This window comes from Rhynchophorus ferrugineus, unplaced genomic scaffold, assembly GCF_030347505.1.
Source record: "Rhynchophorus ferrugineus isolate W39M unplaced genomic scaffold, kcgeb_rfMv2 rfM3, whole genome shotgun sequence".
Classification (NCBI taxonomy): domain Eukaryota; kingdom Metazoa; phylum Arthropoda; class Insecta; order Coleoptera; family Curculionidae; genus Rhynchophorus; species Rhynchophorus ferrugineus.
Window position 1 is genome coordinate 8,385,171 of NW_027472582.1, and position 72,089 is coordinate 8,457,259.

At 34.5% G+C, this 72,089-nt stretch overlaps 1 protein-coding gene and 1 long non-coding RNA gene across 3 annotated transcripts; one reads left to right on the forward strand and one right to left on the reverse strand.

Annotated features, from left to right (window-relative positions):
- Positions 1-5,145: 5,145 nt before the first annotated feature.
- Positions 5,146-9,545, reverse strand: LOC143192964 (uncharacterized). 2 transcript variants are annotated; one of them, XM_076398846.1, is made up of 4 exons: positions 8,899-9,545; positions 8,344-8,614; positions 8,119-8,286; positions 5,146-8,016 (listed from the first exon to the last, which is right to left on the reverse strand). In XM_076398846.1, the coding sequence occupies exons 1-4, from the start codon at positions 9,397-9,399 to the stop codon at positions 7,193-7,195; spliced, it is 1,764 nt and encodes a 587-aa protein (XP_076254961.1). In that variant the 5' UTR covers positions 9,400-9,545; the 3' UTR covers positions 5,146-7,192. The 2 variants fall into 2 exon arrangements, with proteins under 2 accessions (XP_076254961.1, XP_076254960.1); XM_076398845.1 differs by having other exon boundaries at positions 8,119-8,614.
- Positions 9,546-20,179: 10,634 nt separating this feature from the next.
- Positions 20,180-50,294, forward strand: LOC143193554 (uncharacterized). The gene is made up of 3 exons (XR_013005053.1): positions 20,180-20,284; positions 45,812-45,943; positions 46,130-50,294. It is a non-coding gene; the product is annotated as an uncharacterized LOC143193554 (long non-coding RNA).
- Positions 50,295-72,089: the final 21,795 nt, after the last annotated feature.

Below are 72,089 nucleotides of genomic sequence, written 5' to 3' on the forward strand. Positions count from 1 at the left end.
CTATTGATGTCTTTATTATAGGAATGTTCATCAAGTCGGTCAATCGGTCGAAATGTGTGGCTGTCGATGCGATTATTTGTCCGAACAATCACTACTATTTTTGGAAGGAATTTGCACGAGAACTAAAAACACTGCTTGAAGAAATACTTGTTTATTTCGACTTATAATTGATACATGTGGTCGACGGGAGAATGGACAGGATTATATATATACCTACATGTAGTATTTTCATTGCATCAAAATGTCATGATAATTTTTGTTTGATTTTATTTTTAACCGAAGAGGGTATATTCCTTTATCTTAGCCTTATTATTCCAAGGGAATTTGTTTGTTAATATAGGAATCCTAGATGTTCTAACTAAAATCTGCTTGTTATCTATATTATTTTCTCTTATAAAGTATTGAGGGTTCTTGCTATAGTGTAAAAAATTTCCAGCAGTTAAAGTAGTTAAAGATTTCTGTTCATAAAATAATAATAATCCAAAGAGAAGGGGACAGAGAGAAACAGATAGAGACAGAGTGAGAGACAGAGAGGGTAAATATATTTGTTTATGTCTTATGTCTAAATTGTTAGAAACTAGCGACCCGCCCCGGCTTCGCACGGGTGCAATGCTGATACTAAATTAAATACACTACAGAAAAAATATGAACGTTGTATATAAAAACATAGCGGCCCGCTCCGACTTTGCACGGGCATAAAATATATATGCCTATGTCACTCAATGAAAACATGATTAAAATCGATCCAGTATTTTTGGTTCATTCATTACTGCCCTTGGCCTGCACGCATTAAATTTGGAGTAAAACAATTCCTCTTCACCTATACTTACTATGAAGATTTCCTGCTATCTTTGGAATATCTAAATTCATAAAATTTTTATTACATTACACATTTTTAAACGCAAATTTTAAATTTGTAATATCTCCGAAAATATTTGTTTAATTTACATGCTGTAACGAACCATATTGATCTATATTAATTGCACACTGTATTTAAGGTACTTAATTCGATAAGGATTAATGCCGTATTGCTTAAAATAGCTTCGTAAATAAGCCATTTTCTCACGTAAAAAGTAAACAATAAAAATGGTTAATGTGGGTTATCCCTAAAAGATAAACATATACCATCCGGGATTTTTTTGTAGACCTTTTCATGGTGTACAATACTGTAGTACATTAATTTGATCTAACTCGTAGGGTTAGGCAGCGTTTTTGTTAATTGCTAAATAAGCCTAAAAAAATAGGTTAATTTACGACATCACGTTAGAAACCTCTAAAATTAGCAATGTTGCCTTAGTATATTATGCATGTATTATACATATAAACCTTCCTCTTGAATCACTCTATCTATTGAAAAAAGCCGCATCAAAATCCGTTGCGTAGTTTTAAAGATTTAAGCGCACATAGGGATATAGGGACAGAAAAGGCGACTTTGTTTTATACTATGTAGTGATAACATGTGTTGATATATCCATGCTGACGGTATAGTAGGCCTTTTACTCGATACTATCCACAGCCTTGTATCCTATAATAAGCCGAAAGCTGTGCGGGGCCGCACCTTTGACCCCCACGTCAAATTTCCTGGCCTTTGCGTATGGCCTTTGTAGTCTTGTCCAACGGATCGGCCTCGGGGGCCCCAACCTTCTGATTTTCGGCTAATTATTAACTGTTGGCCCCCGCTCGCAGCCTCTCCGATGTCTTTAGACAATGCCCCCATCGTGTATGTTTGCCCGGCCCTCTGGCACTCCGGTTCCAGATCGACCGCCGCCGCTAACTTTACCATAACGTTATTTTTGGTTGCGTTGACGGTTTTTGTTTGAGTCAGTTCTGATTTTAATAATAACAAATTATGAAGCATTTTTACGTTAATATCTTGATTAAAACACTGAGGCATGAACATAACAGGTCAATTGAAAAGTTTTACCATAGTAAAATACATTTTTTTGGCAAAATTATTTCATTTTTATTGTTCAACATAATCCCCTTCAATGGTGACCCTCCAACTTTTCGATACCATTTTTGTAGTAAGATATGTCCTTTGTTTCAAAATACACTTTAGTTTCGGCGATTGCCTCTTCATTCGACGAAAATTTCTTCTCAGCGAGCATTCTTTTGAGATCTGAGGACAGAAAATAGTTGCTGGGGACCAGATCTGGAGAATACGGTGGATGAGGAAGCAATTCGAAGCCCAATTCATGGGCTTTTGGCATCGTTTTCACTGACTCGTGACACGGTGAATTGCCTTGGTATAGCAGTATTTTCTTCTTCAAATGCCGTCGTTTTTCGGCGATTTCTTAATTCAAATTGTTCAATAACGCTATGTAATAGTCGCTGTTGATGGTCCTTCCTTTCTCACGGTAGTCAATGAAAATTTTTCCATGCGCATTTCAAAATACACACGCCATAATCTTGCCAGCCGACTGTTGCGTTTTCTCACGTTTTGGAGCGGGTTCATCGTGTGCAGTCCTCTCGGATAACTGTCGACTGGACTTCGAAGTGAAATGATGGAATCATGCTTCATCCATTGTCACATATCAATTCACATTCTCGGGTTTACTACCCTTATTAATCTTCAAACACTGCTCCAAATCATCAACTAGTCGTTGTTTTTGGTTAAAAGTGAGCTCGTACGGCACCCACTTTGCACAAAACTTTCTCATACCCATATATTCGTGAATGATATTATGTACACATTCAGTTGATATCTTTAGAGTGTCTGCTATTTCATTCAATTTCAATTTACGGTCATTCAAAATCATTTTCTGACTTTTTTAAATGTTTTCGTCGGTAATAACCTCTTTAGCATCCACTGCGTTCACCGTGTCGGTGCTCATTTTACCACGTCTAAATTTAGCATACCAATCCTTGATCGTTATATTTCCTGGGACAGTGTGAAACGCGGCACCAAGCCAAGTTTTTGCTTTAACTGTATTTTTCCGTTCAAAAAGCAATATTTTACAACACCCGAAATTCTATTTTATCCATTTTTTTTTACATTACCAAAAGTTGCTTCACTCAAAATGCTATAATTCATAAACTTATGATCCGACAGCTGTCAAATTTTTACACGCATCTTTTGAGAGTTCGCCATCTATGTGTCTACTATATATCTACCTACTTTTTCATTAATCTGTTATATTATATTGATTATATATATATATATATATATATATATATATATATATATATATATATATATATATATAGTGTTGTGGTCATTAGAGAAGTTCGAGAAAAACTATCATCAAAGGGGGGGCCGTGGTTCGCGATCTATTTCTTCGAACGCACGCTGTTACCATTAGACGAACGACTGTCTGATTTTTTGCGACATCGCCTTTAAGAGGCATCCTCCATAAAATTCGCTCATTTTTCTCCGCTCTTAAGACGTCACTATTAACGACGGCCGACGTCATTAGAAGCACGCCCTGACGCGCATCTCGCCTCAATTGGAATTGATGATAGATTCTCGTTCATTTCCTGCCGCAGGCCATCCTGCGAGTACAACAGCTTCCCCTTTTTTGTCCTTTTGTTTCGATTTTTAATATACAAATCAGAAAAATACTGAAATTCTTAACTTATAGCAAATATAATAGAGTAAAATTTTATAAAGAATATCGTGGTGTTGCTTAGAACTGTATTTGTCCAATCATTGTACTGATTTACTAGCACTATCTTCCATATAATCGAAGGAAAACATCTAGTCAATAGAAAGAAGCAGTGAACATACCTTACCAAGATATTTAATGTACTGCCTGCTGCAATTTATAAATTCGTTTCAGAATCAGACAATATTTTGGCTCTCATTTTATTCCAGCTAAAAATAGACACAATGCTATCTGAACGTTCGGACATGTAAACGAATGAGCCTGTAAAAGTCGTCCGGTTGTCAAATATCTACAAAATTCTTCAAAATATTAGTTATAGCAACCACGGGTTATGAAACAGCAAATATACTTTAACGTTTTACTTGTTTGATAAATTTTATTATTCTGATTGAAAATGTCGAAGCCAGGCAGAACAGATTACGTCTCTAATCAGTTATTTCGGACAGGAACGATGTAATGGAGGCTGTTGCCACTAAAATTCGGTAGTTATTTTTATTTTTGAATATTAAGTTGCAATGATTTCTATTGAAGTTATTTTTCAGCATGCTGCAGCTGCACTGAATGTTAGTATGGGCGCGGTCACTAAAATATCTCAAAAAATTAAAAATATAATCTTAGAATCACCGAAAAGAAACGGTTATCGAACGAGGCAGGTAACGAATCAATATCAGCTTGATGCTACCTCTATTATATACCTATAATATATGAAATGTATAAAAATATGTATCTAACGTATAAAAATAGTTTTTGCAATATTAGAATAATTTAATACAATTATTTCAAAGAAAAATGTTAGGAAAGTATCCATACATAGTTTAAAGCTGTGAGATATAGTCTTTTTGATATGAAGTTCATCATTTTGTACCCTGATTTAAATGGTTTAAAGATAACCAACGACGAAGAAGTCTATTGGAACTTACAGACATGGTTTGGAACAGAATACAATTTTTAAAAGCACATAATAAAATCAAGGAAGTTTTTATTTCAGTTTGTGTATTTAGACGAGACATTGATATTTCATAATGGGACATTGGGTCACTCGTGACAAAATAATAATAAAAAATTTTAAGACAACAAAATTGATGAAAAAATGTAAATGTGAATAACAAATGATTAGGTGTTAACATATTAGTCATAACATTTATTAATAACTCATTGTAGATATATTATTTATGTTCTTAGAATTATTGGGGTTGGAATGGTTAATAATACCTTTGAGTTGAATAAACTCTAGCAGACACATTGAAGAAGAAATTGACAAAAGATGAAATCGTGAACAAATTTTAGAGATATTGGAAATTAACAACTTAGTTCTTCACTTGAATTAATCTGTCTGAATGTGGGGTTATGATTCAATGCTGACAATTTCCAATATTATATTCCAATACTAGCTGACCCGACAGACTTCGTCCTGTCAAAAAGATTTGTAATGTGGCAGTTTTTGTGCCTACGTATTTTAAAAAATTCTCCTGAACAGAACCATCACCCTGGTGATAGGGCGTTGTGAATAAAAAATAATTAAATAAAACATATATAAGGATTGAAAAGTAAGTAATCGCTTTATTGTTAATCATGTGAATCATAATTATTATTATTATTATCATTATATTGCTTTGTGGTATACGATGTTTTTTGTTTGATTACCTGGCGCATAGATAAACAAATCTGATGGTTTTCCAACACGGGAACAGGCAACATACAATTGACCATGTGAGAAACATGGGTTTTCTAGATTAATACCACAAACACTTAATGATTGCCCCTGGGACTTGTTTATAGTCATAGCAAAAGCAAGCCGTCAACATGTCTATAGGAAATTTGCCATTACCAATGTCAATGAGTTGTTTAGAGAATATGTTTCCAGATTGGTCATTTTGCAACTCGACACGCATATTCTTGCTTAAATGAAGTACTTTAACATGTTTCCACAAATTGGAGGACTTTAGACATGCATTGAGTTCATCAGCTGGCGTTGATCGTGGAATCACTGGCAATGTTTGACGAAAATCTCCTGCTAATAAAATCATTGCACCACCAAATCGGTTATTATTGCTACGTAGATCTTTTAAGGTTCTGTCTAAAGCCTCCAAAGATTTTTTATGTGCCATCGTGCATTCATCCCAAACAATCAATTTACATTGCTGCAAAACCTTTGCCATTGCAGAGTTCTTCGAAACGTTGCAGGTTGGAGTTTCATTGCTTTGCATATTTAATGGAAATTTTAGTGCTGAATGGGCTGTTCGACCACCTTCAAGCAAAGTTGCTGCGATTCCCGACGAAGCGAGTGCAAGTGCAATTTTATTTTGTGAGCGAATTGTTGCTAATATTAATGAAATAAAAAAAGTTTTTCCTGTACCACCAGGTGCATCTAAGAAATAAATCCCTCCAGTTTCATCATTTGTTACTTTCATAAGAGTTTCAAATACATACTTCTGTTGTTCATTTAACAGTGGAAGATTTGTTTGAATTTATTCTTTCAAAGCGTTGAGATCATACAGTCTTTCTCGATGCAACTCTTGGTTAAAAGCGTCATGCATTGGATGATTGGGCGCGGTCAGGCCTAATTGAATTAATAGTTTGTTTGACATTATCAAGCACATGTCCTCAATTGAAATCAATGCTTCATTGTAAATTTCTTCACTGATTTGTATATTTGGATTTCCCATTCTATTCCGTATTTGATACAAAATATCATCACACATATAATCTTTGTACTTCATCCACAAATCAATTGGGTTTGATGGGAAGCATGTAGATATGATTATAGAAAACAATGTTCGTATTTGATGAGTGTGTGATGATATTACAGCATCATTGAGAGTTTGATCCCAATGAGCGTCATTTTCAAGCAATTGCAAACGTTGACAGGCTTCTCTGTAGGATCCACACAATTCACCATCAACAGTTCGTAACTGTTGGAATGATGTTGGGCCACGTACATTGACTAATAGCAGTCGTAAATAAAAACATTCATCATTGCTTGGATGTACTGAATAAATCCGGCCAATCGCATCGGTGGAATATACATCTGTATATCCTGGAACTGGTTTTCCTTGTTTCCGTCGTATAAATCTCCTTGAGGATTGATTCCAGGTATAATATTTTGGCATTTCAGAATATAGCAATGTTTGTGCGAAATCATCGTTTTGGCATGTCTCAAAAAAACTGGTTAATGTAGTAGATGGTGGCTGAGCAGCTCTTTGTACTGCGTTCTGTGCTGTAAAATACACTCTTTGTCCATTTTCTAAATGCACAGCTAAGTGAACAACAGAAGGGTGTCTCTCATGAATAGGAAAAGAAAATATTCGCCAAACTGCTTCATTACTACTGACATAGCGGCCCATTTGGTATTGGGTAACTTCATCATTAGAATTCTCTGCACCAATTCCAATCACAGCCATATCACTCCCTTTGGTTACATATTTGCAAATGTATTTAATCGATTTCACTGAATGGCAAGATTCAACGTTGATGTGTGCTTTGAATGTCTTTGATAAAATGGGTGAATATGGAACAATCCAACGATTATCTATTTCAATATCTTGTTAATTTAATTTGACAATTGTTGATTTTCCATTGTCTGCTGTCTATCTGCGACGATACAATGGATAACCGTCATTACCAGTAATTGTTTCCGATATTAATGTCCGTGGATATCGTTTTGAACATTTACCATCCATCATACACGGTGAATTTTGATTAAGAGTTCCACAGGGACCATGTATCATGTTTTTGATAACTACCTCATGCAATCCAGGATCTACTTGTACATTAGGGATTTCAGCTGATATCACTGCATCAACTTCATTTGGCCTTATCTTTTCAACCAACCAAATCAAAATGTGTGCATGTGGCAATCCTCGTTTCTGCCACTCCACAGAATACATCCAGCAGCGTGTCTCACCAAACACATTATGTTTTACGATGAAATTCATTAAAGATTTCAACTTTTGTCTAAAGACTCTGGCTGTAATATCATGACGATCAATGGATGATTTCCCAGGTAATAACTCCTGCTTAATTTCTATCCATTGCGGATTGCATGTAAATGTGATGAACAAATCTGCTGTACCATAATGACGAACATACGACATGGCATCTTGAGCATATTCGTGCATATGCCGAGGGCTTCCGATGTATGTTGCTGGAAGAATAGTCATCCGACCGACATTCTGTGCATTTCCATCAGTATTAATCGCATCTCGAAGGTGAATATACTCTTCAGATCGGAGTTTGGTTTGATTCAACCTGATGAATGTTAATCTCTCCGTTTCAATTTTAACATACATGTCATCAACATATTTGTGATATAATCGCCGACATTTCAATATGTGATTATCTGCATTTTCCCGAATCATTAGGCGGTATGAATAATAGTTCATTGAACTGACTTTTTTGTTGGTTTCAGAACCTGTAAACAGATTTTGTTTTAATAACATTCAAATATAAAATTAAAATACATAATATAGTGACTGAGATATTATCGCCATAGCTAAACTAATATTTTAGTTACCTGTAATGGGATTTATCATTTTTATTGATAAATCGTAGCCATCTTCACCTTGCCAAAATATAATGGGATATTGCAGTGCATCATATGAGCGGTGTGTTTCCTTTATAGGTTGTAATTGAAAATTCCGACGATGTAAAACAATATCACGGGATTCCAAGTTTTCTCCAACTACAACGATAGCAACTTCATCAATAGTTGGTGCATTAAAACGTCTTGTATGTTGACCTGCAGGTGTTTTATCAGCTCTGATTACAATTTTGTGATTATCGGATGGCATCAGATCCAGGGCAGTTTTAAACAATATAATCAATTGATTGTGTTGATGAAATAAAGTTTGTAATTGTTCTACAATAGACCTTTTTACTAAATTGTTATGTGCACAACGCAGATCAATTTCTTGTGGTGAATTGCCCATAAAATAAATTTGCAGGAATTTGTTGTCGCTATCTGACACTGGTAACAGTGAACCTGCTCTGTGATATATTTGCCCTTGTATCTGTAAATAAAAAAAATATTATGGTGTGGTATAAATTAATGGATTGTCAATGATCAAACTTAAATAATATTTGATCTTAAAAAGTATATATTTAGTTTTAACTAATATCTATCAAATATAAAATATAATAAAAGTGTCACTGAAACTGAATCACCATATAATATGATGACTAAGTGATATATTTCGTAATGATTAAGAAATTGAAGATTAGTAACACATCTTAACTTTGGTGACAGAAAATTTTGTTCGCTAAAATAATTATGAGTAACTGCTATAATACATACCTTGAAAGTTGGCATAAAATTTTCCCGAACTGCATTTGTTGCCCCAAATGAAGTCATTTGAAAGCAATTGTTATATTGTTGAATATGTGTCAAAAAGTGTATAGAATCTGTTCCTATTCCTGAAACCAATGAGTACAATGGTTCTGGTGGTGGATCCAATTGTATCAATTTCACTTTACCATTTGCGCAACACAATCCATTGGCTTCGTTTTTGTATTTTAATGCCTTACAGTGTGAGCAAACCAAGTTCATAGAACCAATAACAACACATTGGTAGTTACTGTAGTCAATTGACACATCGTAACTGAAAGCAGCTGGATTCAAACTTGCGCGATTATTAGTTGAATGTCGCGCTCGCGCTTCACGCGTTTGTGATATCCGAATTCTTTCACGTTCATTTCCGTCGTCACGTTCTTGTGCAGTACGATTAGATCGGTAATTAGTTTGGTTTATAGCATTTCTGGTTCTTCTACCTAAATTGCTTCGTCTTATAGGAGGCATATCAAATATAAATTATTTTTTCACTAATCACGAACTAAACAAACACTAACTAACTAAACACTCTGCACAAAACACGATATACGAATTTGTTTCGTGTATCACTTGACAATTCATCTGTCATCTGTCAAAAGTCATCTGTAACAGACAACTTTTTTTTTTAAATTTGATATGACTTGAACTCAAATCCTTTTAAGCCGTACGAATTGTTTTATTTATTTAAAATTTGAATTAAATTTTAAACAAATAAAAAATTTTAAATAAATAAAACAATTCGTACGGATTAAAAGGATTTGAGTTCAATTCATATCAAATTTAAAAAAAAAAAGTTGTCTGTTACAGATGACTTTTGACAGATGACAGATGAATTGTCAACTGATACACGAAACAAATTCAAACAAAAAGGGCTATTTTTAGGGTTTTTCCAGCAATAATTCTAATTTTTCTCGCCGTAAAAACCATCCCTGAACTTCAACGAACATTTTAAAAAAAGATTTGGCCAAATTGGTCCAGGCGTTGTTGAGTTATGCGCTTAGGAACATATTTTGCGATTCATTTTTATATATAAGATATATAATTAATATCTAATAACTGTTGGAAATTGTATGGTAGGGTATTAACGATTTATGAGTGTAATTGTTCAAAATTATAGATGAACATTAGATTAGGATGTATAATGACAGGAAGAATGCTAACTGTTTTGTATATATGGTAAGTCCATTCAATGATTCATTTTATCAAGAATGTTGTATACAGGTAGTAACAGAAGAAACAAAAATTAGGATAATATCAAAATGACTTGATAAGGAAAGGCATCATCGAAGGAAACAAGAACTAAACGTAGAAATTTAAACATGCTCTCTAGTGGAAGTAAAATACATTATTTCCATATACATTCGATAATTAGGTGGATTAGGCCTCTAGGGGATACCAGTAGACATGCCTATTGTATTTGTATGATTGACTGGAATTTAAGTTGTTCTGCAGCACCCTACGTACTTTCCAGATATAGAATCTTCTGATTACCACTTATTAATATGAATAAAGCCTAGCATGGATTGCAGACGGCTTCGAAATGCTGAAGAAGTAAGAAAGACCAACATCGTTCTTTCGATACGATATCTCCATTTTGCCAAGAGTACGGAAAGATGAAAGATCAAAAATGCAATGAAAAATGAAAAAATGTAAGCATCTAATATTTGACAACTAATCAACGTAATTGCAAATAGATCTTAAATTTTTTAGTACATTTTGTGTAAACCATACTTGTCCAATTTTGAAAATGAATTAATAGTAAATAAAAAATCGTAACAAACTTATAATGATTCAAGTTATTTCCGATGTGAATTTACAGTTCCCGAAGTTTATCCAAGGATGTATTAGTAAATCTGTGCGAAATTAATTATCATATGCTCACTCCTCTTAATTCTGACTGCTTTCAGTTTCATTCCTTCGTCGTAAACAATAAGACCGTCACACAAATCCTCAATTTTTTAACATCTTCATCGGCAAGAACTTAATGTTTTGCTTTATTACATTTTTCCTTTGCCATAAAGCACGCCCGAAATGTTGCGTTCGAATATTTTGTATTATGTTCTTCGTAAACAACACCAGAGTAAGCAACGATTTTATTTATATCACGTCTCAATAACACAACTAGGTGTTATATATGTTATAATAATATATAATTGCCCTTCAATTAACATAATTATTCATAGCTAATAGTACTTTATTGCTAGTTATAGGCATTATTATTAGTTTTGATATTATCTGCAAATTTTTCTTCGTAGTGGTAATAATAAACTACTAGAGTGTGGGATTATAACGAATACTGATATATATCTTCTCAATTTTCTATCAACTAAAAACTACCAATGCTAATTTAACTGAAAAATAGTTTCCTCGTTCGCAATTATCATGATTAAAATATTTGTATGAGACAAACCAATATTATACCCAAGACAATATGGTAACATTACTGTCTTTACATTCAGTTATTAGTCATCTTTGTCTTTTCTTCTACTGGAGTTTTTAGAGCAGAATCGGGAATGGAAGTAGACTTAACGAGTTTAACTCAACTAGGCCATCATGGGAGATAAAAAGGCTAAAATATGTTATCAAATATTAGTATTACAAGTTGAAAACCATCATTATTTTTCAAATTTTAAAGCTTTATTATAGAGAAATATTATTAGTGTTTGTTGGGGGCGGAATTTAATTAGCGACTAGACTAGACCATGTTCTATAAGTTAGGGTAGAATGTTCCATTTTAGTCGTTGAAGCAGCCTAGGCTTTAATCGATATAATGTTTAAATTTATTTACTACATTGTTACTAGTCGTTGCCGACTAACCTACAATTTGTCTGTACATTAATATAAATCTAGCTATATATCTAGAGGCCATCGGCCATATCTTACATGTCGTTTCTAGTGTAATGGAGTATACCGATTTTCTGTTACATGCACCCCACTACACTACTCTTTTTAATTGAAATGATAGCCAATGCTCTTGTATCTGAAGCATCCTCAAATATTTAAATCGGTAATAATTGGTTGAGTTACCACTAAATGGGTGGTCAAGTTCTTGAAAAATTTGGTATCAGCCTTCGCCCGGCAGGACTTCCACTTCCGCAAATAGCGACTACTGGTCTCAACGTAATGATAAAGAATAGTAGACAAATGTTTTTTGCCTCGACATATAAAATTCTGGTTTCCCTTGGCGTAGTCTCTTGTATAACGGTGGTGAATCAAAATATTAGTCACATCTTGCAAACATTAAGCGAATGCATAACATCAGTATCTAATATTATATCAAGTTATTAAAAATTGAGTATAAAATAACAAGTCAATTTGAAAGTCGCTGGCCTGACACATAGATGGCGTTACTAGAATTAAATCCATAGGTTTTTGAGTTAGTCATAACCCTAAAAAGATGTGCGTATAATTATAATAGCCGTCGGATCATTAGTTTGTGAATCATGAAGCAACTTTTTGAAGGGAAAAATACAGTTGAAGCAAAAACTTGGCTTGATGCCAAGTTTCCAGATATTGCCACAGGAAAATCAACCATCAAGGATTGGTATGCTAAGTTTACGCGTGGCGAAATGAGCACCGAAGGCGGTGAACGCAGTGGACGCCCAAAAGGGGTTGTTACCGACGAAAACATTTAAAAAATCCATAAAATTATTTTGAATGAACAGACACTCTAAAGATATCAACTCAACGTGTACATCATATCATTCGTAAATATTTGGGTATGAGAAAGCTCTGTGAAAAGTGGGTGCCGCGCGAGCTCACTTTTAACCAAAAACAACGACGAATTGATGATTCGGAGCAGTGTTTGAAGATAATCAAGCGTAATTAACCCGAGTTTTTGCGTCGATATGTGACAATGGATGAAACGTGGTTCCATAATTTCACTGTGAAGTCCAATCGACAGTCATCCGAGTGGACTGCATGCAATGAACCCACCCCAAAGTATTGGAAAACGCAACAGTCGGCTGACAAGGTTATGGCATCTGTATTTTGGGATGCGCGTGGAATAATTTTCATTGACTGCCTTGAAAAAGGAAGGACTGTCAATAGCGACTATTACATAGCGTTATTGGACCGTTTGAAGGACGAAATCGCCGAAAAACGGCCGCATTTGAAGAAAAAGAAAGTGCTGCTTCACCAAGACAATGTACCGTGTCACAGGTCAGTGAAAACGATGGCAAAAATCCATTAATTGGGCTTCGAATTGTTTCCTCATCCACCGTATTCTCCAGATCTGGCCCCCAACGACTATTTCCTGTTCTCAGATCTCAAAAGAATGCTCGCTGGGAGGAAATTTTCGTCGAATGAAGAGGTGATCGCTGAACCTGAATCCTATTTTGAATCAAAGGACAAATCGTACTACATATCATGATGTTATCTCAGTATATTCTGGATGTTGGGTATAGTTTCACATGTGTATTTGTTGTGATAAAGATGATAAATGATGCCCCGCCCCATCAAAAATGTTTAAAGATAACGAATTAAACGCACTGTTGGAGTTAAACCCAGTTCAAAGATTGATTGAATTGATTCAACATACTGTTTGCAAAATGGTTCTCAAGGGTATACAAATATTTTCTGTGACACTATCTTATTGGCAGATAGCAATCTAATACATAAAATCAACAAATTATTAGCACAAAAAAAAATGTTAAGTGATCAATGCAATTAGCGTGAAACCTATAAACGGTCGTGCGACCAAACGAAACCAAGAAACGATATGAAATCCCGAACGCAGCCTTCGAACTAATAAACAATTCTATTCAGGTAGCAGAACGACACCAAACCAAAGTTCTTACACTGGTACCGGCGGCCCTAACTCAGGCACATAATTGCCTCCAACCAAGAAGTGCGAGATCCCATCTCCGCCCATAAATATGAAAAATAAATACCTGAGTAAGAGGTTATAATGTTATTCCTTGTGTTTTATGGTATTTCTTTATTTCTTGCGTCCTATAGTTTGTTACGTGCAACCATGCAAGATCTGTGGCTTTGATTCGCAGGTACATCAGGTATATCTGGCCGCCGCGTCTTCGCCGTTATTTATACGCTGCCGGGCAGCTCGCCCAGAACTTGATTCCTATTGATTGCGCACTAACAAGACCGACCAGAGATAAACGTACTCGTTCCATATTAATAATTTCATTTAAGGATACACATGTCTTTCTGACCGCAGCAATAAAATGGATACCTTTTGCGCGTATGCTCTCGCAAACATATATATATATATCAGTTTTGATGATTGATAGACGAAACCAAAGTTTTTTTCTTCATCAGGTCTACAAACTAATTTAAAAAGTTTACAATAGATGATGTATTAACCCCAGTGAGGCCATTTCTAACTATTTTCATGTTGAACCTTCACTTTTCGGCGAGGTTCGAACAACAATTTTTTCAGGGCGTTGAACATTTCTAATTTTACTTTTTTCGAATACCGTCTGAAGCTTACGGTCACCATGATCCATCGGTTTCTACATATGAATACGGGTTTCGAAGTTTTAAGAGTGGCGATTTTGACATAGCTTTCTGGGAAGTAAAAAAATTGAAGACGAATATCTAAAGGCAATACTTCATGATACCATCAATGTAGATCTGAAGCTACCAATACCAGCAAAGAGACAACAATGTTATTAGCGAACGTATCTCAAAAGCGGTGAAAACATAAGTGGAATTATTAAAATGGGAAGTGTTAATCCACCGTATTCTCCAGGCCTTGCTCCTTCTGACTACTTTTTTTTCGACAGGCGAGTGTGACCTGTCTAAACAGCACTTTACTTATTACCAAAAAAATAGCGTTGGAAACAGTCGATAGTCACAAAACAGTTGAAACAGTCAATTGTCAAAAAACTAGCGACTGAAAATAATACACGATTCGACTGTTTTGTTCAATTGGTGATGTCAGACAAAGATATACGAACCCTTTCCTGTATAAATTGTGAGAGAGGAAAGGACAGAGATAATTGCTTGGAAAGGTTAATTTTATATGTGTTCATATTTTGCAACAAAGATGTACATATTCCTTCATGTAGTAACATTAAAAAAGAAAAGAAAAAGAATAATTAAAATAAGAAAATAGTTATTTATACGCTGCCGGGCAGCTCGCTCAGAACTTGATTCCTATTGATTGCGCACTAACAAGACCGACCAGAGATAAACGTACTCGTTCCATATTAATAATTTCATTTAAGGATACACATGTCTTTCTGACCGCGGCGATAAAATTGATACCTTTTGCGCGTATGTTCTCGCAAACATATATATCAATTTTGATGATTGATAGACGAAACCAAAGTTTTTTCTTCATCAGGTCTACAAACTAATTTAATAGGTTTACAATAGATGATGTATTAACCCCATCGAGGCCATTTGTAACTATTTTCATGTTGAACCTTCACTTTTCGTCGGGGTTCGAACAACAATTCTTTCAGGGCGTTGAACATTTCTAATTTTACTTTTTTTCTAATACCGTCTGAAGCTTATGGTCACCATGATCCATCGGTTTCTACACATGAATACGGGTTTCGAAGTTTTAAGAGTGGTGATTTTGACACCGAATACAAATAGCTTTCTGGGGAGTAAAAAAATTGAAGACGAATATCTAAAAGAATACTTCATGATACCATTAATGTAGATCTGAAGCTACCAATACCAGCAAAGTGACAACAATGTTATTAGAAAACGTATTTCAAAAGCGGTGAAAACATAACTGGAATTATTAAAATGGGAAGTGTTAATCCACCTACTGTATTCTCCAGGCCTTGCTCCTTCTGATTATTTTATTTATTTTATTAAAATTAATTTTAAATTATTTTATTATTTACCATTCACAATTTTAAATTTTTTACCCTATTACATTAACAATCTTGAAAAATATCGTTCCAAAACGCTGCTATATTAATATACAATATATTGTGATTTAAGCAAACTACCAAAAAATCATAAAACTATATACATTATATATAAATCTATGTAAGCATAAATTGGGTACATTTTTGTCAATGTCGCGGCTAGGACTACAGAGCCAGAATGTTAAAAAAAATAGTAACAAAATCAGTCGGACCGAAAACAGCGACTGAAACAGTCGATAATAAGAAGTAGTCAATAACTAAACAGTCGAAAGTCGTTTTCAGTCAGTCAATAGTTTCCAATGCTACAAAAAATAAATAAAAAATACTAAAAAAAAAAACAAAAAATCAATCATTCAAAAGATTTCTCCGTTCTCTCGAGATGTAATCTGTAAATTGCTTGAAAGATGAGAAAATAGTAGAAAATAGAAGATAGTAGCGTCTGTCGATGGACAATACTTTCCGATTTTTCACAATAAACCTTTAAATAAAAATGTCTGTTACTATATTGTGTGCAGTAGAATAACCCATTCAATCTGCAGCACTATATTATTTACCACTCTTACAACGTTTGTTCGAGTGTTGTTATGCAAAAGAATAATTTTGCGTCTATCACCGGCTATTCCCTTTGCAACAGTTTCATTCAGTTTTAGCAGTTTGTGATACATTAAATCTTGCTGATACCACCATGTTGAAAGTGAGACTTTGTGCGCATGAACATTCCGCTTCGGTGTCGATCTGAGTGACTCTTCTGGACTAACCCATGTCTTGTTGATCATTTTTCACTTTCAGTTTTTATCGCCAATCACAATATGCTACATGGAAGCAATGATGCCGTGGTACTAAAACTGTGGAAAGAGCATTTTCACTATATTCATGTGGTGGTATTTTCCTTCCTTTTGGTCCTAATCATAGCGTGAAAAAGTTTGGAAACCATCTGCTATCTATCTGTTATATCTGTTAAGCGGTCTGAACATTTTTAAAACGTTTAGTTGAGTTTTCTATCAATAAGCTTTGAAATTCATTGTCTTCAATCTTCTTGGTCCCTTTTTTATCACTGACATAAAAATGATTACTTTTTGTGTTCTTACTTTACTATTTTACTTTTATCTTCCTTTTCATTATTTACCTTCTACTCTAACTTCTTGATAAACCTGATGACATTTCATTTTTTTATCATAAGAAACCATTCATCAGCATTACTACACTTATTCATATTCTAGACATATGGAGACAATATAGTATGTTGCAGTTGAAGCCTATATTTGGTAATACCATTCATTTTATAGTATCTACTATAATTAGTGTTCTACTATAGATTACTGCCCGATAAGATTTATCTATTGTTAGTAATTCAAAATAAATAAAAATTAAAACATATTTTAAAACAAACATTTCACTTTAATTTATTAATTTATCGTTAATTATAGAAATTATTACTTTTATTACCATTTGTTGCTTTCTAATATTCATCATATTTAATAACCTGTTAACGGCGATACTATAAAAATTAATTCCGGTATATCTAACTAATAAAAATAACTATAAACCACTCGTTATTATTATCATTATTTATATTTTATTTACAATTCAGACAAGCCTGGCCACTGTTTCGTCTTGTGTTCGATTTCATCAATTAGCTTTATAGGAAACCAGTTGTTTATACGGATGCTTTTATAATTATAATTAATAAGATTCCTAATAGTCGTAAAACGGGCGATTTGTAACAAATGTAAGAGCCAGCGAGAAGTAATAAAATCGGTGTTAGGTTACAAGATAAACATGTATAGTTTTTTGGCTTTATTAATGTTTAGTAACGTTTTGGGTGGTGATGCAGGCATTTTAAAATTAAAGCAATAAATACATTTCAGTGGCCCAATAATTTTGTTAAGTGGCTTAAAGTTTGAGGTTTAATTAAAATATTACGCTGAGAAGATCCATTATGATTCAACACATGATACCATCCATCATAAAATAAAATATATGATAAGAATTTCGCTATATTACAAAAGAAGAACTAAAGAACAAATGAAACGATGGAGGGAATAACAACAATATTAAAATACATCATGTCATCGTTAAAAGAAGGTAGAAGTTCCATTAAATGAAAAACAAACAACTGCGGATCGGCAATGTACTTCAATATTATAAAAAAGTCTTAGAACTTGTAGTAAAGTAGCAGCTCGAATAACTTATAAAATATTTACAATTTAAGAAGCATCATGATAGACAAAAAGCAGAGCAGATTAGACTCAAAGTCCAGCAAATGTATTACTTCTTAGTCGAAAGATACTCTCAACTTGACCTAATACCAAAGAGATCGGTTTATCAGTCGATAAAGCCAATTTGGACCTTTAGTGTGCAAATATATGGTTGCACTAAAACAACAAACCAACTAGTAAAATCGCACAAAACGAACCGCAACCAACGCACTACAGCTTCCACAGAGACGTGGAAGCACTACAGCTAGCGGACTGGAGAATGAAGTGACCCAAACCAGGCGAACTTGTTTAGTGTATAAGTGTAGTTTTAACTTTAGCTTAAGTAGATTAGTTTCACTTAATTTAGGAAATACATATTGGTGCATTAATCCCGTACTTGCCTTGCTCCTGTATTAATGCAAGTACAACAGAACAGTAGTAATAAATTAATTGGTAAATTAAGATTGTACTAAAGATATCTAATGTGAGACGTAATTAATAAGAAATAATAAGAAGCAGTCATGCCACAAAGCAGTGCAGAAATTGGTAGACCAAGAAGTTCAAATAACCTCAGTAGACATCTGCACAAATAGTTTCATTCGCTTTTAGTAGATAGTAATACACGACATCTGTTTGATCTCATTAATATGAACACCAATATTTATGGTCATGAATGATTCACTGTGATGTCGATGTGGATAGCTCACTTGGACTAATCCATATTGCTTTTTTTGCTTGGGGTTGTTGTAGTTGACCCAGTTTTCATTAACGGTCAGAATATATCACCAAAAGTACTTGTGTTTACTTGAGAAGTGATGAAACAATTGTGTTGGAAACTTTATTACAAAAGTAATAAATGTCGAAAATATGTGTATATATTAACATTTCAATCTAATTAAATCATTTTTGTGACTAAAAGAATTTCAGTACGGATGATTATTGATCTGAGATGAATAATGGACCTTTTTTGTAATCTTACATTATGAAAAAGAGGTAGCTATTAAAACATAGTAAAACAATATATCCATTAGATATTTAAGAGTAATCGAAGCTCTGGGTATTCTAATTAAATAGTGTGAACAATATTTTGGCTGTAATTTTTAAACAATAAAACTAAGACTATTTTATTGCAGACCCATAAAATCAGGAACGAAAATTACATATTATATTATCGAAAGACTTAACCTACTGAATATTCTTATAGAACATAGCTGATATAATTTATTCTTGAATATTGTTGATATATTCGATTATATTGGTGAAAGTTTTAAAATATTGTTAGTAGTTGACAAGCCCAAACATTTATCCAATATATCGTTTTTTCTAATGTTTTTTACACAAGTTCTTGAATATAAAAACGCACACCTTTTACAAATATTTAGCTATTAATAGGCACAAAAATGTTAGCAAGATAATATTTAATGATACTTATTCATTTGTAGCATTTAATACATGTTCGGACGCTTAATATATTATGGATAAATCATCTTCTTGATATCGGATATTGATGAATTAATTGTATATTGATACTGATGACTATCTCTTGTTACATATGAGTTTCTTATTGACTCTTCATATCATATTTGCAATTTAAATCCTTTTGGTTGTGGGAGTCACGCATTTTCATTTCTGGTAACATAAGAAATTAAATTTTGAAATATTAATTGGTATAATTAATTATTTATTATAAATGAGTGTTGTATGTATTCCTTTATACAATAATATGTACAAAGAACAACATATAATAATTTTAATATGGGATTTTTTAACAAACTATTAAAGCTTTGCATTTTAGAGACCTTCACTGTTATTTAACTTAGCAAAAATTAATTATATTAATAATAATACCCTTTTTTGTACATTCTTGCACCCCAGATTATGAGTTCAAGATTATGCTTTATGTATTTTCCAATTCTAATTCATGTTATTGATAGTTTTACGTAAGCTTTTTTGGGTGTATTTTAAATTATTGTGGATGTTGTTGCATTAATATTTGTTTTTTTTTATTGTAAACGTTAACTAGCATCAATGAATTAATTTTTATTATCAAAATTACAGTATTATAGTACAATTCCACTAGTTTACCTTATCAGACAACATAAATTATGAAAATTTTACATAATTTTCTAATTTATGCGCCAACATATATATTAATACGGACGAATTGCCCAACAATAGTCGTACTTATTCATTTTTAAGTGTATGTTTTCGACGAACTGTTATTACGGCATTGATATATATCCTTTTATGGGAACGTCATAAAAGTGTACATGTCAAAAACTAATTCAAATGGGAACAATAAAAATAGTAAGTAATTTAAAATTGTTTTGACCGCGTTCTTTCTTTCGCTTTTGGGTAAAACATACTGTATGCATGTATTTAGGATATTTAATAGAATAGCGAAGAAAAAGAAAGTTTATTGTTGAGGCCAGTGCCATAGACAGACATGTTTTACTTCAACAAAATAGTCAAATGAAATTAATTGGGTTTAATCATTAAAATTTGAAAATGTTTGAAATAATTTTATTGATACATCTAATTTTCTATCTTTTATGACTAATCACAAGTTTGTGTTACTTTGTATTAAATCGCAATGGGTACATTTAACCAAGTTCGTGTGGAATCCTCCCTGAGTAGTTTCACCCTTTAACTGACTTCGAAAATGAAGGAGGTTCTATGTTCGGCTATACATTTTTTTAATGCATGTTCGCCGGTTTCTCCGTCAATAGTGGGCCGATTTTCAAAATTGTTTTTTATTCGAAAGAGGGTCCGAGGTGGTCCCACTGGAACCAAATCAGGATCTGATTTGATGCTCAAATCTCAAAGGCACGTATAAAGTTTTCACATATTTTTTTTAGAAAATCGGAAGTCGTTTAGTGTAAAAGCCATTCAGTTTGCTTTTTAAGCACTAACTATAGTATAAAAGACGTCGTACTCGTACTCGACTTCAAAGTAGTGAGTTGGTAGTTAAGTAGCTATTACAACCATTATTATGTACATATTTTACTTCAAAATGTTTTTTTTGTGATAAAGATTTGAGTTTGATTATTTTTAAATAATCAGTGATTAGTTCCTTATTAATATTTTGAAGTCGGTTCAATTTTTTTGTCAAATTTTTTTATCAGTATATATAATTTCGTCGAAGTGCCATCAAAATATTTTTAGGGACATTTTTTAGTTGAAGATGTCTTAATTTTTACCGAGTAAGTCGTATTTGAGGAAAGTTGTACACTTTTATTTAATTTAAAGAAAGAAGCGGCTGAAAGTCGTCGAATGCAATCTGAACCTTATGGGAACTCAGATTGAAAAGTCATGATTTTAACACCGAAAACAAGCAGCGTTTTGCACAACCAAAGAAGTATGAGGAAGATGACTTAAACCTATTAGTCGATGAAACTATTAATGGGGATCGCAGTTGGTTATATAACTGCCAGAAAAAGGGTCAAAAAGCGAAATTTTTACAAGACATAACAATTTTACTTTTCAACGTGACAACACTTGACTACAAATCACATATCATTATATACTTAGATTAATTTGGAAATTTGTCAATCTGTTTGCTTTACTGGTGTACCGAAAAGTCAACACCGTTTTTTTCAACGCGAATTTTGAAAACTGATTTGAAAATGTTCTCGTAAAAAATTCTATTAGTCCAAAAATTGCTACTGAGACATCATATCGTTGATCACAGTAATGCAAATCTAAGACTGTGTGGTGAAATTGAAGATTTTTTGTTTGAATTGATGATCAGCGATGAAGCTCATTTTCTTCTCAGTGGCCACGTCAATAAACAGAACAGTCGATTTTGGGGAACACAGAATCCTCTATTAATTCACTAAACATCATTGTATCCACTAAAAACAAATGTACGTAATGTTTTTTTTTAATGACCAAGGTGTTGCAGTTACTGTTACTGCTGAACGGTACCAAGACATGATTCAAAATTTTCTTGTATTTGAAATGGTAGAGCAAGGACTAGAGGACATATGATTTCAGCAAGATGGAGCCACAGCACACACAGCTCATTCAATAATTCAATTGTTGAATAAGGTTTTTCCACGCATACAAATTTCGAGAAATTGCGATTTAGCATGGTCAGCCAGATCTCTGAATTTAACAACACCAGACTTTTTCTTATGGGGTTTTCTACAAAGACAATATTCGTCACTAAATTGAAGAAATTCAGCCTCAGATGTTGCAGGGTGTCATGAAAAATGCCTTAAAAGAAGCGAAAATTGCAATAGTGAATCGCAGTCACCATTAAACCGACATATTATTTTAATCATAATGAAAAAAAACAACGTAAAGACCATATAAACTTTTTGTGAAAACCAAACTTACTTATCTTTTCTTTGAGCAAAGTTATAGGCTTTCAAAGTAGTACCGGGACTTTTGCCACACGTTATATTTAGTTATTACAACGATTATTATGTACATATTTTATTTTAAAGCGTTTTTTTTGTGTTAAAAATCTAAGTTTGATCATTTTTTACTTTTTACTGAGTTCTTTAGTTATTTTTTGCAGTTGATTCAATTTTTTTGTTAAAAATATTTTTTTGTAGATTGTCATGATCAAGATATTATCGGAAAACACTAGTTCAGCATCTTTAGTTAATTCTCTAATATCTATCAACGTACGAATAAAGTTACGATGGTGAAAATAGAAAAGTGGTTTCCAGAGCTGGACTTCAAATGCCAGAAGAGAGTTTAGGTTTATGTCTTCGGGCAATGCATAGAATTACACCGACAAAGCGATACGGGGATCCGCCACTGTCTTCGTTCTGTGTTCAACATTAAATCGCATAGAAATGCAAAAATATAAAAATTCGATGCAAAAAGACTTATTTTATTTTTATCATATTCGGTATATGGCGAAATAAATTTCAAAGGATTTGCCTTTATATTTGTTGGGCGATGCGCCCGCGCGCCCGTATACCATATACCTCTTAAAATATAACTCTCAAATGCTAATATTTCGTTTTTATACGTTCCGTTCCGACCAATAAAAATAAAAATGCATTCCAGTTACGTCTACGGAATAAAATAAATAAGCGATATAAAACCGTTTTACGTTTTTTTTTTGTTTGTTTCGACGCTCTCGTTTCCCTTTTTTTTCGTTTTTTTTTTGCTTTCGTTAGATTCGGATTCTGTTTCGACAATGTGAAAATTACTTTGACTAATATAGCGTTTCACTTAATCATTGAGGATTCACTAATTTATCTGAATATGTATAAGAGTTCCTAAATTTTGTGTTTAGTCGAGGTTATCATTTAACAGGTCAATTGGAAACTCCCCGGCCTACTATAGTAAAACATATTTTTTGCCAAAATTAGTTTTTCCCTTCAAGGGTGATTTGCTTCAAAATAGGCCTCAGTTTCGGCGATCACTTTTCATTCGACGAACATTTCTTCCCAGCGGGTATTCTTTTGAGATATGAGAACGGGAAACAGTCGCGAGGGGGCAGATCTGATGAAGCAATTCGAATTCCAATTCATGGATTTTTGCCATCGTTTTCACTGACTTGTGACATAGTGCATTGTCTTGGTGAAGCAGCACTTTCTGTTTTTCGGCGATGTCGTCTTCAAACGGTCCAATAACGCTAATATATGTAATAGTCGCTGTTGATGGTCCTTCCTTTTCAAGGTAGTCAATGAAAATTAATCCATGCGTATTTCAAAATACAGACGCCATAACCTTGCCTGTCGAGTCTTGCGTTTTCCCAGGTTTTGGAGCGGGTTCATCGTGTGCAGTCCACTAGGATATCGATTGGACTTCGGAGTGAAATGATGGAGTCATGTTTCATCCATTGTAATATATCGACGCAAAAACCTGGGTTTATTACGCTTGACCATCTTCAAACACTGCTCCGAATCATCAACTCGTCGTTGTTTTTGGTCAAAAGTGAGCTCGCGCTGCACCAACTTTGTACAGAGTTTTCTCATACCCAAATATTCGTGAATGATATGATATACACGTTCAGTTGATATCTTTAAAATATCTGCTATTTCATTCAATTTCAATTTACGGTCATAATAAATAAAATAATTTTGCAGATTTTTTTAATGTTTTTGTCGGTAACAACCTCTTTTGAGCGTCCACTGCGTTCGCCGTCTTCGGTACTCATTTCACCACGTCTAAACTTAGCATACCAATACTTGATGGTTGATTTTCCTGGAGCAGTGTTCGCAAACTCGATATCAAGCCAAGTTATTGCTTCAAGTGTATTTTTTCCTTTCAGAAAGAAATATTTTTCAACACGCGAAATTCCTTTCAAACGTTGCTTGACTCGAAACGCTTTAATTCACAAACTAATAATCCGACAGCTGTCAAATTTATACACGCATCTTTTAAGTGTTAGGGCTAACCAAAAAAATATGTGGATTTAATTCTAGTAGCGTCATCTATGTGTTAGGCTGAGGACTTTTCAACTGACCTGTTATTGCATGGTTTCTGAATATTTTACACACTGTTTTCAATTAGAAACTAGTTTGTAGAAAACCAGATGACTTTACAGCTCTCTGCCAATACCGATGATAGTATTTTCCTAGCCAATCGTATAACCACCGAGAAAATAGAATTTTAATTATTCGTGATTAAATCATAATAAAGACTAATTCGTTTAATTTTTTTTATCAATAAAATTTGACATTAGGTCAGGAGTTTAGGTTAGGAGTTAGTTACGTGATGGCATGAAGAAAACTATATATTGTCAAATTTTTGGAATTCATTTTAAACACGTCATTTCTTAAAAATGTATTTAGGATGTTGTTATCTTCATACACATTTCCTTAGTTGGGGTTAAATTATTATTATTTTCCCACAAATTCTCTGACAATACCACAAAATATTGTTTTGTCAATTAATCCCTGGAATTGAACCGATCTATCTCAATATTCAGTCGTTTTTTAGTTCTAATCAGATTTTGCCTGTGGCAATAATGAACTAATTTGTATTAACTGAGCAAAAATCGTCAGAATTGGTTTGTTAGAAGAGCTAGACAACATTTAATCTCAGACCGAATAACTTTTAAGTGACATTAATAAAGCAATTTATCTACTTCTCGATAGTATAGGGTGTGAATTAAATTTAATGGAGTAATTTTTTGTAAATTTAAAGCTTTATTGTCAAATGTGCAGAACAAAGAACTGTCCAATTATATGTCCAAGTTTCATTCGTCTCGAAATATTAACGCAATTTTAAAAATTTTGATAATACTGAAAAATACCGATAAATTAGGTAATAATAAGCCATGGCAAAAACTTATACTTCAGTGTTCTCCAATTCATAATTCCATTTCGAATATTTTTTTTTAATTTTTGAAAAAATTTCGAACATAACGATATAATATATAACGATAATATGTCATACACAACTTAACATTTGAATGTACAATAATTGACAATAAACAAATACTAGATCAATGATAACACATCAATATTACAAATTCTTAATGATATTCAATCAGTGAATTAAATGATGAATTGGCCGATGCAGCTTATTTCAGCAGTAGATGCCACTGTCTTCTTCTGTACTACTAATATTTGACCCGTTGAGATTTATAATAACTGACAATACGTCTGTTGTCTATATGAGAATTTTCAACATCTATATCACCAAATATTGCGATAACATTAGGGAACCTCAGGTATGTTAAGAGGTTTTCCATGAAGGACGGTCATATGGATATAGATGTAGGAGAGTGATCGCTTGAGAGTGATCATAATTGAGAAATCCGGAAAACTATGCATGATACCAATGAACCTGAATATGTTAACGAAAAAAAATTTATTAAGAGATTAGGAATAATTGAATACATCATCTTCATCCAACGAATCACTGTTCGGACATTTTCATGATAACTTGTTAAAAGTATATTCACTGTCTTCGACTTAATCTTGGTCGTCACCTACATCGAAGTAGACGTTACATACATTAAAAAAATACAAGAAGATAATATTTCCCTTAGGTCAAAAAACTATCTACAAGTAATCATCAGGCCATCGCAGACCGGGTTCTTTTGATATTTGCCCAAGAACAATACGTCCGCCATGTAGTTTTCTTCAAACAAATCATAGGCGGCAACAAGGGCTGATAATTTATGTCGTAGGCCAGAGCGAGCACGCAAGTACTGACAAAAATAAACATGAAAAATGCGCCTTACAGAACACCAAGTATCTGGAAATAAATATTTATAATTAGGCTTTCATCTCGTTTTATTAATTTATAGCGTTTCAGATAACGGCAACGTGTCGGTTATGGGGGTTTTATAGAATTTAACGTTATCGTGGTTTACGACCGTCCTGCACCGGGCTGGAGCACGACAACATAAACCACATTGTCCTGGTAATCGATGCAGTTTCACCAAGGTTACGATTGAGTACGGCACCGGATCATGAGAGGTATTTTGAAAAAGGTTAATTTTTTCTAAATATACCTAGTTAGATTTTTAAAATAAAGGCAAACTCGAGTTATTTATGGTTTCATATTTATTTTGTGTATATTTGAAATTATTTTGTACCAGCAATTAATTTATATTAAACTTTTTGCAGTCCTTGAAACTGTTGTTGAATTTTCTTTCCGGGTTACTAACAAACAATAAACAATGTCTTCCAAGAAGCCCTTAAAACACTGTTCTATTGGTTTGGCACGAAAATATTAAAGGCAGTGGATTGCACTACTTATTGGAAGATGAAAACCTAGCTTAATCTCCCAAAGAACTTTCAGATAACTTAGCAGTTCATTATTCAACAGTTTCCATACATTGACATGCGATGAAAAAAATCCAAATTAACTGCAATATACTACTTTGAATCATGTTAATATCAGGGATGATTAAATATCACTGATTGCCATCACCACGGTAATCCCAAGTGTAAAGATTCTGGAGTCAGTCCAGGAAAATCACCCATAGGTTCATCAGCAAGGTTGGGTGTGTTATAAAGCGGTAAAACTGCAAACTGAAAGCAAAGCTACTGCTGCAGATATCTGCCGGCATCAATTAAACAAATGGAATGGCGTACCGTGGCAAAAAAGACAGCAAGGACAAGTTATTTTGCAAAAATTACGAAATAGAACACTGTTACACTTCTAGTGGACAGTTCTGCCGCACCTAGCGTTTCGGAAATGCTAAAGAGGGCAACAGTGGATCGAAGATTAGACCGCTGTCAAATCAACATCGTTCTTTTATCACGCTATCACCGTGGTACCAGAAAGTTGTAAAAAAGTTCGACGAAATAGTTTTATTAATTAATATTGTAACAATTTTTCCCAATATATGCCTTAAAAAGTGTTAAAAACGGATTTAACAGTGCATGACAACAAGGACTAAAATGGAAAAAATAAATAGCGACAGAAATAGTGTTAAAAATTCTAAATTAACAATTCAAACAGATATTTGGTACTGCTGGAAGTTCGATGGATTTTATTGTCAATTATTCCGTTTGGTGGGAGTATAGAAAGTCAGTGGAAGAAATAAGGAAAATCAACATGGTAGTATTATTTACCAAGTACTTAATACACCTATCGACCATCAGCTAATAGCTTGCAGATATAAAATTTTACTAATTCCAAATAGATGGGAAGAGTTAATAAATATCTGCGTAAAAATACTACGATATAATAAGTATACTTAATATACCTAAGTATTTGTGCAGCTACCAAGAAAGGGTTTAATTGGATATATCACTTAATAATTTATCCACGAATATTACTGATATTTATAATATCCAAACTAAATAGAGAAATTGCCAATCCAACAAATATATTCATTATTAGGACGCAATCTATATAACCATGTTTTTAAAAATAAGAATATACATTTATTCAGCTGTATTCTAAATCTAGCTGAACCGTTCTCCTACAAAAATCATACAACTTCTCCACTTTCAAGTGTTTGATATGGCGACAATTATTCATAAATAAATGCAACTATTGCAGGTGCCAAGGTGCAGTACCAGTGCACAAGTTAATGTATCTAAACTGATGTGTCTGACTGATGATATTGTACTTTCTAATTATAAACTGTTACAGAAAAAAAAACTCTTGACATACGACTCTTAACAATGTTAACAATTGGACTAACACATGTTTAAACGAAGAAAACGTGTCATAATCTCTATCTTGTATATATTATACATGATATATATATATATATATATATATTATACATATATTTACATATATGTATATATATATTCATATATATGATATATAATTATAATTATATATATAATTATTATATTAGACTATAAGATATTTGGTGATTGGTTGAAATCTTCAATATTCAAATTAGATGCAGCGTATTAAAATTAAAAGAAACGAACTTGATTTTAAATTTTGAAAAATGTATTGATTAATGAGAAATTGAAAGCACATAGTATATAAATGAAGGCACAAGTAATTTCTATATAAATCTAATGGAAACCTATCAAAACAAGCTACTTAATAATCCATGCTAGGCTTGCATGACCCTAACTTCATCAGAATGTATTTTGGATCAACAAATATTGCTTGTAATGTTATACAGTGATATTACAAACATATTTTCGTCTAACGTTATTTATATCAATAAACCCTTTACAACAATTACCAAATTAAATAAGTATGGATTAAGGAAAGGAATTTGTTGTTCATAGCTGTGTAGTAACTATTTTTTCATCCAATGTTTGTGTTGGAAATAGTTAATTCGTGATTGATGATAAAACTTCTGGAGAGAACAAAGAGGAATAGTATCTATTTCCAACTATATTTATTATAAATAGCATATTATTAAAAAATCCCCTCAATACATCCCATAAATCCCCATATAAATAAGTTTTCCTCTACGAAAACCCTAGAAAAGCAATTTTCTCGTCGAATATTTCAACTAAACGACCGGCTACGTAATTAAAAACGCTTAATAATAGGTCTCGATGACCGTACAAATTTATATAAGAGCGATTTTCACCTGACTCCACGCTTAACAACGGCCGCGACTACAGCCACCGCCACCAGGCGTCGCCTCGGAACATGCAATCGTTGTCATTCGGCTTGTTTGCATATTATTTGAATTAAAAATAAAATTAAGTTGTATGAGTTTTCGTCATGAAACCGCACTAACTCACTCACTCGAAATCTTGGCCTAGGGCCGGTGATTTATGACGCTGGCCGGGGCGGCGGCGTTGATGGTAAGGCGAGGGGTTGAAGGGGGCTGGTTTTAAAATAATAAAAGCCGCGCGGGACGGGTGTCGATCGGGATGAGGTGACGGGTGGGTAATAAACATCGGGCCGCGGCCGGCGAGCTGGTTTAATATCGGTGCGCTATCAAGTGGTGATTTATAGGAAAAATTAAGGTGTTGGGTAATGGATAATGTCACGTATTTTAAAACAATTTCTTTCGTGATTGTTTTCGAAATACTTTCATTATAACATTACTGGACCTTGCGTTTGTTCTTGGTTTTCCAAAATGACAAGGTTTTCAAGGCTGCGTGCTTTTCAATTTATAGGGTATTGACAATAAACTGACTAGAGAATATATGTGATAATATTCTGATGTTCCTTTGACCAAACTGAATTTTGGGCTACATGTATGAGAGCATCATCATATTGGAATACGGTGCCATTGAAGGTGTCGAGAGTTTTATTTGCAGCTATCTGAATACGTCGATATTACCACCCAAATCCTAACATAACCTACCTGATATAGGAAAATATATAACAGGTCAATTGAAAAGTCCCCGGCCTGAGACATAGATGGCCCTATTAGAATTAAATCCATATGGTTTTTAGTTAGTCCTAACCCTCAAAAGTTGCGAGTATAAATTTGACAGCTGTCGGATAATTAATTTGTGAATTATAGCATTTTGTGTGAAACAACTTAGGTTATTGTGAAAAAATGGATATAAAGGAATTTCTCGTATCAGTAAAATATTGCTTTTTGAAGGGAAATAATACAGTTGAAGCAAAAACTTGGCGTGATGCTGAGTTTCCGGACACTGCCCCTGGAAAATCAGCCAACAAGGATTGGTATGTTAAGTTTAGACGTGGTGGAATGAGTACCGAAGACGGTGAATGCAGTGGACGCCCAAAAAAGGTTGTTACCGACGACAACATTAAAAAAATTCACCAAATGATTTTGAATGATCGTAAGTTGAAACTGAATGAAATAGCAGACACCCTAAAGATGTCAACTGAACGTGTACATCATATCATTTACGAGTATTTAGGTATGAGAAAGCTTTGTGCAAAGTGGGTGCCGCACGAGCTTACTTTTGACCAGAAACAACGACGAGTTGATGATTCGGAGCAGTGTTTGAAGATGATCAAGCGTAATAAACCCGAGCTTTTACGTCGAGAGGTCACAATCGACATTCATCCGAGTGGACTGAACACGATGAACACGCCCCAAAGCGTGGGAAAACGCAACAGTCAGCTGGAAATGTTATGGCGTCTGTATTTTGGTATGCGCATGGAATATTTTTTATTGACTACCTTGAAAAAGGAAGGACCATTAACAGAGACTATACATAGCGTTAATGGATCGTTTGAACGACGAAATCGCCGAAAAACGGCCGCAGTTGAGTCACAAGTCAGTAAAAACGAAAGCAAAAATCCATGAATTGGGCTTCGAATTGATTCCTTCTCCGCCGTATTCTCCAGATATGGCCCCCAGCGACTATTTCCTGTTCTCAAATACTAAAAGAAAGCTTTCTGGGAAGAAATTTTCGGCGAATGAGGAGGCGATCGACGAAGCTGAGGCATATTTTGAAGCAAATGGCAAATCGTACTATAAAAGTGGTATCGAAAAGTTGGAGGGTTGCTATAATCATTGTGTCACACTTGAAGGGAATTATGTTGAATGAAAAAAACTAATTTTGCCAAAAAATGTGTTTTACTTTACTTTAACCTGTTAAACGGTAGTTCATCGCACCATACTACATTCTTCCAGTCATCAGTTATTTAGGTTTTATAGTGGTTGCACGACTTCTTTCGCAGCTTAAGAGTGAATTTCATTATAAAGGATTTCGCAATAAAATAAATTGGTTAGAAAATCACCCACTCATCCACTGTTTTCAAACTTGGTTGGTTACCACAAACCATTTTTGATTTTCGAAACAGTTGTTTTTGAACTTCTAGCATCCATTGTGCTTTAATATTAATATGTAGATTATTAATTGAATTGATAAATACCTTTCTCTAAGTTATAAAGCTTCATACTTCATAAATTTGTTACAAATTCCTTTAGCTAACTTATGTCCAAGATGCAACCGAATCGATTTCTTGAGTTCATTTGTGGGTGTGAGTTTGTCTGAGACGAATATCTTGATGCAAACCATCTATATCATTCAAATTATATTACCTTTGGCCCCTTTGGACCGTTTTTTTCTGATAGTAAGTATTTAGAATGAACAACAGTACAACCGTCCACATTGGCACCGACGCGGAATATTTACATCAATAAATTCTTACCGTGTATATGGTGGTGTCAAGTGTATTCAGAAGTTTACCGTTCTGAGTTGGACAAGCAGAACATTATTTGTCGCAAGAAAGACTAAAAATAAGTTGTTCTCTTGCATAGCAACATTTGTAGCACTCGGTGTACTCACCTATCATAACGTCTTCTGATTATTACTTGTTCAGATCGGTGTAGTACGACCGCTGGAATACAGTTTCGAAACACTGAAGACGTGTGAAAATAGACTGTATCAAATAGGTTACCAGAAAGATGAAAAAAGGTGGAGAAGGACCCTGTGTTTCTTAATAAAAAGTGTTTGAGCCCAGTGCTTTTATCTTTTCAGTATGAAATATTAATATACTGCTCAGTAATGGTCCGAAAATGATTGTCTGTCTCTTATTTTTGATATCTTCACGAACATCAAGCATAATTATCAACATAAGATTTAATTTTATTGAAATATAATATCATTTATGAAATGCCATTAATGAAATGTTATACTAAAAGGCCTTCTTTTTAAGTAAAAAGGAACATCACAGTGTAACTTTAAAATGCCATATCAAAGGCTTTAATAGTTAAACTAATAAATGCCCAACGTTTAATCAAAGCAATACGGTATATGTATTTCTTTTGAAAAGCGTTTGGCTTACAATAATACCATGCGGTGTTACGAAATCTGAGAGCAAGACTATATATTGGATTAAATACTATCTACGTATACGTATCTACCCTATTATTTTTAAAACTTTTTTTTCAGAATAAAATATAAAAGTTAATGTCAGAAAGTCTTGTTAAATATACCATTTTTCTAAAATATAATAAATCCATAAAGCAAATAGCCTAGCTGTAAATTTGGCAACATCCGACGAATAGTTCCGAAAGTAGCCGAATCTCTCGACCACGATGATTTTTAATGTATGCTGTCGACAACGGTTAGTAACCATGCAATAAATAATAATAAAAAACTAATGTAATAGATACAATTTATGCAATTTATACCTTTATGAATAATTATAGCCATGCAGATTAGACGGATCAAGACACTATTATACGTTGCATACAGGATAATCTCCCTGGGTTTTATTAAAGCTTGTTAAAACGATATTGCGCTTTATTGGATACGCGATTATCGAATAAAAAAATCGCCAACACTCCAATAACGTCTAATCGCATAAAGGAAATGTTTATCATCAAGACGGTATCCAGATAGACATCTCCCTTCGATACGCGCGGGAATATTTTCCTTGTTGATGACGGTTCGACGTTCGAAATGATCATCGGACACGAAGCGTATAAACATCGGATATTAACGACATTCCGCGTCTCCGGTAATGGCGCGCATTGAAGGAAATTTTATACAAATCACCTTGTCAATTGCTTCAATGAAACGGTCGCGAAACAAAATCGCTAAACTTTTTAAAATATCGCCTTCTCGACGGAGTCGTGTTACCTGTAGGGGCGGCGAAGGGGCAGGAGTACGGCTTATTGCGTTTCAATATCTCTGATGACGATATTCTGTGTCCTTTTGTGTGAGCGAAAGAGAACGGAACAGTATCGATATCGGACTTATTGTGGCGATTTTAAGTATGGTGTCTGATTTACGTATCATAAAACATCATGTTTTACACATACATAATTTAAAAAACACCTTTTGTACCACTAATAGTGTTTGTACCAACAGGAGTGTCTTAATACACTGTCACTTAATATTCCTGTTTCCGTCAGGAGTAGTCGTCTCTTTTGCTGTATATCCTGATACATTCCTCCCAAGGTCTCATAGAGCACCCTCTGATTTTTCTCATCTCCGTCCTTCCTCCCCAGATTCATTTCACCTGTCCTGTATCCTCCATACGTTGTTGTACCAACTGAGGGTTGTGTCCTTTCAATGTTCTCTTCCACAAGATCAATAACCTAGATATTTTCTTATATCTTTAGGTTTTGCCCTGTCCATTTTTGTCACACCCTTTTCTTCACTCAAGTATTTTAGTTCTACTTATGTATCTTGCTTTTTTCCCTCCTTGGCAATGATCCACGTTTCGCAACTGTTTTTTCTTTATCTGGAATGACCATGATTATTTTAAAATTTAATTTCGTTTTTAATTTGTTAACACTGAGTAGACATAGTCTAAAAAGATATAAACTTCAGCAGTCGCTTCAACTTCTTCGTGACTAGGAGAATGATCCTTCTTAACCATTTTCATTTTTTCTGATCTCTGATTCTTCTTTAAGGGTAAAAAAAACCTGCGACTGCTATTGTGTTACTGTGCTACTGAAAAACTGCTGTGTTTCACTTCATAGTTTTTCCCAGTTTTTTAGTTCTTTTTTTTTAAATGTTACTTACTTTTGATATATGAATTGAATTAGTGTTGGAACTAGAACTTATAACTATTATATACCTCTCTGTTTCCTCTTTTGTAGTGAAATAATTAGTAGTTTATTGTAAAGCTGCCCGAAGGCTTCTATGTAAAATTTCGTCTATTATTGCTACGTGTTTCGGAGTTTTCTAAGTAAAAGTTCAATTTGTCTCGGCATCCTTTTTGATATCACTTTTATTGAAACATTTTTGGGGTTAGGGCTCCCGTTTACTATCTATATACTCTAAACTTCTTTACACGGTACTAATAATAAATGTCTTTTGAACTTATACTTCAAATAAATGTCTATTAATATTTTCTTCCCTTCCTCATATCTTTTTACTTATCTACCATTAAATATTATAAATTTTATTTGTTGCTTATCTTGCAATAGAACTGATTTTATTTCTTTTTAACTATTTCCAGTATTTATTTTACCAGGTCGATTCAGGAAACTCATTAATTATCTTAGTATATTATTAGGAAACTTGTTCTGAAACGAAATTGATAAAATCAAATATGTGACGAAACGGTGGCCAGGCTTCTTTGAATTTGAAGAAATGTAGTTAATTATTTTATGGTTAATTTTATTATACTGATATATCATAATTAATTATTATATTATATAGTTGAATGTTGTGATCGAAAAATAGTAAGATATATTGAATAATAAACATTGCTCATTACAATAATTATTCGATTTTCCATTCTCAATTTTGTTCCATTATCGTTCAGTTTGATATAGAATTGAATTTAATTTGCAAAATTAAAATAAACATTGAGTTTATACGCTCTTAGATAGAATTTCCTCACATGCTTAAGCATATTAGATGTATTATAATAGGTTTCTTGACAATATTCATAAATCAGTGATCTGTCCATTACTGCCTACAATTTATAATCTGAACAAACAAGAATAGTACAAGAACCAATAAACTAACTGGTCAATTGAAAAGTCCCCGGCCTGACACATAGATGGCGCTTCTAAAATTATATCCATATGTTTTTAGTTAGCCCTAACCCTCAAAAAATGCATGTATAAATTTGATCGCTGTCGGATCATTAGTTTGTGAATTTTAGCAGTTTGAGTGAAGCAACTTTGGTTATTGTGAAAAAATGGATAAAAAGGAATTTCGCGTGTTGATAAAATATTGCTTTTTAAAGGGAAAAAATACAGTTGAAGCAAAAACTTGGTTTGATGCCGAGTTTCCGGATACTGACCCATGAAATCCCTGATGAAAATCAACCGTCGGGGATTGGTGTGCTAAGTTTAGACGTGGTGAAATGAGCGCCGAAGACGGTGAACGCAGTGGATACCCAAAAGAGTTTGTTACCGATGAAAACATTTAAAAAATCCACAATATGATTTTGAATGACCGTAAATTTAAACTGAATGAAATTGCAGACCCTCTAAAAATATCAACTGAACGTGTAAAACGATTATTTGGGTATGAGAAAGCTCTGTGCAAAGTGGGTGCCGCGCGAGCTCACTTTTGACCAAAAATAACGGCGAGTTGATGATTCGGGAGATGATCAAGCGTGACAAACCCGAGTTTTTGCGTCGATACGTGATAATGGATGAAACATGGCTCCGTCATTTCACTCCGAAGTCCGAACTGTCGGCTCTCAAGGTTATGGCGTCTGTATTTTGGGATGCGCATTTCATTGACTACCTTGAAAAAGGAAGGACCATCAACAGCGACTATTACATAGTGTTATTATATATTATAGTGAAAACGATGGCAAAAAATTCATGAATTGGGCTTCGAATTGCTTCTTCATCCACCGCATTCTTCATATTTGGCCCTCAGTGACTATTTCCTGTTCTCAGATCTCAAAGGAATGCTCGCTGGGAAGAAATTTTCGTCGAATGGAGAGGTGATCGCCGAAACTGAGGTCTATATTGAAGTAAAGGACAAATTGTACTACAAAAATGGCATTGAAAAGTTGAAGGGTTGCTATAATCAGTTTACGACACTTGATGGGAATTATGTTGGCTAAAAAGAAAACTAATTTTGCCAAAAAAATGTTTTCCTATGGTAGACGGGGACTTTTGTGGACAGAGTGTCTACCAGATATATCACCTTCTGATTCCTACTTTTCAGATGTATGCAGCATAGCCAGCGGCTTCAAAATGCTGAAGAAATTCGAAAATGAAAAATGGATTGATTATAGAATCGTTGCGATCGTTCCTTCGACATGGTATTGAGATTTTTCTCAATAAATGACTATTTAAAGTGAATAAAATATTAGAGTTCATTCAAGAACCTGTTACATAATTATTAATGATTTCTATTTTATAGCTAACCGCTAGGGGTCCCTCTCGATAGGCCTCGTTCGATATATTAAAAAATATATAGAGGTACCGTTATATGGTGACACAAAAACAGAATTAATTTATATCTATTGTAGACGCCCCCAAGAAAAAGGATACCTCGAAACCAAACAAAATACCAATTTAACAACACGACAAGAACGAAATTTATTTGACGTTTTTTCGAAAATTTCTACTTATTGATTTACACCCGAACACTTTCACATCTGTCTTGACCGCCGTCCGTCTCTTTCTCTGCCCATGTCATACAGTCCTGATGCGTATCTTTCTCAGATATCTGCGCGATACCGTCTCCTTACGGGGGACTTTTCCTCCCTCCTAACGGGACTTTACCTTCATCTAGAGCTCGACGCGAGCGAGAACGACGAAAGTACGCGTTACGCCACGGCTTCACCGGGTGATATTTACGAGCGTGCTCGGCTCTGGATAAAATATTATTCCGTAGAACTTAACAATCATTTTCGGATGCGTTTCTACAGGCTGGTCTACCTGCAAATTAAGATTTATAACTATATTAACCCGACGCGGTGTTTAAGAATTTATTGATACCGACCCGCAAGGACATAGATACGGGTGGGAGATGATGCTGATAAAAAAGGAAGAAATTTAGTTGGATTTATTTTGACGGCTATTCGCTGTTGTAACGGTGAACGGTGGTTTTATTGCTTCTAAAGACAAGACACTGTACATTTATTGCTTGGGATCATCTTGATCATGATTGCGGTCTGATTTGGAGTAAATATATTATTTTCTTTCGTATTTGGATAAGAAAAATAGGATTTTGCGGTTTAAAACTCTTTGCGAACAGATTTTATTGTTAAATATAATGTCACTAAACTTTACCAGATACTCTAGGGCCGATTAATTACACCATAGCTCACCATAGCTTTTAGATATTGACTGTCACTTAGGAAATCAGGAAAATCGGAAGAAGACATGACTATATTCTCATATCAACATCCAAGTATTGCAATTATTATATAACACATACTCAAAATAGTCAAACCATTTGATTTTCGGTAGGTCTCCCTAGTAATCAAAATTTATAATTCAACGTTGTCGCATTAAACTTGAAATAGTTTTGATTTATTATGATTCTGACACAATAAAATACTAATGTGTGTAAAGAAGTAAAACAAAACTAACGTTGCCGGCTTGGTTGGCGCAGTGGTAAAGGCGACAGGACAGTTCTTCCACTGTTGCGCTAGTCCCGGGTTCGAATCCTGCTGGGGCATGGTCTTAAATGTATGCTTGTGATTGTTTAACATTTCTGCTTCTCCTTAGGCAAGAGTATAAATCCGACAAGGAAAATGATCCCAGTCACACCAGTAACCAGGCTGGGTCAGACCGGATGTCTTCTGGGATGATTTCTGAGTTGGTCACTCGCCAGTCAGTAGGCTCAATTTCGAGGATCGTAATTCGGAGCCCACGTTAAACTGTAGGTCCAGTCCAGATAAACCCTCGTTGGTAAAGGAGACTTTAAAATATACAAAAAAAACTTTATCAAATATAATTTATTTTGACATTATATTAATTCAATGCATATATTTTCGAAGGACTTAAATTACTGTTAATGAAACAGCCATAATAGTTTGTAGGTTATAGTTCCTGTGTTTATGTGTTAAGTCAGTGTCTTCTGTTCTGTCATATCTGTGTACATTTCCATTATAAAATTAGATTTAATCTCTACATTTCTGCAAAACATTACTATTAATTGTCTCCTTATAAATTGTCATGTATATTCTAACTAATTATAAATATATTTATATATATATATATATATATATATATATATATATATATAAATATTTCATACTTTACAGTTATCCTATATTATACACTCACTATTATATACTCAGCTTTAGTTGTTTCTGCTCTTATCGCTCTGGACAAAAAAAATGTTTCAGCCTCGTACAATTATCTAAAGAAAAGATAAGTAAGTTTGGTTTTCATGAAAAGTTTATTAGTCTTTACATTTTCTATTCGTTATGATTGAAAAATGATATCGGCTAAATGGTGAATATTGTCTTTAAGATGTTGAATTACTTGGCGCTTATTCACATAAAGTTTTAATTTTAAAAAACCCAATAAGAAAAAGTCTGATGCCGTTAAATCCGGAGATCTCGCATGACCAATAATTTAATTTTTGAACGAGCTGTATGTGTTGTGGCCCCATCTTGCTGAAACCACATGATATTTAGTCCTTGCTCTTCCATATCAGGCACAAGAAAATTTCTTGTGTTGTTGAAATTTGTTGAAAATACCTTGGTTATTTTCAAAAATAAATAGGGACCAACGATGTTTCCAGCATGAATGCCACACCATACAGTTATTTTTAGTGGATACATTAATGTTTAATGAATTAATAGAGGGTTCTCCGTTCCCCAAAACCGACTGTTCTGTTTATTGACGTGGTTACTGAGAAGAAAATAGGCTTCATCGCTCATTGTCAATTTAGAAGAAAAATCTTCCAGACAGCCTTAGGATTGCATTACTGTATTCAACCCGTTGATCAAGATCTCTCGGTAGCAATTTTTGGACTAATGCAATTTTGTACGGTAACATTTTCAAAATTGCCCTTAAGCTGCGCGCAGAAATATGTAACTGGGAAGCGCGCCTTCGAATGGATGTTTCTGCAATATTATCGCGTACCAGAGCCACATTTTCGGCGTTACGAGACTTCCAGAACGAGATCTGTCGGCTGTCATGCCATACTGTCGAAAATTCTCATGTAAACGTTAAATTGTCGTTTTGTGAGGCATTGAACGATTATTTTCAATACGTATTGTCACTATTTGTCCTGGCTCTTGTGGCGTATATTTATCCATAATAAAATTTAGGCATCTATACAATACAATGGTTAAAACGTAACTGAGCAAAACGTCACAAAACAAAATGGCGCCTAATCAAAATGGTAGCGGGACTTTCGCCACATATTTTTGTATCAAAAATACCGAAAGTAATACGTTTGGTTAGTTAGCAATTGTTTACATGTAAACTTCGCCTTTTCACTAATGGTCATCGCTGATCAAAACACAAGCACGCACCTATTAGATGATGTTACCATCACCCCGTTAAAAAAATATGGTTTACTTCAATTGACATCTCACCGTACCATAGTAAAACACAATTTTTTGACAAAATTAGTTTTTTTTATTCAACATAATTCCTTTCAAGAGTGATACACTGATTATAGCGACCCTCCAACTTTTCGATACCATTTTTGTAGTACGATTTGTTCTTTGCTTCAAAATAGGCTTCAGTTTCGGATGAGGAAGTAATTTGAAGCCCAATTCACGGATCACGGGTCTTGGTGAAGTAGCACTCTCTTTTTCTTCAAATGCGGCCGTTTTCGGCGATTTCGTTCTTCAAACGATCCAATAACGCTATATATCAGTCGCTGTCAATGGTCCATCCTTTGTCAAGGTAGCTAATGAAAATTATTCCATGCGCATACCAAAATACAGATGCCATAACATTGCCAGCCGACTGTTGCATTTTCCCACGATTTCGAGCGGGTTCATCGTGTTCAGTCCACTTGGATGACTATCGATTGGACTGCAGAGTGAAACGATGAAGCCATGTTTCATCCCTTGTCACATATCGTCATAAAAACTCGGGTTTATTACGCTTGATCATCTTCAAACACTGCTCCGAATCATCAACTCGTTGCTGTTTTCGGTCAAAATTGAGATCCCGCGGAACAGAACTTTCTCATAGCCAAATAGTTGTGAATTATATGCAGTACACGTAACTTTGATATCATTAGAGTGTCTGTTCTTTCATTCAATTTTAAATTACGTTCATTCAAAATTATTTTGTGAATTTTTTAAATGTTTTCATTGGTAAGAAACTCTTTTGGGTGTCCACTGCGTTCACCGTCTTCGATGCTCATTTCACAACGTCTAGACTTAGTATACCAATCTTTGATGATTGGTTTTCCTGGAGCAGTGTCCGGAAACTCGGCATCAATCCAAGTTGTTGCTTCAACTGTATTTTTCCCTTCAAAAAACAATATTTTACACGCGAAATTACATTTTATCCATTTTTTTCACAATAACAAAAGTTGCTTCACTCAAAATGTTATAATTCACAAACTAATGATCCGACGCTTGTCAAATTTATACATGCATCTTTTGAGGGTCAGGGCTAACTAAAAAATATATGGATTTAATTCTAGTAGCGCCATGTATGTGTCAGGCCGTGGACATTTGACCTGTTACGTGTTTCCATCGACTTATTGAGTATTGGAGACATCAATATATTTTCTTCATATACTCTAAGTGGATATATAAGAAATAATATTTAGATCAATAAAATCAATTAAAAGTCTCTCTATATATGACTGTTTCTGCGTAATATATATGAGCGCTTATGCGAACTGAATTATTTAATGCATAAATATTTTGACAGCACCCCGTATGGGAATGTATAGCGTGTAGCAGTTACCACCCCAAGCGCACAACAGGTGGATTGCTAAATTGTCAGATATTCTCCGTGCACGCGGACTTCTCGACGCCAGCAGCTCAATCTTCTTCGCGAGGCTGTAAGACCAGTTCGGGGCCGTTCGAGCAGTGGATCTCCATCATTTTCTGAAACTGAGTCGAACTAATTGAGAGCATACCGTCGCCCATGGAGAAACTTATTGAAAATTTTGATTTGTGGCGAAAGGCGCCGTCAGTCTTCTTTTTTCCACGATATTTTTGCTTGGAATCATAGCCGTACATGGAGAAGTTTAAGAATTTTGCGATTTGCCGTCTTTGTCGAATTAACAATGTCAAATTATTCCACGTCATAAACGTATACATTTGACAGCTGTCGGATCATTAGTTTGCGAATTATAGCATTTCGAGTGAAGCCACTTTTGTATATTGTGAAAAAAATGGATAAAAAGAAATTTCGTGTTGATAAAATATTGCTTTTTGAAGGGAACAAGTATAGTTGTAGCAAAAACTTGGCTTGATGCCGAGTTTCCGGACAATGCCTCAGGAAAATCAACCATTAAGGATTGATATGCCCAATCAAGCTATTGGTATCAAGATTAGACGTGGTGAAATGAGCACCGAAGACGGTGAACGCAGTGGACGCCCAAAAGAGGTTGTTACCGACAAAAAAATTTTAAAAATCCACAAAAGGATTTTGAATGACCGTAAATTGAAATTCAATGAAATAGAAGACACTCTAAAGATATCAACTAAACGTGTAAATTGTATCATCCACGAATATTTGGGTATGAGAAAGCTCTGTGCAAAATGGGTGCCGCGCAAGGTCACTTTTGACCAAAAATAACAACGAGTTGATGATTCGGAGCATTGTTTAAGGATGATCAAGCGTGATAAACCCGAATTTTTCCATCGATATGTGACAATGGATTAAACCTGGCTCCATTATTTCACTCCGAAGTTCAATCGACAGTTTTCCGAATAGACTGTAAACGATGAACCCGCTCCAAAGCGTGGGAAAACGCAACAGTCAGCTGGCAAGGCTCTGGCACCTGTATTTTGGGATGCGCATGGGATAATTTTCATTTACTACCTTGAAAAAGGGAGGACCATCAAAAGCGACTTTTGCATAGTGTTATTGGACCGTTTGAAGGACGAAATTCCAATTCTGGCCGCCGGCGACTATTTCCTGTTGTCAGATCTCAAAAGATTGCTCGCTGGAAGGAGATTTTCGTTGAATGAAGAGGCCATCACCGAAACTGTGGCCTATTTTGAAGCAAATTATAAATCGTATTACAAAAATGGTATCGAATAGTTGGAGCGTCACTATAATCATTGCGTCACCCAGGATGGGAATTATATTGTATAAAAAAACTAATTTTGCCAAAAAGAAAAGAAAAAAGAAGAAAACTTTTACTATGGTAGGCCGGGAACTTTTCAAATTGACTTGTTTTATCAATATAATTTTATGACATGTACAAAAAATTAAATTACCAACAAAACTAATCTAAATGAATATAACTGTTTGGGCTCGGCACCGAGTTCAAAGTAGTTAATCAGTTGGTAGTAGTAAAAAAAATATTCTAAATAGATAAATAGGTTTAGGTAGGTATTAAGCTAAATTGTGTGTATATAGTAGAATATAATATACGTGTAGTAGATAGGTTAAATAAGGTTTTGTTTATTTTTATTTAGTTATTACAACGATTATTATGTATATATTTTTTAATAATGTTTTCTTTTGTGTTAAAAATCTTAGTTTCATTTTTTTAAAATTTTTAGTGAGTTTCTTATTTATTTTATGAAATCGGCTCTATTTGTTTGTTAAAAATATTTTATATATACAAACGAATGTTTTTCCTTATATAGGTTAGTATCATAATTATGTAATATATAATTTTTTTTAACTAGAACTGTTGACTAGGGCAATATAACATATAAAAAATAATGGAAAAAAGGGTTATAAATATGGACGCCACTGATCACTCTAGAAAGGGTAATTTATTGATGTTAAATGCAGGAACGATTGCTCGTTTCGATTTTCAATATGATGCTCCATATCCCTTAATTAGATCTGGTTCGTTTAATATACGTTAGTGCAGATGGACTACGTATATTATAATAACTCCCAGTGAAACTCAATCTTTCAAACGATAGCTCAACATCTGATTCCTTAGCCTTGGGTTACTCTGAAATATCGATCAATGTATATCAGAAATTGTGCGTTTAAGCCTCATTAGCGTTAGCCCTGAAGAAAGAGTGAAATTATAAGAACCGTTCAGGATGGAATCTGATTACTAATCTTGGGAATCATTATCTGAAATACACGAAAGTTTGGTGATAAAAGCAGTTTTTTTAAATTAAAAAGGAAAGCTCAAGTTTATAACATACACAATATTAACTATGATTGTGAGTATCATCTGGATCATCTATAGTATCTAGGATATATAGAGACTTTTATACTAGTTTGTTGTTAAAGTATTCAACAAACATAAGTAATGAAAAATGTAGGGTTAGCAATGAAATATTGTGTTTTAATTAAAAACTATATTATTTTAATATAAATAAGTGGGAACTTATTGGAACGACTGTACAGGCAACACTGTTGGTAGAATCCTATTTGAATATAACCAATACTATTATACTATCAAATCACTAGTCACGTCGCATCATCAGGCACCACACCAATTCCTTAGAACATCTAGTGTCGCTTCATATAACAACTCGCCCCTGCTTATTTCGCTTGCACTATCGTCAAAACGAGACGACAATCGTCATGTTGTCTGTAAGTACATTTTGTACTGTATTGATTGTAACCACAATGAAATTCATGTCACTCCAGAGACTAGGTAAACTATGTTGGATACGACCTAATGCCTTCTGGAATACTAAAAATTTAATCCAATTTAGGAATGCGTTCCTATATCCTTGTTCCAAAATCATGTAATTATAGACACATAAAAGATAAAAGAGGTGTCATAATAGGTAAAGATAAAAATATAAAGAATTGATATTGAATATAATATATTGGTTGATATATAAAGAATTGATAAAATGGTTATTTTCAGGAATTGCTTGATCCACATGAATCAACCTGCAAAACTATATCGACCAACTAGTGTAAAAAGCAAGAGCCTAGAGGAGATAAAAATTGAAAAACTACTAAGTATAGTGACAAAATTGAAAACCGGTATAGCACATGGCCAAGAATCAGAAGGCTGCTGAATTATTTCTGGAAACTTATAATAGACCATGAAAAGAGGAAATAATCGCACAGGATTGGCGAATAACACTTATTTTTGCGACACATAAAAAGGCAAAATAACACAGATTAATAATTATAGAGAGATAAAATTATCGTATATAACCATAAAGATGTATGAACAAATAATAGAAAATCATCTAAAATCAGTGGTCAATAAGACGCTAGCAGATTCACACAGTGGATTCCCAAAGGGCAGATTTAGACAAGACTATATATATGGCGAAGAGAATATATATGGCATATATATTAAATATGAATATATATGGCTTCCCGCAACTGAGATTACTCGGCAATAATTCAAACATTTTCAACGCACTGAAAATACTTTTTGTTAGGATACATTAAAAATCATCGTGGTCCGGTAGATTAACGCGCGTCCCCAGTGTTAAAAATATTTGAATATTCTCAATATTGCTTGGGACGTAATGAGTAGGGCTGTGTCGTACCTATAACCAAATTTCTGGTCTCGGCAATGCCCAACGTTTAATCAAATGCAATACGGTACATCGCCATTTCTTTTGAGAAATGCCTGGCGTGTATTACTATGCAGTGTTGCCAAATCTAAGGGCAAGACTATATATTGCACTAAATACTAAGAAAATGTATCTACTCTATTATTATTATTTTGTCTCAAAACAAATATAAAAATAAATAAATGTTAATGTCAGAAAGTCTTGTTAAATATATTATTTTTCTAAAATAAAATACATCGCAAAAGCAAATAACCTTGCTGTAAAGTTGGCAACATCGACTTTTAGAATTTCGGCTAGCGGCGAGTAGATTGCGCCGACGAATATACGAATAGTTCCGAAGGTAGCCGAATCTCCAGACCACGATGATTTTTAATGAATACTCTTTTTGTTAACAATAATATCATCTGTTGTAAATTTTTAGATATTAATTTATAGGCGTATATATATTTAAATATATATAGTGTGATAGATACATATTTAGTGTGAGAAAATTATTATATTGTTCATATGTGTAAAAAGTTCTGTAAGATAACATAATCCGTAATAATACGGACCATTATACACCTGATTGTCATTATTGTCGTTTCCGTTGTGTAGCTGAAGTAAATTTACAACCCCCGACCGATGGTGCCGCTATCTACCTACCCCATGTTTGCGGTGAACAGGTGCCCCGAACAAAAAGGCTGTATTGAACGGCGTGTTTACTCTATTTATTATTATTTATTAGTACGGAAACAGGTTCATAAGACCCAGAACTGTTAACTTAGGATGTTTGAGGATACGCTGCGGTGGTGTGAACGTTTAAGATATCAATATGCTCTTTTTTCTAGGCGTCCGTGCCGACTGTATGTCAACAGGTGCAAGATTGAGTCGATTACATGTTTTCGTTTGTTATCTACAAATATAGGTTCATGATTCCTTGGCTAATTGGTGACCTATAAGATATGGTATTTTTATTATTAAACTATTGGTATTGCTTATGCATTTTCCTGATTTTTTTTTTAAATTATACATTACTTGTCACTAAACTATCTTAATTTTTTTATTTAAAATACTCATTTTACTTAATATACGTTGGTAATTCCTAAACTAATTATAAGATGTCTATAAACATGTATTCATGACTGAGTAACTGTTAATAATTTGAGATATTGATGGAAATAAAAAAGTATTCTTTGTTTATATTTAATTCGTTATTTATTTAACGAGATTTATTTTTAGAATTTTAAAATCTGGCTGATCGAATGAAGAAGTTGAAAGTGACTTAGATTGACTTATACAATTTGGCTTCGTCAATTAAACTCTGTAACAGAAAATAGCTTATTAGTTGTCGTATAGTTTATTTTAGAGACGTAAGTGAAACAACAACTTCTTAATAACGAAGTAAATGTCTTCAGAAATTAATATCAAAATCCTTTGGGCATCATGAGCTTGAAAGGCTGAATAAATCAACGCTACTTCAATTAAACAAATAAAAACAGCATTTTAACCTCTTTATATCAAACCCACCACTCACTCATTCATTTATTACAGGCTATAAAAGAGGCTTCATTGTGATAATGGTACAGTACCTGTACGAAGGGCAAGGCATAGTAAACGTACCGGGAAAATATCTCAGAAAATTTTCAATCTATAAACATGTGACCAAGGCAATTGTTCACAAAGGTAAATATCAGAAAAATAGTATTTTATTCTGATCAGCGAATTGAAAACATTGGATATAATGTAGTTCAGATGTTTATCTATTCAGTGTTTATTAATTTTTGTCTTTATCATATACATTGCTGCTACACATTGCTGATCCGCTCATACGAAGAGGATGACCTTATAGCCATGGATAATCCATTTCAGTGTCAATGTGGTAGTAGATTAATCATCGTCATATATTTGGATATTTCTCATCACATATTAAGGTCTGAAAACAACACACCCATCACGTGCTAAGCTGCCTGAAACTTTGAACTTTCAACGAGTGAAGTTTTCGTCCAGTAAGTTTTGGAATTCATTGTCTTGGAATTTTTTTGATTTTTCAGCCCGTACTTTATTATTAACATGATAATCAGTGTTTCTAAATTTTTGAAACCAAAATCGACATTTGGGATATAACGAAACCGCTTCACCATAAGTTTGGTGATCTTTAGCAGCAGATTATGCAAATCAAATAATGAAAGCTATGAAAGTCAATAAAGTAATTTGGAAGTTCCATGGTTAGTGTTCGTATAAACTGAAGATGTCTATAATACTACATGGAATACTGTTACTTTATATAGAGAAATGCCAGAGCTTTCGAATTTTAATAGTTGTTTATATTGATATATCGGATTTTCACCTTTTTAGTGCAATAGAAAACAACTCAGAATTTTTTCGCAGGTCAATAATCTCGCTCTTATTACCTAAATCTATAGAATATCATAGATTCAGATATTAGATTTTCCACAAATGTTTATTAATTTTTTTTTCAAAAATATAGATATATAGCAGGTCAATTGAAAAGTCCACAGCCTACCATAGTAAAACATATTTTTTGGCTAAATTAGGTAATTTTTTTTATTCGACATAACTCCCTTCAAGGGTGAAACACTGATTATAGCGGCCCTCCAATTTTTGGATATAATTTTTGTAGTACCATTTGTCTTTTGCTTCAAAATAGGCCTCAGTTTCGGCGATCACCTCTTCATTCGACAATAATGTCTTCACAGCGAGCATTACTTTTAGATCTGAGAACAGGAAATAGTCGTTGGGGGCCAGATCTGGAGAATACGGTGGATGAAACAATTTGAAGCACAATTCATGGATTTTTGCCATCGTTTTCAGCGACTTGTGAGACGGTGCATTGTCTTGGTGAAGCAACTTCAGTTTTTCTTCAAATGTGGCCGTTTTTCGGCGATATCATCCTTCAAACGGTCCAATAACGCTATGTAACAATTGCTGTTGATGGTTCGTCCTTTTTCAAGGTAGTCAATGAAAATTGTTTCATGCGTATCCCAAAATACAGACGCCATAACCTTGCCAGTCGACTGTTGAGTTTTCCGACTCTTTGGAGTGGATTCATCGTGTGCAGACCACTCGGATGACCGCCCATTGGACTTCGGAGTGAAATGATAGTGCCATGTTTCATCCATTGACACATATCGATGCAAAAACTCGGGTTTATTACACTTGATCATCTTCAAGCACTGCTCCGAATCATCAACTCGTCGTTGTATTTGGTCAAAAGTGAGGTCGCGCCACCCACTTTGCACAGAGCTTTCTCATATCCAAATATTCGTAAATGAAATAATGTACACGTTCAGTTAATATCTTTGGAGTGTATACTATTCCATTTAATTTCAATTTACGGTCATTCAAAATCATTTTGTGGATTTTTTAAATGTTTTCGTCTGTAACCACCTCTTTTGGGCATTCACTGCGTTTACCGTCTTCGGCGCTCATTTCACCACGTCTAAACTTAGCTTACCAATACTTGACGGTTGATTTTCCTTTGGGCAGTGTCCGGCATCAAGTTAAGTTTTTGCTTCAACTGTATCTTTCCTTTCAAAAAACAATATTAACATGCGAAATTTCTTTTTATCCATTGTTTTTACAATTACAAAAGTGACTTCACACAAAACGCTATAGTTTACAAATTTATCTAATTTATCAAATTTCAAATCTATACACGCATATCTCTTGAGGATTAGGGGTAACTAAAAAACATATGGATTTAATTTTTGTAGCGCCATCTATGTGTCATTCCGGGGACCTTTCAACTGACCTGTTATATTGGATTATTTATATTATATTATAGATATTTTCTGGCCGATATTTTTTATTTTTTTTTGTAAGTCTCGATAGCTGTAATTGACTAGGGTTTTTGAAAGAAATCATCATACGTTTTCTGATAAGACTTCCCCGCGGTTATTCAAAATATTTTTTGATAATAAATAGGATCGGAACGGAAGAAGTTCGATATGAAAACATAAGGTTTTTGAATTCTTCCCGGAAAACCAAAGAATTTTACGTAGAAAAGTAGGGCTGGAGTTACGTAATTTCGATTGTCTGATATATCGATATTGTTCTGCGCGACCGACATCTCTAGCCTACCTGTTTCGATTCGGAGAAAGTAAGATCATCAGGATCGATGCTATTGGCAACCGAACGCGGACGTACCCGAGCCGTCTTCAGCTAAGTGACAATCGCCAGCTGAACGCTTCGGAAGAGCGGCATGGTTGGCCGGTCGCCGTCCACTCAAGCATAATTCAGTAATTTAAAACTGGCGCGTCTCGCTTCGGCCGATAATTTATCCGGAGAGGCGCGAAGGTCCTTTATTTATAAATTTTCTTTTTATCTCATTTTTAAATAGTCATATGACGGGAGCGAGAGAGGTAGAGAGGACGGAGCGAGACCGGACCAGCTGATGTATTTGTCCGTGCGCGACCGGCCGACACGTATCTGAATTATGGTCGCCGATTCCGAATTCCACGTTCAACGTCGACCATCGTAAGTTATGGACCCAAAGCTGGAGCACCGGCTACCACCTCATTATTAATTACGTAGCCGGGACCTCGGCCCGATACTGGAACCCTTGCCGATACGTGGCTTATTCAACGAGGTTCGCCGATTTCAATATAACGAGGAATTTTGCATATCTCGCGCCGGCTTCTTCCACTTTAGCGCAACAGAAACGCGCTGCTTCTAACTAGCAACGTTTATCGTCCAATATTCGAATCGTTTCGCACATAACCAATTCATAGTTACCATTGGAACTTGGTCTAGCATATATTTTATGAGCGATATCCGTTGGAGAAAATACAAGGTATCAATGTGCGCATTCATTCGCACCAAGTTATTTTTTACGTTTATATTCAGGTCAATATTCAATCTATAATTCAGATAAGACCGATCCGTATGATTGAAGATATTACGAGTATTTCGTTCTACATATTACATCGTAACTGTAAAATTAATTATTAGAATACACCTAGATAAGATACAGTTACTACTATTTCAACTAAAATAATGAATTTCCAAGAAAATATTTTTTTAAATCAATTTATTACATTGTTATCAGTCGTTGCCGACTAACCCACAATTTGACAATACAATAAATTAAATCTAGGTAATCTAGTAATCTAGGTATTAATACTAGGCTATAGATAGGAATACTCATCGGCCCAATCTTAGTTTCTGGTGTTCTATTAAATGGATCCCACTCTAATACACTACACAAGATCAAATGGTTTTATTCTTTTGAGTCTGTGTCCTGTTCTGGTGTCAGAACATGAAAATGGAGTCTGTCCTCATGTGACAGTAGATATCTGAAGATCTCGATATCAATAATCAGTCCGGTAGTACCTCGGTGCACCTACAGTATTTCTCAGGACATTGTTCTGGAAAACTTGTATTGTTTTTATATTAGTTTTCGCGGAAAATCCATAATAGTTATACTCCGTATGTACATAAGTTTCTACCATTTGCTTACATAATAATATCCTATGTTTTAACTCCAGTCCTTCCCTTTTCTTTTTACATTTTCCTTCCAGCGAAATTTTGGTTGAAGATTCATTCTGAGATACTTAACGTTGTTGTTATATGGAACGATAATAAATATATGCCAGTATTGATATAACCATGCATATTCGCATATCATTGATGTACTTCTTTATATTTGATTTTTTCGATCTACCTATATACTTTAAAGTTACTTTGTAGGACAGAAATGAGACAGAAACTCTTAATTCAAACCTGTAATGTGAACAATTGTAACATCAGAAAGAAGTAAACTTTCAGGAGCGGCTAAGTGACACAACTAAAAGAAGTTAAAATATAGGAAAATTGTTAATTGGAAGAAAATCACATTTATCAGTATGTAATAAATCGCCATTTTACAAACAAATACTACAGGACCGATTACTTACATGGAGATCTTCAGATACGAACTGTCACTCAGGAAATCAAGAGACTTGCAAGGAGGCATAAGGATAGACTTCATTCTCATGTCAGTATGGAAGCCAAATCTTGAATAGCACCATAATAGCTAATTTCCTTTATGATACTTGGACGGTAGGTCCTTTCATGTGAGGATCGGTGACGCAGTGTCCTCTCGTAAACAGATTTCCGCAGGGGTCCCGCAAGGATGGATTTCCCACTCCACATACATTCCCACATAGCATTTTATGCAGCTGTTACGGCTTTCTTCACAACCGGTTGTAGTCAGGACGCTATTCGCGACAGACTTCGAGTCCAACTGAATCAGGCGATTGCGTGGTACAAATTCTGGCGGCTGCACATAAACCCGAGCAAAATTGTTCAAGTCTATTCTGTTCCACCGCACGGAATTTCGCACCTATAGCCTCGAAATTGATAAAGTCCCTATGCTCTGGCTCCAGAAAGTTTCGTACCTCGGTCTCCAGTTCGACCACAGATTCGAATGGTCAGCTCCCAATTCCCAGAAAGCGACTATCTACAAAATGCTAGTCCGTCCAGTCTGCCTCTATGGAGTACAAGTATGTCTCTGAGAGACAACTTGAACTACTCCAAGTGTTCTAATCTAAAAAAGTCCGCGCGTTACTCAATGCTCCATGGTTGTTGACGAACGTCAACATTCACCTCGAATCAGGCATCCCGTTTGTGAAGAATTTCACGAATATGCTCAGTGCAAGGTCCTCCATAGGCGCCTTAGAACACGACAACACCTTGTTTAAATCCCTACCCGTCCACAAACCTCAGTAGTAAACCAACTACGACAATCCCAATCGTAACGCAGGGTCCAGGTAACGCAGGTTCTCTGTCGCTCGCAAAACACTCCCTATCCGGAATCCGAAGCGACGACAGCAAAAGACTATTTGGTTCTAGCTGGTCATCATGGAATAAGAAAAAAAAAGTGATAAATTAAACGGCGATGGGTTTACCTGCAGATGGGGCTTGGGCAGTCGATGGTGGCACGTCTAAACTGAACGGTGGTCAGTCACTGAATAATCGAAAGTACTGTTCAATAATCTTCCAGATAAACGTATCGGGATTGCCAGAATTCGTTATCGTGTACTAGTTGGCGCTACTGGCACCCGCCCATGTTCAATATCAGGAATTATATTTCTGGGTATATTCTAGACTGTTATTCCACGATGTTAAATTCGACATGCCTCAAGATCGCTACATATTATTTGCTAAATTTCGTCTCCGGTGAAATAAGCATATATAAACAGTAAAACATCACACATAATGAAATGAAGCTAAAATGTTATTAACGAATCATCTATTATATTCTGTTCAGGTCCAAGTACTCTTTAATGATGTAATAATATAGTGTACATCCATCACGAAACAACTTTTGCACCACGAAATACTATTTATTGGAGAAGTCTAATGGAATAATTATGGATTAATTTTTAGTGGAGCTAATATTAAAGTGTACAGCACATTCACGTTATTTGCATAAACTGGCAATTTATTAAATATGACTGTGGGAGAATTAATGGTCATTGTACGTAAACTATCACCGAAGATATTCGATTCCGACCAATGATAACGGAATCAACATCATCCGCGCCATAATTTTCCTCACTTGTTCTCATTTGTTAATGATCAGCGATAAACAATTATTTTTCTAAGGCAGACTACCATATCTGGTAATGTGTTGGTCGCGTCCGTACCCGATACCGATCAGAAACACCTGTCAAGAATCCGGTAGAATCTGGTAGTCGTTTGTCCTCGTTTGATTTACGTAATATCCGATAAAAGAGGCTCCCTCTCTCTATATTTGTGTGTGTGTGTGCGAGTGCGTTTTTTTCTCGTATCGGATTCCGAGAACGGCCGTAAAAATCTGTTTCGGGAACCCATAAACAGGATATTGATTAGATGAAAGAAGATATTTTAAATGACCCCGAAGGTATTTAGATTAGCATCTTTGGATTTATCGTGGGTACCGTCCGAATATACGGAGATTTTTGTCGTTCCGGTCAACTGCTGGTATAAATTCTGTCGTTGGAGAAGCGCGAACGACGCTGCCTGAATTATGTGCCCGGCGAATGGCCAAAATTAAATCATAATTACTACCTAGAAATCGTCAGGCGGTGTGAACTGAACACTATTTCACTATTTCACGGAAGTTGCTCTTATTCACATTTGTTGTTTATTTATGTCTATAGTTTATATGAGCTTACTATGATCACAACAATCTTCTACAAGTAGCCACAGCAGTATAAAAAAATTTTTAAGAGAAAATTGAACCGACTTCAAAAAATAAATAAGAAACTCACCAAAATGTAAAAAATAAACGTAGATATTTAACACAAAAAAAACGTTTTAAAATAAAATATCTACCTAATAACCGTTGTAATAACTAAATAAAAATAAATAAAAAACTTATTTAAACTATCTACTACACGTATTTTATAACATGTTAATTGAAAAGACCCCGGCCTAGCAAAGTAAAACACATTTTTATTCAACATAATTCCCTTCAAGGGTGATAGACCGACTATAGTGACCCTCCAACTTTTCTATACTATTTTTGTAGTACGATTTGTCCTTTGCTTCAAAATAGGCCTCAGTTTCAGGGATCACCTATTCATTCGAGGAAAATTTCTTCCCAGCGAACATTCTTTTGAGATCTGAGAACAGAAAATAGTCGCTGGGTGTCAGATATGGAGAATACGGTGAATGGGGAAGCAATTCGAAGCCCTATTCATGGATTTTTGACACGATGCATTGTCTTGGTGAAGCAGCACTTTTTTTTCTTCAATTGCAACCGATTTTCGGTGATTTCGTTCTTCGAAAGGTCCAATAACGCTATGTAATAGTCGCTGTTCATGGCCCTTCCGTTTTCAAGGTAGTCAATCGAAAATTATTCCATGCGCATCCCAAAATAAAGACGCCATAACCTTGCTAGCCGACTGCTAGTGTGCAGTCCACTCGGATGACTGTCGATTAGACTTCGAAGTGAAATGATGGAGCCATTTTTCAGCCCTTGTCACATATCGATGCAAAAACTCTGTTTTATTAAGCTTGATCATCGTCAGACACTGCTCCGAATCAGCAACTCGTCGTTGTTTTTGGTCAAAAGTGAGCTCACGCAGCACTTTGCACAGAGCTTTCTCATACCCAAATATTCGTGAATGATATTATGTACACGTTCAGTTGATATTTTTAGAGTGTCTGCTATTTCATTCAATTTCAATTTACGGTCATTCAAAATCATTTTGTGGATTTTTTTAATGTTGTCGTCGCTAACAACCTCTTTTGGGCGTCCACTGCGTTCACCGTCTTCGGTGCTCATTTCACCACGTCTACACTTAGCATACCAATCCTTGATGGTTGATTTAACTGTATTTTTTCCCTTCAAAAACCAATAATTATTCAACACGCAATTCCTTTTTAACCATTTTTTTCACAATAACAAAAGTTGCTTCACTCAGAATGCTATAATTCACAAACTAATGATCCGACAACTGTCAAATTTATACACGCATCTTTTAAGGATCAGGGCCAACTCAAAAACATATGGATTTAATACTTGTAGCGCTATCTATGTGTCAGGCCGGGGACTTTTCAATTGACTTGTTATTCTCCTATATACACACGAATTAGTTTAATACCTACCTATTTATCTATTTGCAATATTATTTTAGCTACTATACCAACTGATAAGTTTGAAGTCGGTACGAGCAACAGATTAGATTTGTTTTGTTCGTAATTTAATTTTACGTATTTGCCTTATTTGTCTATCTTACTTTTTTGTATTGTTTGGGCTCGGTAAGTATAGTAAGAAATTCAGAACTACCCTTCCTTCACCAACAGATTCTAAAGTAAATGCCTATCCTGCATTGTTTTAACTAGGTACGTATATAATATATCTATTATATGTTTATTACATATAATTTTTGGTTTGTTCGGTTGATTGGTTTTGTTTGTTTTTAAAATTGTTTCTATTCAGTAAGCCAACCTAGTTGTTACTATGACATGAGTGATAGTGGGGAAATATGAATTGGATATGGATGGTCTAACCAATTATTCGAAAGATATGATAATTAATGTGTAAAAGGTTATAGTTAACTAAATTCGACTTAAAAAATTAGAAAATATTTGCTTAGTGCCATCTAGTAAGAATGTAATTGTTACTTTAAGGGAATTTATTTCTTTAAACAAATTTATTTTTGCTGAGTTTCTAACTCATTATATTTCTTTAAGGAATTAACTATTATTTTTAACGATTTCTTTAGATCTATTAGAGTACATGAACTCAGAAATATACATCCTTCAGCTGGTATCACATAATTTGAAAAATCATATATATTAATATGCTCATTACTAATGCATTTTATTTTCATATCATTCTTGTTTCTTTTATTATACTTGCTTTGGGTTTTTATCAGTTATTTTCAGTGACATTTTAAATAAACACAAACATAAACATATAAAATTTTAAAAATTACTGTTAGATATTAATAAACCAAGAAGATAGAACTATATAGATCCCATTCCCATAACATTGTTAACACAAAAGAAATATTAAACAAAAAAATGTGTGTTTATTAAGGAGATTGTTATTGCCAATTTGTTCAACAGCTCACATACATAAATAAATAAAAGTACTGTCGAGATGGCCACAACTGACGGCTAAAACTATTCATTCAGACAGTTAAATCTTTTCGTAGTTAACAGATCGATCCTTATTATGGTTTAAGTAAAATATTCCATCAGCTTCAACATTTTTTTGATGCTAAATATGAAAAAAGTAACTTTAATGATACTATATGTGCCAGAGGAAAACAATTTTAAAATCAGCATATAAGCTTATGTAATGTGTATGTTTCGGTTCTTTCTTTTCAATCATTTTTGTACTCCTGTTGAACTGAATTTCAATTTCATCAATATCCACTCCTTCAAATCCGAATAGTATCAGTTTAACAGATGCAATGACACTACTACAAGCAATGCGATTATTCTGTGAACAATTTATAGCTGAATGAAAATTATATGACTCAGGTATCAATGATGTTACGTAACATTTTATGTAGCTTTTTCATTGTGCGTAAATGTGAAAACCTTTAAAGATATTTGGTACCACTAAAATGTCATATTGTACAAATATTATATCTATTAATATATGACATTGTACACACACAGATGTGGTTGATTCGCGTGTAGTCATATACTGGGTGTCACACAGATTATGCTCCGCTTGACTACCATTTCTTAGTAATGGCAAAATCTCATCACGGTAGTTCACTATTTACGAAGGATGGGAGTGTCGTACGAATTCATAATGTATATTAAGTTGTGAAATAACGTTAAAAATATCAAAAAAAATCACTTATGACTTTTGATATAATTACACTATATGTTTCATTACATTTTTTAACATCTTAAAGTCAATCAAAGTAAACACGTAGTTGATCCAGCCAATTATTGTTTTCTATTGTTTTTTTTTATTTGTTGTATTTTAAGGTAGCTTATATGAGTGGGGGCAGCTCGTATTCTTCTACATGAATATGTTGCTATTGCTGTCACATCTCTTCAGCCTCGCGTGTCCTCCTCTTCTGATATTTTATGGTGAATTATTTTCTGCTTCATTATTCTTATATTGGTACATGCACTTCCTGCTTAAGCTCTGGTGAATATTATGCATGCTCCTTAGTGCCTAGCTCTGAAATATTTCTAATATTTCAATATTGCTAGTGCTTGCTGTATCACAAAAACGATTTTAAATCGATTAAAAAAATATATTTTCGAACATAACGAAAAGCATAAGTGTCATCAAGGTTAATTTTTTTGTAGCCGGCTTGGTTAGCGCAGTGGTAAAGGCGATACTGTTGCGATAGTCGCGAGTTCGAATCCTTCTGGGGCATGGTAGTAAATTTATGTTTGTGATTATATAATATTTGTGATTGTCCTAGGCAAGAGTGCAAAATCTAACAAAGAAAATGATCCCAGTTATGCCAGTAACCAGGCTGGGTATAACCGGATGTCTTCAGGGATGATTTCAAAGTTGCTCACTCGCCAGTCCGTAGGCTTAATGCCGAGGACCATGGTTCGGAGCCCACGTTAAACAGTAGGTACAGTCCAGATAAACCCTCATTGGTAAAGTAGTATATATATGTATACATTTATATATATATATATATATATATATATATATATATATATATATATATATATATATATATATATATATATATATATATGCATTTTGTATATTTTTGCAAACGTTTTGGTATATGTTTAAGAGTATAAAAACACTGATTTTTAGCATACTTGTTATTATTACGCCATTGTTATCTTAAACATAAATAATAATATTTTTACTCCTAGTAATATCAAACCTATTTCCAAAAAAGTCCCAAAAAAATATTTAACCTTAAAGAGATTTAATATGCATATAAAAATTGATTTTCTAATTTACTTTTAATTAATTTTTAATATTTACAAAGAAATTTATCTAGGTCTTAGTTTTATATAAGGACACAGGGCCGATCAACGTAGCGGTAAAGCTAATGGATCTGTGAACGGGCCCGAAAGAGGCCGTAAAACACGGAAAACAGTTGACCATCGTCGACCCTTCGATGTTCTCTTGTTTGTAGACTAACGATTATTGCCCGGTGACGCGATAAAACAATCGAACACCGCCATCGGTCCGGTTATCTGCATTTGTATCGACAACTAATTAATGACCGTGGATCTAGCAGGCGTGTTTCAGGGGGAGTATCGCCGAGAAAAAAACTGTTGAAGATCGTTTAGGGCCGACGGTCCGTAAATCGAGCTAACTGTCGCGCGCTTGTACCAGAAATTTGTGTGCGCGCTTTTTGGCCGTTTTCCTTTCTTATTCTGGACTTAATGGAAATCTACAGGGTGATTAACACATGAATTTACAAATTAAATTTACAAACAAATATTTTCGGAGATATTACAAATTTAAAATTTGCGTTTAAAAATGTGTAATGTAATAAAAATTGTATGAATTTAGATATTCCAAAGATAGCAGGAAATCTTCATAGTAAGTATAGGGGAAGAGGAATTGTTTTACTCCAAATTTAATGCGTGCAGGCCAAGGGCAGTAATGAATGAACCAAAAATACTGGATCGATTTTAATCATGTTTTCATTGAGTGACATAGGCATATATATTTTATGCCCGTGCAAAGTCGGAGCGGGCCGCTATGTTTTTATATACAACGTTCATATTTTTTCTGTAGTGTATTTAATTTATTATCAGCATTGCACCCGTGCGAAGCCGGGGCGGGTCGCTAGTATATAATAAAATTTTCTTTATTATATTTTAGAATCTCTCTTCTACCAACTAGAGTTTATCCGGATTGATATTACTTCGGCATTAAGTCTATCTACCAGCGAGTGTAGTGGTTACTTTCGTGCCTACGATGATTTTCCTGCTCAAATATTACACTCTTGCCTTCCGACTAGGATGAAATATTTGATATATTTTTACGAGTTATTTTGAAAAATGTATTTTATTATTAAAGTCATAGATTATAGAACTTAATACTCACATTTGCTTAGTCGGTGATCTTCGATCTATACATTCTACCTTCTTCTAAATCAAAATTAACATTTTCTGAGTTACTTTTAGCTATCGAGCGTACTTTTCTTCAGATGTAGCGTAAACTCATAATTCAGAGCGGGCCTGTGGAGATTATTTGCCTCTAATAGCAAATATGTTATTTCCTGTACAAATACCAAATATACTTATGTAGCGACCTTCAGGCATGTCGAATTTTATATCGTGGAATGACGGTCTACAAAATACCCAGAAATATAATCCCAGATGTTGAACACGACAACAACTAGAAGCCGATAACGAATAGCAACCCCGAGACGTTTATCTGAGATGTTATTGAAGGGTATTTACATTCATTCAGTACTCGACTATCGTTTGGTTTAGACGTGCCACCATCGACTGCCCAAGTCTCGTTAACAGGTAACACCACTGCCATCCGTTTTATCATTTATATTTTTATGTTACTTCAATAAATAACGGTCCCATAATGTAAACACCACTGTTTCATTTCATTTCACCTCCATTCAGAGCCATATAATTTACCCTAAAGTTATACTAAAAGGACTAAAATTGCCGACCTACATATATATACCACTACATATTACATACTTATTCCTCATTTGAATATAAAACTCTTGAAATATTTAACTTTCCTCAGTAGCTTATAATTGCATTTTTACTATGCATCTTTCCACATTTTGTTTCAATATATTATAATATATAATAAATTTAATATAATTTATCTTGTTCTTAAGCCACTGGTCTCCCTTCCCAATGTTTTCAATTTGGTTTTTAAACTCATGGCATCTAACAGGTTCTAGCAGGCATCTAGCAATTTCTATAGAATCCCTGCCGTAACAGCTGATAGCGAAGAATGGTCAACAAAAATTATTTTGAGAATCAGAAGAAATGTTAGAACAATCATAATGTTTACCATGGAAATATTTGGAAAGGTATAGACGTTACATATTATGTTCATAATATACAGAAGTAATGGTCCCCAGAAAATATGGTTTAATATAATGTAACATAGCTTTTGATGTAAAGGAAAATTGTTTGTTATTGCTCCCATTGCCAATCACCTACATACAGTAACCACTACACGTACAGAACCACTTCCTAGCAACTATCAACATCCCGATTATCTAATTTGCAAATGCCATAGATCTCCCACTCAAATGTGCCTATCTGTGAAACATGTCACACTAAGACGACTGAGACGGAATATCCTAACACTTCGAGAACTTAAATGCCCTGGATACGGCCTTATTCACGCTACGTTTTTGAATAATCTCCCGAAAAAAGGGTTACTGCTCATAATTGTTATCTTCAACGTATGTCTAAAATTGTAATTCTACGCAAGCCAAGGGAAAATAGCATAAGTAATAACGGTACTGAAGCAAGTCAAACCAGCTAAAGATGTGGCATCATTCAGGCTCCCTTCCTGTAGTTGACAAGATATTGAAAATTATTTTACGAAAATAGAATGAGAACATCTAGCAGAGATAATACCGACTCACAGTTTGGCTTTAGAGAGGGCTATGGGGGTACCGTCGACCAACTGCATATCTTGGTTTGCTTCATTGGTAGAGCGTTAGAAAATAAATAATATTGTTACGCAACCTTCCTTGATATTAGCCAACAATTCGACAAGGTCGTCGTGGTATGATGAGTTACTCCAGTGGGCACAACCACTAACATCGAAATACTAGGATGGTTTGAAAGTAAAACAATGAGAATTATATTCAATATTCCACCGTACATAAGCAATAGGTATATTGCTTAGATTTGAATCTGCGAACAGTCAAGGAAGGAAGCAAGTCAAGGAAGAAAATGAGTCATACGGCTAGAACTATGAAGCTTGACTAGACCAACACATTAACATAACCATAAAGTTAGCTGCCGAGAGACTGCAGAGATTAGGCAGTCTCAAATACTCTTACCTCAAGAGTAACACTATCCCAGATATAGCATTAAGATTCGCAGATACAAGATGAGAATGGCATCAATGGGTGCACATAGCAGTTAAAGATGCAGTTTGGCTTTGACATACAACAAAATTATATTCTAACTGAAATAATTAAATAAGAATACTGTAATAAGTATAATTTATCGCAATATTATAGTAAATCTAATGCATATATTATCAATGGACTTAAAAATAAAATTAAGTCCACCGTTATAATAGTTTGAATGTTACGGTTGTGTTCGATTGTATTTACATTGAACTCTTTTCTATACCACCTATGAGTTATAGTTCTAAGCGCGTTTGTAATTGTATCCCCTGTATGCCTAATCCATCTGATTAACACATATATATTCAAGTAATATATTTTACTTTCATTAGAGAGCATATTTACCTTTCACGCTTAGTTCTTGGCTTCTTCCTTTGCTACAGTGTTTCTTTGTAAGACTAGATTTAAACATTTCATTCTCATTAATGTGTTATGTGTCATATCTGCAAAACAGTTACTATTCTTTTTCTCATAACACATTTTACCCAAATGCTCAAGTATAATCTGTGCACATTATTTTTTTACACTCTACAATAAGATATCCTATAGTTATCATATTATTAATTATATACACCTTTACTTATTTCTATTTTCATCACCATGTCTTAGAAATTGGCAGCATTGAATCATATCATGTTCAGAAAGTTTCATTCAAATGAATAAGTAAGCTGTTAATTTCCAATGTATCAAACATTTGTTCACAATTCCTTCATTTGTCAATTTATTCTTCAACGTGTCTTATTGAGTTTATCCAAACGGAATTTGTTATTAAGAATTCCTGTTTCTAGCATAAAGTACAATATATCTACATGAACCATATGGTAGCAACTTAATTACCATATCCAATATGAGAAGCCATTAAGATTGTTTTCCTATAATCACCAGACATATTCTAAAAACCCCAACAAATTTCTGTTCTGTGTTCAGTAACAAACATAATCTTATTAACACATTCGTCACTGTGTTCCCAGAAAAAATCGATCGATATATGTTTCAACAGAAATCATCATCAAACATCAAACGAGACCCAGGTCATAAATATAAATTACGGGCATATAAAAAAGTCAGACGGCCGGCGCGATTTATAAAGATGACATCGTCCTCCGCTTTCTTCGTCTGCTATTGCCTCTGTGTCCCCCCGCCCCTCGTGAACTTACTAATTAAACCAGAAAAGTCAGAAATTAACACTAACCGACTACTGGGAAACCGTCCGAAGATTTATTTACTCGATACAAGATAGAAGTGTTGCCTGTCGTTCTAGATAGATGGATTTTCGAATAGTTGTGTTCTATTTAGCGTCGCTGGATATATTTATACGCGTTTCATGATAGACCGTAGGGGGGTCAGGGGTGTAGGGGGGTTCTGGGAATTCGTCTGATGTCCTTTTTTTTCCTGTTCGGCTAATTTATTTCTGAACCGTTATTCATATGCGACGACGACAGAGATGATGGGAGAAATCATGAGATGAATGTGTATTTTTTTTAGTATCAAGTCCGTGGTGCATACGTTAGCTTTAATTATTAATAACGTTTACGTCGTTTTGGAATTTTCGGTTATTTGACGTGTATTTATGATTCTTCCTGAAACAACCGCTTGACAATGTCACTTGGAATGTCCTATTTATAGTGAATTGATTTGAACGAAATTTAATGAAATTTGAAATCATAAAATAAGATTATTCCCTTAGTAAGTTTTATTGAGTTATTCAGTGTCATGGAACGTTTAAAATAGTATTTTTAACAATCATTACTTATGTTATTTGATTAGAAGAAATATGCTGCTGAAGCCCATCAGACACTTTTAGGGACTTAGGGTAATTTTGCTCCGTCATACAGCAATTATTGAAAACTAACCAATTGAAAATCGATGGTGATATCAAAGACCAAGAACGGCATAAGGAACTAAAACTATTAGTAAAAGGTAAAACTTATTCGATAAAAATCCAGCTTAGGTTCTCAAAAAGTTTTAAGACAGCTTAGAAGGTGATTAACAAACTGTTTCCAGATGTTCACCTACCATGGTTCATTCCTTGCCAGGTAAAAAGAAAAGTTTTTTTTATGGCGTATTGTGAGTTGAGATGAAATGTGGATCTGTTATTGCATATATCTACCGACGTCAATCGAACAAATTGATCAAGGTATTGTTCATCATCTTATATAACAAAGGTGGTACATTGCAATAGTTGTGAAGAATACACTGTTGCAACTTGAATGAGGCGCGCTGACCCGCCCATCATACGCAGACGTAGAGCCTTATAATTACCGCTTGTTCAGTTTGCTGTATCATGGCTTCGCAAGCTTATGGTTGCTGAAAAAATGAGAAAATTCATCGATGGATGAATCGGTGCTAAACCAACATCATTCTTTTGGCGCGGAATCGCTTTTCTTCTGGAAATGGAGGTATTTGTACCAATTTTTCTCAATAAATACCTTTTCTGCCTAAAAAAATTAAATCAGTTAGTTGGCGAAAGTTAGACAAAAAACAATAATCTTGTTGAAGAAATAATGCCCGGACTCTACAGTGTATACAGTGTAACCTCCCACTCATAACTCTTGCAGTTTCTAGATCTTTAGAAACGTATATTGTTCAAGAATTTTCATAGAATCTTAATTAATAAACCAATGATTTGCGTTTCAAGGTGGTTTTTAATAAACTTCACCAGTTTTTATACAACAGAATGGTGTATTAATAGTTTTGTTGCGTGGTACTACGTATAGTACTCCAAATTATCACTAAAGTGATTTATCATATTTTCCATTTTTCGTTGCATTTAGAAATTCGATCAATAATTGGGCCAATCTGATATTTTATGACTAAATTGTTTAAAATGCTTGGGTATAACAGGTCAATTGAAAAAAAATTTTAATTCAACATAATTCCCTTCAAGGATGATACACTGATTATAGCGACCCTCCAACTTTTAGATACCATTTTTGTAGTACGATTTGCCCTTTGCTTCAAAATAGGGCTCAGTTTCGACAATAACCTCTTCATTCAACGAAAATTTCTTCCCAGCGAACATTTTTTTGAGATATGAAAACAGGAAATGGTCGCTGGGGGCCAGATCTGGAAAATACGGTGGATGAGGAAGCAATTCTAAGCCCAATTCAAGGATTTTTGCCGGCGTGAATGGCACGGTGCATTGTCTTGGTGAAGCAGCACTTTCTTTTTCTTCAAATGCAGCGGTTTTTCGGCCATTTCGTCCTTCAAACGATCAAATAACCCTATGTAATAGTCGCTGTTGATGGTACTTCCTTTTTCAAAATACAGATGCCATAACCTTGCCAGCCGACTGTTGAGTTTTCCCACGCTTTGGAGCTGGTTCCTCGTGTGCAGTCCACTCGGATGACTGTCCATTGGACTTCGGAGTGAAATGATGGAGCCATGTTTCACCCATTGTCACATATCAACGTAAAACTCGGGTTTATTATGCTTAATCTTCAAACACTGCTCCGAATCATCAACTCGTCGTTGTTTTTGGCCAAAAGTGAGCTCGCGCGGCACCCACTTTGCACAGAGCATTCTCATACCCAAATATTCGTGCATTATATGATGTACAGGTTCAGTTCATATCTTTAGAGTGTCTGCTATTTCATTCAATTTCAATTTAAGATCACTCAAAATCATTTTGTGGATTTTTTAAATCTTTTCGTCGGTAACTACCTCTTTTGAGCGTCCACTGCTTTCAACGTCTTCGGTGCTCAATTCACCACGTCTTAACTTAGCATACCAATCCTTGATGGTTGATTTTCCTGGAGCTGTCTCCGGAAACTCGGCATCAAGCCAAGTGTTTGTTTCGACTGCAATATTTTATCAATACGCGAAATTCCTTTTATCCATTTTTTTCACAATAACAAAAGTTGCTTCACTCAAAATTCTATAATATATAACTAAAAAAACATATGATTTTAATTCTACTGCGCTATCTATATGTCAGGCCGGGGACTTTTTCAATTTACTTATTATATTCAGTACGCTTTATAGACAGACTTTATAGTACAGTATAATAGATTGTTAGATGCTCTTGTTGTGTAAGATGGTATTCCAATTCTTCAAAAATGATTATATTGGATACGTTATGTTGGCAGTACAATTTTATTTGACAATTATTTCAAATTAAATCATTGATAAATGTGCGATATCTGTCATATAGTAGCATTAATAGGACGTCCGTTGCATGTTCTATCATCAGTTATAATTTAGTAGGCATGCAACTATGATATTTTTTACCACATCAAGTTTCAATAGACCTATAAGTTTAGAAATATGTCCTCATACTTCCACTACTCTAATAGGCTCTGCATAAAACTCATATAGAACAGGAATGTTAAGTTTACTTACTAATGTAATAGTATAAAAGGTTTATTAATCATTTCATCAACCAACAGATCCTGTCGAAAATCCTTTTCCGCTAATAAACCGGCAACAATTATCGCCATGGTAGATTGTGATCCTAAACAATCTAGCGTTCGCCGCTTGCTTTGATAAATAGCGCGTCGGGCTGCCGCGCCGCTTTATTGAAAATTAATTTACAATTTGGACCAGTTGACAGGCCGATATTGCATTCGGTTTGTTCATCGTAATGCCGATCGTAACGACAGTCAAACGGAGGCTTCTTTGGCGTCGGCTTAAACGGTTCATTTGGTGCATTTGCGCGGTGGTACAGACCGTGAATGTTGGCGATAAAATCGGAATTATGCATTTCAACGGGAGATCCCGATTGTTAACCGTTCTTTATCAAGAAAGTGATGAAAAGCTCGCCATTAATCTTTTACCAACTGGAATATTCTCATCTTCTTTCCATCGTACCTATATTTAATAGTAAAATAGTTAGAGTAAACTGTGATATAAGCAGGTAATACGCTGAGGGACCATAAACAATTAGACATTTTGCTTTTAAAATGCAAGAACTACTATTTTCCAAATTGATTTTTTATTAAATTTTATGTTTTAACTTCTTTCTTTATAGACCGTTTTCAGAGTTACCGACTAAGAGCAATCAACATGGAAACCATATTAAAATACATTCGGCCTCAGTATATATGTCTACGTATATACAGAGAATTCAGTCGGTTGCAAAAGAAGCTACCCAGACATCAAGAAAGAAATAAGGTAAATTCGCCCTTGAAATTAGAAAGAAATGATAAAAGAAAGATAAAAAGTTAGAGAAGTACGGCACAGAACCAGAAATGCTGTAGACAAAACAGTATTTGCAGAGAAGGCAGAGTTGGTTCGAAGAAGTTCTCCAATAGAAGTTTCCACAGAGATTGACAACAACCTCAATCATAAAGGGACTCCTGGAATTGATGATAATTCATCTGGGCTATTGAAAGAGATGCCTGGTTAAAGAAAAGTAATAAGAATGTCGAGATACATATTCATGCCTTCTATGTAAGACTGAAGCATGTTACGGAATGTCTTAAAGATACTCGAATAATTATGCTTAACAAACCTGTCAAACCGACAGAACAAGTGGAAGATTACAGGCCTATTTCGCTGTTACCTGCTCTATCAAAATTGTTTGAGAAACTACTGTTAAAATGTATTACATAATTTATAGACATAACAGATTTCTAGTTTCGATTTCTAAATCACCACTCGAAATTACACAGAGTAATAGCGGTTGTTGAAGAAGCATCCGAAGAAAAGAAATACTGCCCTGCAATATTCCTGGACGTCTCACAAGCTTCAACTGGGTTTGGGATTATCTGGGATTAATCTACAAAATGAGAAAATTGCTATCGCAGAATTACTGGAATTATTGGAATCATATCTTTTCGACAGAAAATTTAAAGTCTTTGTATAAAGGGACATTCTCAACATTTAACCTATAGAGGAGTTTTACAGGAGAGTGTCTTGGGACCACTCCTCTTATATGTGCTTCATACTGATGCTATTTTATTTGCGTCAACAATAAAAGAAACAGTACTTGGAACATTTGCTTGGACTATAGTTAGACACAGATATCATGGCAAATGATATAGCTCTGCTTAAGGCTGCAGAAAAAGTACAAGCAGCAGTCAATAAGATCTACAAATGAATGACTAGAAACTGAGACTTAGCGTTCTTTCTGTTATAAAGGGTTTTAAAATCGCACCACTTTCATGAATGTTAGATTTGTGGAGCTCCCTCAGTGCTGTTTTTATAAAAACAGTATTACTTAATTAACTGTTGAGTTCTGCTGCGGTAGTTTGTTTTCATCTGATCACAATTTTAAATGTTCGTCCCTTTTTATAGTAAACTCTGGGTTTCGCCCACATACTGAATGGTGTTCATATTGTTTTTTTTTATCCACTGTAATGATAGTCCCTTCCTAGATCGTCAGTATTCAAAGTAAGCTTTACCATAAACAGTCTCGATACATTTTTAATCTATTCTTGGTAAATGTTCACTCTACTGCGGTTTTACAAAGGCGGTCAGTAGTTTTAAGCAGTATGCAACCAACTAGTAATAATGCCGTTTCTTAGCAATTGTGAAACTATTTATAACAATGATTGTTTGTGAAAACCAAACAGTTGTTTTTACTATTTTCGTCACAATAATTCAATATTTTGTCACCATGCAAACCTTCCCTGGACCACAAATATTGCGACCCAAAGATAGTCAAATCGGCCCAACTCTTCTCAAGTTTTAACGGGACTAACGAGCGGCAATTCTATAGTATGTCTATATAGAAGATCAACAACAATGAACATTCCTTCAGCTTCGTCGCGGGATCCGCAAAAACTGATAGTTGAAATTCGGCGGAATGTTCATGACAGTTTGATAGTTCAGCTCCTCCTTCGCTCAGACCCCGCATATTTTCAGATCGGGCACCGTCAGCCTCTGCCACCGTCGCCCCCGTCCCCCCTCCAAGTTGTGTTTACCTGGGGCCGCCCGGTTCAAAGACATCAAAGCCGAATGCCAGCTACGTGTTATAATCTCCGTAATTCCGTCGGCGAAACGCCAATAATGGCGGTTAAATATTAATTTTTCGCATAGTTCGAAGAGAAACGTAGCGTTTGAAGCCTTTGTTCCGGCGCTGATCCCCACTGAAATTCCACCCCCGAAAACGGATTACAATTCCGATCGGCGTTTGTTCGAGGTGGAGCGCCGGCCGGATTTTTGAATTGATGCCCTCGATGCAGATCTAGTTCGGTCATTGTCTGTTTTAACAAGACCAATCGTGATCATAAGACGTGGATTTTTCATGTCTTGATTGTCTTATGCGAACGTTTCCGTTATATTGAACAAATGATATCAACTAATTTGAATTTACCTGAGTTGGAAGGATTTTGGCCTTATAAGGTCCAAATCTTGAATTAGTGGCTACATATTTATTATATTGTTGGATAAACTAATACTGAAAATAATTAATTTTATATATTTTGAATTTGAAGGGAATTGTATTGTGAAAAGACTTTTATCTGCTGTACAATTGGGATTTACCCATATTCAGAGAAAATCTTAATAAACGTTAAAAAATAATTTAGAAGATGTCTTCTGTTACTGTCCTATAAACCTCTTTCCTGTGATTTCTAAACTTTTCGAAAAACTATATATTAAGAGATTCAAAATAATCGCAGAGGAGAAAAATATTATTCCACACCATCAATTTGGCTTCTGTAATAGACACAAAACAACAGAATAAATACATAGATTAGTTAACCAAATTAACAAAAACTTAGAGGATAAAAAATATAGCTGCGCCGCATTTCTCGATATATCTCAGTTATTCAATAAGGTGGACTGTACGTTAAATTAAACAATCTTTTATCCCATATGCACTCTCAACTGCTGAAATCATACCTCACAGCCAGACATTTTATTGTCAAACAGGGCGACGTATTCACTGACCTACGCCCAATATATGCGGGTGTTCCGCAGTGCACTGTTAGTCCATTGTTATATCTATTGTATACAGCTGACCTACCAACCTCAAGAAACACCACTGTTGCAACATATCCTGATAATACAGCGGTTTTATCATCACACGAGGATCCAATATCAGCCACAAAAACCTCCAACTTCATCTTAACAAAGTCGAATTGTTGTCGAAAACGTGGCGTATCAAAGCAAATGAGACACAATCTACCCAGGTGACATTCACCCTTTGTAGAGGAACATGTCCCTCAGTAAAAGTGAATAATCATGACCTTCCACAACTGCTTGCATAACGTTAAATATCTGAGAATGCATTTTGATCGACGTTTGACATGGAAAAAACATATAATGACAAAACGCAAACACCTTGGGCTTAAAGTTATCATTAGACCAAATGGTTTTGCTGTATAACTCAATGCTTTTTGGTACTGAACTTTTGGTACAACAAGCAAATCTAACATAGCTGTCCTCCAGATGTTCCAGAACAAAGTGTTGTGAGTCATCGTCGATGCCTCATATTTCGTCTTCAACAAACTGATTCAGCGCGACATCCCCTTAGAACCCATAAGGAGTGTGATTGGAAGTATTAGTGCGAAGTGCTTTGAAAGACTATTAGTGCACCCCAATGCACTCGACAAACGGATAAATGTGGGCGATGATAGTGTAGTGCATATACTCAAATGCAAACTACCATAGGAACTGATTAACAGAGTGTGATTTAATAATCTCTAGAATAAGTTAGAATAGTCATTAGAATAAGTTAGGATAGATCTTAAAATAAGTTACAATAGTATTTGGAATCAGATTTAGTAGATTATAAGTTGTACAGAAATCATATAATAATACTTATTACCCACGGGTAGATTGTTGAAGTTTTAAGAGATTAATAAAAGCAAAACATTTAAAGATGACACTACAATACTAGCCATTGGGAATAACAACACTGAATCAACCAAAAAAAAAAGTCGACTTACAAACAACAAAATGTACTGGTTATTGAGTAGTTATTTAGCCCTGTTGGCGAAGCCAGTTTGGACTTATGGTGTTATACTCTGGGGTTGTGCCAACAGCCTAAGCAATTTGCAATAATAAGCAAATTGCTCGTGCTCCATGGTATATTAGTAAAAGCAAGCTACATAATTACCTGAAGGTAGAAACTTCCGATAACTTTATCAATGACTATGACCAACGACATGAACACAGATTCCATCAACATATCAATATTGATGTTTTCCGACTCCTAGATAATGATGGTTCAATCAAAAGATAAAAAAGTATATATATATATATATATATATATATATATATATAATATAATAGATATATTATATAATAGATGTTAAGCAAGTGTCTATCGTAGAGTAAGTATTTTGTGGTTTTAAATCCGTGGAAAATTATCAAAAAACAAATAGCTTATTAGTGGTAATTTACTATATCTCTATAATAAATAAGGAACAAAATTAGAGCAATATTTATTTGAAATATCGACGATTTATCATCATCATCAATATATAGCCAGAGCTAGAAGATAATGTATACTTTTCAACCAATAGGCTGATGTTAGTGCCAAAGAACTTCAAAAAAGTTTACTTTTCAGTGGATATCGTCACAATTAGATTGTCTTTTATTTAATATTTCCCACTTTCCACCAAACGCATCACCATAGAGATACGCACCATCTTAGAGAAGCATAAGCTCCTGAAGCTTGACCGATTCGACTTATTTCTTGAGCAGAGAGTACCATTTTATTGTCCTGTGTTACCGATCTAAGGTATCTCAACTTACGCACTTGCTCTCAGTTGATCCAGTTAGATAACAATGCTGAATAACTACTCAGTAACCAGTACATTTTGTTTTTTTGTACTTCGGCTTCAGTTCTTATATATTTTGTTAAATTCTCGTCTTTGGAGCACCTGGAGCCAAGATATTTGGCAGTATTTCTGTATGGGACTATTTGTTAATTTATATATACTGCCATGTGCTTGATTCTGTTGTCAGTAAACATCTTCGGTTTGTCGGTTTTACATTATTTGATGGACTTAAGTCATTTTGGTGACAAATTGTAAGTAAGTTGACGGTAATATATTACTAATATTAATAAATAAAACACACACACACACACACATATATATATATATATATATATATATATATATATATATATATATATATATATATATATATATATATACATATTTATACTTCAGCTAGATTTTATTATAGTTGTAGACTATTGAACCTGCGCTATATAAGAAACCAAATGGCAATCAGAAGAAATGGCGATGGTTTCTCTGCGGTCTCGTTAATAAAGTTTCGGTTTAATGGAGTGCGAAACGTCGATTGAACGCTCAGTTAGCGCAACTTTGTCTCCATCCACCGTCACTCATCCGTTATTCATCGGATCGGCCCCGCGCCATTTAATACCATTAAGCCTGTTCCATATCCAAAAATCGTTCCCGGTTCCGAGCTGATTAATTAGGCCTGCAGGAACGATTGTTCTTCCGGCCCTTTCGCCTCCCCTGAATGGCTAATCAATGCGATTGATGTCTTACCGAAAAGGTGGAGACGGCGATATTGACTCGATGGCTTCTGAATTAGTAGAGTTTTGAATTAAAATTGACCGGAGAGTAATAATTTACTCCCTTTCTCTACAACCATTTACATTTGTATAAAAAACGACATTAAGGGTTTAAATATATTTCAAATAAACCGAACCCTATGAATGAGACGACGAATCTCATTACATAATTTAGTCTTAACATAAAAACATATTTTTGTTCCTTCAAATGCACAGTTAATATACAGGCCGAAATAGTCGCGGAATATAAAACCTCTTTGCTAAAGTTGTTGTCCTATCTGGATAGATGTTCTTATATTTAAGTAGATTTCTAAATAGCACTATAGCTACTCAAATTTTTATTATATATCCTGAATAGAATGGTTTTCAAAGTATAGGTGACTCCAAATTACTACAATAAAGCTAACCTGTTACAATTTGCTTTCAATAGTCGTTTACCTTGAACCGCAAGCTGATGTCCAAATTCCAGTAAACCAAATTAATTATCAGCAACTTCAGTCTATGTCTGGGGGCCTTACACCTTGAACTGTGATGCTTGAATGGTTTTTACTTGTGATTGTTTATGGCTAGTGGTCTTTGGCCCTCTTCAATCCACTTTTTGTGACCTTAAAATTTCAGCCTGGTTAACGCTAACTGCAACTAACTACACCACGGAATATTTCAAGTAACTACAGAACTAATATTATCAATCCAACGTTAACCTATCTTCTTTTCCTGATAAATAATTGGATGCCGGTTAATTGAACAATTTCAAATGAGAACAGCCGTCTGATCTGACCAGAATTCTACCGACTGCGCTAGCTATAAAATGTGAAATGGTTCAGAAAACAAAAACTACTAATTCACGTTTGCCTTTGGCACTCTACCATGACTCTACCACAAAAGAAAACCTAACACAGAAAATGAACGTGAAAAATGGAATGGGAACAAAAATAACGACAAGAACAAACAAAGGATTCCATAATGTGATACACACAGAGGTATTGGAAGCTATCAACTTATCCTTAAAGGAAAAAAAATGGTCATAATCAAGAGAAAACATACATAATAAACTGGTAGCAAATAAGTACAGATCAATCAATATTTGCCAAATATATGAAAAAATACTAGCAAAACTCATCCTAAAGAAACAACTGTTTTGTTTCAATAACTAGATATTGTTAAAAATGCTGTAAAGAAAGCATGCATCTTCAAAAATTCGCTAAAAAACCGGAAAAATGCTATTGTATCATACTTTTAATGGTGGTTATTACCCATTATTTGTATTCATGACACGAATACGGTCCTCTACTGTTCTTATAAGCACAATTTAACAAAATATTACAAATAAAACTTAAATAATAAAAGAAACAAAATTAATCAAAAACAATCAAGAATCATGGATGGGAAAATAGTGATTTTAACACCAAGATTTTTTTTTAATTTAGTTTTTATAAAATATTTATTTTATTGTAGCGACCTTGAGGCATGTCGAATTTTACATCGTGGAATAACGGTCTACAAAATACCCAGAAATATAATCTCAGATGTTAAATACGGGCGGGGTACCAGCAGCGCCAACTAGAACCCGATAACGAATAGCTAGCAACCCCGAGACCTCTATCTGAGATGTTATTGAAGGGTGTTTCCGATCATTCAGTACCCGACCATCGTTTAGTTTAGACATGTCATCATCGACTGCCCAAGTCTCGTCACCAGGTAACACCTCTGCGATCCGTTTTATCTATTTTGTATTTTCCACATTTTTATATTACTTCAATAAATAACGGTCACATAATGTAAACACCACTGTTTCATTCCGTTTTACCTCCATTCACCGAGCCACATTATTTACCCTAAATTATTATTCGTTATAGTATGGATA

What these genes read in the sequence shown, in the direction of transcription:
- LOC143192964 (XM_076398845.1), bottom strand. Translation starts at nt 9,399, where the DNA reads ATGCCTCCTATAAGACGAAGCAATTTAGGTAGAAGAACCAGAAATGCT. An exon ending in ATTTTATGCCAACTTTCAAG is followed by an intron (nt 8,615 to 8,898) that starts GTATGTATTATA and finishes TTTTATTTACAG; the next exon opens with ATACAAGGGCAAATATATCA. An exon ending in AATGATAAATCCCATTACAG is followed by an intron (nt 8,017 to 8,118) that starts GTAACTAAAATA and finishes ATCTGTTTACAG; the next exon opens with GTTCTGAAACCAACAAAAAA.